Source organism: Dipteris shenzhenensis, chromosome 11 (assembly GCF_047967505.1).
Source record: "Dipteris shenzhenensis isolate YYH24624 ecotype China chromosome 11, Dip_SZ_1.0, whole genome shotgun sequence".
Lineage (NCBI taxonomy): Eukaryota > Viridiplantae > Streptophyta > Polypodiopsida > Gleicheniales > Dipteridaceae > Dipteris > Dipteris shenzhenensis.
In genome coordinates this window covers 1,996,981-2,069,069 of record NC_141606.1, presented here as the reverse complement: position 1 = coordinate 2,069,069, position 72,089 = coordinate 1,996,981, and the positions used below count along the sequence as shown (strand labels likewise).

The following is a 72,089-nucleotide window of genomic DNA, read 5'->3' as shown; positions in this document are numbered from 1 at the left end:
ACCAGGTTGGCCGCATCCTAGAATCGCATGCAATAAGCGATTGGATCATTTCCATCTATTGGCTTAGTAGCCTTTCATTTTGTGCTACCTAGTAGCCTTCAATTTTACAAAACTAAACCCCTAGCCTAGCTTGGGTGTTAGCTTTAGCAAAGGGGTCCGATCAGTGAAGGCCACCCTGGAGTTTCCCAAAATGAAGTTGTTTGCCTTCAACTTCTATAGCAAAGAACTCTCTTACTTTGCCATCATTTTAGCCCCTGACACCCTCCCCCCGCTTACTTTGATTTTCCATAAATATCAAAGCAAGCTTGAGCCGCATGAGAAGATTTATTTCTTGCAGCGAGAACTTAGAGACTTAAAGCTTGAATTGCTTCTTTCGGAAGCAAGTATTGGATATGAATGGCAAGAAGCAAGAGGCACTCAAAAAAATTTTATAGCAATGTAGCACCTACACCACAACTTGTTAATAAAGTATAGGAAATAGTTAGCATCCAACTCAAGTCTATGAAACAAGAACTCACAACCACTCTGAACTACAAGATTGATAAATGTATGATTACAAGAAGGAAAAAGAGCAAGAAACCAGGGCTACTAATGATAGGATTGCACTCATAAGAAGGCTACCAAATGGTTGGAGTGTGGGTGAGGCCAATACAAAAATAAAGCTTGACAATCTCAAGAAGGCAATCCCTAGATTAAGTGGGACTCAAAAGAAAATAGATTATGTCCTCCAAAAAGGGACACCAATAAGGGTAATCTTTCAGGACAAGCTAGCAAGGAACAAAGTTCTCAAACAAACCAACAAGTTGAGAGGTACCAAGACATGGTTTTTAGAGTAAACTAGTGATGGATGGTAAACAAGAAACGACCATGATGGTTGAGGAGGATCACTTCAAATATTAGGATTGGTCTTTCTAATTATGGGAGGGCAGTATTGATTATTGAGTTTTGAGCTCTTTCTGAGCAATCATTGATCGATGTATTCTTCATGGAAATTGATACGTGTGTGATCCTTGTGAGTATAGGCTTAGTTCTTTTTGCGAGCATGAAGTTTTCATTTGGTCTTCTGATCTCCCATTCCGGTTGTGGGAGAGTTTGTTACCCAGTCATCCTCATGGGTGATTAAGGTTAGAGAGGGGTCTTGATGCTACTATCTCATTGGTTGTGATGAAGTGCCTAGAAGTAGTGTGATTGGTCTATTCACATGAGCTATGCATGGAGGATTACATGGCTACTTTGCATGGCTTTGGCTAGTTAGTGGGATGTTATGGTGTAACGACCTTGCTCTTACTCTCTCTAGAAAGTGGTTTGAGGGTCGACTCTCACAAGCTCAAGGAGATGTTGTGTCTCTTGGATTTTATGTAGGGTCGAGGGGCTGGATAGTGTGTTGGAGGTCTTGGATCCTGTGGAGGTGCTGGTAACTATAACATTTTAGAGGTCGATTGAGTGTTGTTGTTACAAGTGAATCTTGTGCCTTTGTGGAAGAGACTTTGTGACTTATTTGAAGTATTGTAATGAGCAATAAGACTCATAGAGATAAGCTCTATGTCAGTGAATAGTTGAGTCATCTTTCAGTGGAAATTATTGATTCATTTGATAACTTTGTCTCTCTACAGTTTGGTTTGATAATAATTTGGTTTATATAGCTACATGCATCATTTGTATAAGGCAATAGCCTTCAAAAACAGTTCGTCCCACTCAAAGAGTGACGACAACCAAGAAGACGAAGAGCAATGTCCAAATATGAAGATGAAGCAGGCCAACTAGATTGTAATGGTGGTAACCAATAGGACCAAGAGCTCATTTGGACGGAAAAGAGAAATAGGTCACCTAGCCACCACAATGAACGATATCAGTAGTAGGCACCAACGTTAAGAGGGTTGAGTAGGGAGTGAGGAGGGGAGGGGATGGCATTGATCCTAAGCTCAACATTACCCCCACTCTAGGGTAATGGGAAAGATGATGGAAGTGGCACAAGAGGTGGGAGAGTAAGAAACCTATCCCCAACCTCGACAATATGACTAAAAGGCCAAGGCACGACATCCCAAGACATGTCAAATGGCAAAAAAGGGAACAATCCTAGGTCCACATGAATGAGATCAATCTCTCTTGCATCGTTGCAAAGGACCCACCAATACATTTCCCCCACTAAATCCTCATGGTAAAAATAAGATCTACCCAAATAGAGGCAAGTATGTCAACCAAAGTACTAACTAAACATGTGCACATCTTCAACACTAGATCCACCATAATATAATGTTGGATATCTCCCAAGCCTAACCAACTTGTGACAAAGGAAAGAAATCATGAACTTAATTAGGAATTTAAAAAAAATCTTGCAGATCCATGAATGCTAAGCTCTATAGGACCATGTCTCAAGTGACATTGCAGCATGGTCACTAGCATGAGACTCATATAGAGCAACGGCACTAGAACCTCTGCCCCATATAGCTACTCCCATATCATAATAAAAGACTTAGATGGGCATAAGAGAACAATCTAAAAACACCATTCCAAAACACCTTAGCAATGTGACAACTCCATAAGCAATGCTTGTTGCAAGATTCCTCTACAAGATAATATCTCTAATGCTTGTTACAGGATTCCTCTCTGCAAGATAATATCTCATACAAAGATAAGGTTTACCCATCTACTGTAACCCCATTAGCCCTCTGGAATGCCCCTATGAATGGAAAGTATGAAACTTTCTTAGCTCTACTGATCCCCAAAAAATGGGTCCAAAAGCTACTCTAATCCCTCATGATTGCCAGTGCTAAGCTACCATGAATATAGCTCTGTTGGATCTTTTATCCAGTCCTCATTGAATACTAAAAAAGACAAAAGGATCTAAAGTAGTGGGCAGTAGCCAAGACCACCCACCTAAATCCTAGTCCAACTCTGCTAAAGGTCTCCCTTGAAAAATCCAAAATTTTCCATCTAAGCTCCTCTCTAACAGTCGATCGAGAGGGATCCAGTGATGACCATTTCTTCCCCAAATAGCCAATAACTCTGATCCTCTACCAGTAAAGTCCATGTTGGTCAATTAGTTGCATATGCATAAGTTTGTGAGAGCTATCTACATAATAATATAAGAAAGATGCTGGTCCTACTCTCACACCTACACATATGACTATTGGGAAAATAAGCACAAAGCCCTACATTTAAATTACCATACCACTCTGGAGGAGCATGCCATAGAATGTCATTCCCCACATCCTTATAGGAGGTTGTGGAGAATGTTACTACTACCTTTTTTGCCACTGCATTAGGAGAATGGCACTAGTGCCATTCTACCCATTGTTTATGCCGACTGCAAGGGGATAATGTTAATAGTGCTATTCCATTGAAGTTCTTATGAGGTTGTAGAGCTTGGACTCTAGCAGTAGAAATCTATAAGAGAGGTCCATAAGTATGCATAATATTCTCCTCTGTGATATCACCCTGGGCATGCCATCTTGTCAGTCTGGATTAGAGCTCACTACCAAGAGTAACACCTTGCTACTGTACCAAGGTGTTTGGAAAAGAGCTTATCTCCTCTTTGGTGGAAGGAACTACATGCATGAGTCTCGAATGAAGCTAATTCCAAATATGAATGAGCCTTATCACTAATGGAGAAGTAGGCTATGTACAATGATTCGTCATGAAAATCCAGTTGAAAGTTCTTGACCATTGACTAGCTATCCTAGGAGTACATGAAATAATACCATCCAGATTCTCACTAGAAGCTTGATCAGGATCGCTATGCTTTGAAGCTCGATATTTAGGATCCACAAACCTCCTTGTGCTACAAGGTGGATGATAGTGTCCCAAGATACTCTATTTCTAGCATCCACTAGACCATTTCCCCCACTCCATAGGAAATTAATGAGCAATCTCCTCACCTTTCTGATACTAGCTGCATGAAAACACCAACAAGAAGCTACATACCACATGGTTGCCAATAATACCACATTGGGCACAACCAGTGAAAGCCTAACTTTACTCCAATAGACTAGCTTCCTATATATACTCTCTTACACAAGAGAAAATTGCTAAGCTATAGACACATCAATACCAACAATTGGAAAGCCCAAATACCTAGTGGAGGTGTGTTTAGGCACCCAAAGAAAGCCTTTGTCAACTCCCAGTACGGGAGTATCTTGCTCAGCACCAGTTTAAATACCTTTTGATTTGTTCCAATTGACAAGCCCTCTTGACACTAGCCAGAGCTTATCAGTGTGTGGATCTCCCTTGATTGTCAATGATGTGTCATATGTAAACTATATATCTAATGACTCGTTGTTCTTGCTTGATTGGGAGAGAAAGCCCCATAGTGCCCTAATGAATAGCTTACAAAAAGTAACCCATAGCCCTCAGCCACAAAAATAAAAAGATATGGTGCAAGAGGACAACCCTTACAAACTGATCTGGATAACTAAAACGTAGGTCCTTTTCCTCCACACAACATTATCCTACTGGCCGAGTGAGAATATAGGGAAGATACCCATTGAATCCATCTGTGACTAAATCCCAACCTCCTAATGGTACCCTCCAAGAAGCTCCAGTCAACTCTATCATAAGCCTTCTCAAAATCGATAAGTGAGACTATAATATCCTATTGACTGTCATGGCAGAGTGTAGCCTCCCAAAAAGTAAATACATTGTCCAAGATACTCCGATCCTGAACAAAGCCTATCTATGTAGCTTTGATGATATTAGGGCATGAGGGTCTAAGGTACAAATCCAAAGTCTTTGCTAAGATCTTATAGGCATTCCCAAGAAGAGTAAATGGGTCTCTGGTTATGAGAACTGTCTTGTTTCCCCTTTTGGGATGAGACAAATGAGACCAGTACACATTGGCTCACCCAAAGAGAATAGCTGAAGGGCCTCAGAGAAGGTGAATAAGAGATGATGTCCAATGATATCCCATAAAGTCCTAAAAAAGAGAAGAGACATGATGTCCAATGATATCCCATAAAGTCCTAAAAAAGAGAAGAGACAAACCATCCTCGTCTAGGCATCTATTCATGGGACGCTCACATAATGCATCAGTGATTTCCTAAAGTGTGAGTGGATAGTCAAGCATGTTGCACATCCTATCTAAGACCATCTATGGAACACGCCTCTAAACCTCCTCTCTCACTAGCAATCTCAATGGTAACTGATCTACATGAGACAATGAGGATCCAGCTTCAATATTCCCTCATCATCTACAAGTCTCCATAGGCTATTGAGGAATATCTCTGTCCAACTGCCGTAAAAAACCCTTAGGAGCATCTGTCACCCTTCTATACCCTATAATTCTACTTGGAATAATAATGGAACTGAGCTCTCCTACCCTAAAACTCCTCCAATCTCTCTTGTGATGCAACGAGCTGACCTCTTAGAATAAGAGAGTTCAAGAAGCTATGTACCAAGCCCTATAATCTAGCAACCTCATCCCTCTCTTATCTCTCTCTCTCTCTCTCTTTGTACCTAAGAGAGATTCAAATGAAAGAATGGATGCTGGATGAAGTTGAAGAGTTGTAACTATATGAACTTATTAAAAATTTTCATGCATAGAAGATAAGGCTATAGTCGAATAGCATAGAAGGGTTGATCTAGAGCATTGTCATAGGGAAAAAAAGTTTGACCACCAAAGTAGAGAAAATTGAGAAACAAATGTGCTTGAGGCCACAAATAGAGGTATGGAAGAACTTCAATACGCTTCTTCAAACTAAAGTTAAAACTTTAGAGGCAAGTTTGAGGTAGCATTTAGTATTAGATCCTACCAATGTGCATATAGTTTGCCAACTCTTAATAAAAGTCTACTATAAATATGGAGGATTTTTCATGATCCCTCCCACTAGAGTGATGGAAATATTCCAAAATGAAATTGATGCACAGTAAAAAAGATTAACTAGTTGGTAATATAGATGGATGGGGGCTTAGTTGTGTCACATTAGGCTTTTTAATAAATTGGGGACATTTCTCTGTGAGATTATGGGGTTGATGGCTAGATAAATCAATTTGTGTGGTATCTCTGTATGAATAAATCTCAATGTGGCATTTTCCTTATTGGGGATCTTTGGCTTTTTTTCCCTTTTCCATTTTTATATCTTTAAGTTAGAATTATTTATATCTTCTTTCAAGGATGCATTCAAAAATTCAACGTTGTACCCACTTTGACCCTATTCTCAAGCAAGAAACAAATTAAGAAAAATTGCAAAGCTGTACCCAGTTTGACCCTATTCTCAAGAAAGAAACCAAACATTTCTTTATTAAAGCTGCAAAATAGTTGTGCATAGCTTTGTAGTCAAGAACATAATAAAATTGACCAAGAAAGTCAACCTTAAGTGAAAAATATGTGAAGGGTTCTTGGAAAGGTGTCATAGAAGCATTAAAGGAGGAAATTTCATGGGTAGGCCAACACTCAAGTTTTCCTCTAATGAATAGGATTGAGATGGTTGAACGTTGAGAGAGAAAGTCCTTATCAAATGTCATTGTTGTATGCCAATTATCTCAAGCGACCTCTTTGTATTCAAATGAAAAGGTACATGGCAAATATTCAATTATGAATATATGCTTCTTTTCCTTTATGATCTTTTGCATACGTGCGAGATGCATATATAATGTCACATTGGATTCTAGTTGAGTGACAATGATGTAGGTTATTGATGGAGACCCTTCCTATTCCAACATCTATATGCAGTATCAAGCTTGTATATGTTGCATGTAAAAGTGTGCATGTGTAACAATGTGCTTAGGTGGCACATGTTGACAGGGCATGATGATGTGGTGGTTGATGTCACTGGTGAGGTGGTAGGTGATATGGCATATTGGTGTGGGAGAAACCTAATAATGTAGCAAGATGACATCGTTGTTTGCGATATGTTAGGCTGATTGATGATGTGCTAAGTTTGTGTAGTCTGTGGCACACTAATATAACACTATATTGTGTTTGTGTAGGTTGTGGTGGCATGCTAATGATGTGGCACTACCACATGTCATGATGATGTGATAGTCTGATTGGATTGTGCTACCACGTGACCTAAAACCCTAAAGCCTATTTTCTTTGTGGCACTAAACCATATGGCCTATGTGGCTTGTTGTGAAGGTGAGGCTTTGTGAAAATGAAAATGGAAGTTGAGACAATGGTTGCATCAGCAGCAAAAGATGAGGATGTGCATTGTGAAGAAGAAGATGAAATGCTACAAAGAACATGTGTAGCTTCGCTTGTTGTCATCTATGAGCCGTGGGACGTTTAAAGCTTTGTTGCTTGCCTTTGGTTGGTTGCTTGATGTAGTGTCTATGGTTTGTTGTAGAGCAAGTGGCATCATAGGTTGTTGTGGCTTGCGCTTGCGTCCAACATCATGTGTCAAGCCTGAGTCATAGATGGCTTGCATATTTCTTTTTTTTTTTTGGCTTATAGTTAGTTGAGTCACATATTGCATTGCTGTATTGTTCTAGCTATAGTTATAGTTAGCATAGTGCATCCAGTGTGCATTGCTGTATTGTTCTAGCTATAGTTATAGTTAGCATAGTGCATCCAGTGTGCATTGCTGCATTGTTCTAGCTATAGTTATAGTTAGCATAGTGCATTGTGTAGAAGCAATGTGACTCGAACAGTGCCAATGACATACAAGAAGTCGTTCTTGTACGTAGTTTGCATGGCTTGAGTCGCATTGGACATCTAGCATCTACCTTCATTGTTGTCAATTTGCTTCTTGGTCGTTGCCCCTAGGAGTCTTTGCTCGACTTCATTGCTTGGTTGTAGGCATTGCTACCGCTTGCACAAGAGTCATCTATGCTTTTTTATTCTTTTGTCCTTTGAGTCCTTGCCCATAGTCTTTTTGTTTGCATTGGCATTGGTACCTTTGTTGGTACTTGTTGTTTGTCAATCAAGTGTTTGCTTGTCTTTGCCTTTGCTATTTGCTTATTGCTTGCTCTAACATTAAGTGCTTGTGCTTGTTGGTTGAGTCTGTTGTCATCTCTAGAAGCTGTTCATTGTGTTGCTTGCTTTCTCATCTGAGCATTGTGGTTATTGAAGTTTTGTTGATAGCATCTTTGGTCTAGTCAAAAAATACAATGTGCCCAATATGTGGAACTCCACTTCTCCAAGAAGGTAAAGTTGTGAAGGCTAGGAAGAGGGAAGCTTGAAACTAGAACCCTCACTACCGCTTAACCTCTCTCACACAAAAACACACCAAAAAACCCCTCGAATCTCACAATGAATCACAAATACTCATGCTCTATGAGTCATAATGATATATCGCCGAACCAAATCAAAGAGGAGATGAATTTGTACAAGATGAGCTCTTCAAAGACAAAGATGCCTTAAGAAGGATTGTTTGTTGCCTTGATTGAAGCAAGGACTTGTGCCATGACAAAGCAAGGGCTTACACTAGGGATCAGAAGAGAGAAGTGCACAAGAGAACGATACACTATGTCATCTTTACCCCTTAGGGATAGGGTCAGTGATTGGCCCTATGCTCGTATAGTGCTACTCTATGGTGCAATCTACACCATCCTTAACAAGTACCCCCCAAACATACACATGCATGCATAAGCACCAACATACACTATGGATGCACATGCACATGCACATGCACATGCACACCCACACACACACACGAACACTTTTTTTGTGTGAAAAGAGCGCGCATGGCGCACACATAACACACGCACGCACGTATTCATAAGATTACCTTAGCTAGCACATAACCTTGGATATTTAAAACTTATACAGACACACACATCTTTTAGCAATAGGCTACTCCTTACAACACTCATGATGTAGACATGGCGCACTCCGCACACAACACATAACTCACACACAACCTACACTCTCACACTTATATATACTCACGTGGATACTCTTATAAAACTATAAACCATTGCCATGCATGGTATCACTCACAGCCTGAGAAAGATAATTAAGTAAACGTCCCTTTAATACATTTCTCAATAGATAGGTGGACAATTCTCCACCCCTTTTGACCACCTCACAAGACATAATTAACAGCATATGCCTTCATTCAAAGGATCCTTAAATCTATGGCCTATCCTTTTATAGTGGGTATGCTGCTGGTAGCAATTACTCGGCCCCTAGCAATTATGCACCGCTTCTTGGGCACACAGCTACCACACACTGTGATGAGCAATACCAAGGATAGAAACATGGGAAGCTTCAAATCCGCATTGGGTACAATTCAAGCCTCTACATTGTGGATGGTAAGCAAGTGCTCCTGCACTAGTAGTTTAAATCAATTACCGCTGCACTCAGGAATCATGGCTCCATTGATCAATCGTAACTCAGGTACGTCCCCGTACTTCCATGGTATAACCTGCTTCTATCTGTCACACTTGCTCAAAATTTGCTTTTGTACGCAGCCCCAAAATGATTTGAGTGGGCATTGCAAGTATGGATGCACTAGACCTTAATACGATATGTACAGGCTTGTTGAGCTCTTTCTACTTGATTCCTCAAACATGTGTCGCTTGCATTCTTACCAGTAATGCTTTTGGTTCTTCCCTTGATTGCATACTCTCGAAGTCCTATGAATGTTTGTCCACCAAAAAACGGTCCATCGAACCATAATACACGATGTACATACCTCACTACTGAAATCTCCATCAAAATTTCACATTACAATCTTGCTGCTTGTGTTAAGCATCCCAACTGGAACATAATACCAAGCTACATAATGTGGGATGAGTTTTTTTCCTGAGCATCCAAAACAACGATATTGGTTGTCTCTACTTGTTGTCTAAACCCCATAGTGCGTCTTGAACTAAGAAACTACCACCAAAGTTAGGAAACTACATGCTATCTCCACTTAGGCTTACTTCATTAATTATATTTTACACTTAAGCTATTAAGTTAGTATGTGACCACGATAACAAGTGGGAAGGCATGTTGACAACTGCCTTCCCAATACATTAACAAGTCATATACTAACTTTGTTTTCGTAAGATGGTGGCAGGCATCAATCCCTTCCCTTCACATTCGCTTTTATGGATTTGGTGTTCATTCCTTGTACAGAAGCATGTACTTCTTGTTGATTCATTATCAAGCATAGCTTGTGCTATGTTGATCAACTGAATCATTTCTATGATATTGTACTTCCAACCACTTGTCATCTTGAGATTGCTCACAATTGCTTGTATATAGACAACCTAGTATATGTTGCATTCATTGGTGTATCTAAAGCCACACGCCCAAGATTATGTCCAATCCCTGATAATTTTTGCCTTATTCAAGATTCATGATTTTAGTTTGCACAAGCAACACACTTGTGCTCCCTAATCACCAAGCCTTCTCTCTCTCTCTCTCTCTCTCTCTCTCTCTCTCTCTATCTCTCTCTCCCCCAATTCATAATTGGTCTTTTTATGCAGCTTGTTGACCTATGCTATTTGCATACCTTACAGGCTCACAGGTTTTGTTACTTTTTGGGTTTTGGGTTGTTTGGGTTATGTATGTTGTGTAACATAATTGTCAAGTTTCAAGATGCTTGTCTTGATTGTTGTCACTACTAAACTATAGTCAATACTCTGTGTGTGTGTATGTAAAATTTTGTGCGCGCTGAAATTGCTACTCTTTGTATATATGTGTGATGCTATGCTATTTGCTTTTGCTAATGTGTTTTTGTGTGTTACTATACTTACTACTCTATTTCTATAAGTATGTTGGCTTTGCTTGCCAGTACGTGTAGTTTTGGGCATGTGGTTAAGTCTTGACGGACACACAAAAGCACAGGTGAAAAGGTAACGTAACATAAATCCTCACAACCTGTACGCCCTAAGGCAACTTAAAGGACTTGCATGCGACTGCTAGACACACATGGGGGGAAAGGAAAACACGACATAGTTAATAAATTAAAACTGGTTTTAAAACATTCCTCAATCTAGTAATCTTTATAGAACTATGTATCTATAAAAGTATTGATGCTCCTCAAATGGTAAATATTTTTCTATCCGTGTGTATGTGAATAAATTTAGCTCTATGTGGCATAAGGGATAAAAAATTTATTAAGCACATTAGCTCATAGGTTTAGTAGTTAGCATATTAGCTTATCAACCCAGCATAATTTCGGAACCGTAGTGATAATTAGTTCAAACTCAAATGGGTGGTGTTAAGATACTAGTCCTTTTTTTTGGTAGTGATAATTAGTTCAAACTCAAATGCGTGGTGTTAAAATACTAGTCCATTCTTCAAAAAAAAAGAGGGAAAAGGGCAACTACCAAAACTCACACTGCATAGACCGTCAATCATGAAAACCCAAAAATAGAACCTTGAAGCTCCATATTTCACACATCTTGTTATTCTCAATTAGGTCATTCCATAACTCGGATTGCAATCGTCCAAATATGTATTTTTTGTTCTTCCTAGTTGACTACCCAATCAAAATAATGTAAAGGTTTAATCCAATTGCATGACTGTAGTGTATATACACGGAAAGTGGCACAAATACATCTCTCCTAAAATCACAAATGAATGACATCTTATACAACAAATCCATGAGATTTTGTCATTTTACTCAAAAGGACCCTTTAACTTTCCTCCATGTGATAGTATGTGTATGTGTGCATGCATGCTCTTTTTCTTTTCTTTTTTCTTTTTTTTTTTTGGGGGGGGGGCAGCACAATGCTTTCAACAGCACAAAATCTGCTATCTAGAGTTCCCAAGAAGACAAGACGTACACTTCTGACACAACAAAGACTTTAACAGACAGGATTACACGTTCATTTTTACAAGAATATTGTGTCCACTGTCATTATAGAATGCTTGAAGCCATTAAAATTTATTTACACTATGACAGACAAGCCAGAGGTTTACACATCAATTTGTAAAAGACAGTAATGTCCATTGTCATTATATATGACCGAATTCCATGATCATGAACGCAACAAATCCTAGAGCCGCAAAAAAAATTATCATGCCTCTTCATTGTACATCGAATCTATGGTACAGACATGTCAGGGGTTGGGAGCTTTCTTTACTAAAGGCATAACCCTCCTGATCCCTTAAGGATACGCATAACCTGCAGCTCTTGCAAATTGACAACCAATTGAGGCTAATGGAGGAGACTGGAAGGAAGCTTTACAAATCTTCACTCGGAACTATGTAGCCCAGATACAGCCTTTTCAGATCCAAGGGCATGAATCATTTGGTACGCAACTGCCCTAAGCAGACAATTGGCCACCATATATGAAACCATATGCTTCAAAGCTGCTGCAGTACAGCAGCCTAGACATGTAGGGGATACATTTCCTGTATGGCAACCATGATAAAGAAAAAAATTGATTCGTGTTTCAAACACTTAGAAAAACTGATAACCTTGAGTACCACCTCTTAGCTAGTCTTAATTACAATTTGAGGTCCAATACATGGTCTGGCGTCAATAGCCATCCTTTGAAGGATTGCACCTACCCATTCATCGCCTCATTGTGCCTGCTGTTAATCCCATGCGGTCGCAATAGAAGTGTCTTCCCCTTGCCAGTCCCGTCTCCTCTTCTTGCCCTCACCATATCTTGACCTCCGAGGAGCTTCATCTTCGCTTGAGCTATCATCATCATCCTTGGCAAACAAGTTATTGGGAAGTCCCCCATCTTGTCGCTGCTGCAGCTGCACAGAACTGTGAAGCTCCACTTCACTTGACCCCAAAATTTCCCCATTAGCAGAAAACCGTTTAAGGGGCTTTCCCATGTTCCTTGGCTCCCCACCACCATGAAATTTCAGAGTTCCTATAGTTCTTTCATTCCTCCGCCGCCTTTGCTGGTCACTTACACCACGTCTTCCTCGGCCACCATTCTGAGGTGGCCGAAAAGGCATTCCACCTGGCCTGCTGTGCCGGCCTGCACCTGGACCTCCCATGAAATGAGGCCTCGAAACTGCCATAATATTTGCTGGCCCAATTAAAGCAGTGCCAGGGGGGCCCATCATTCCTGGACCACTATGTGAAAAAATCCCATTAGGAGGTGGCCTTGCAGGAAAGACCATCCCTGATGCAGGTACAGGTCCATCCATATGCCCAAAACCCATTGCTGCACCAGCCCTCAGGCCAGAGAAGTCTGGGCCACCATATATTGGCATGTGGTGATACGGAGTAAAGCCTCGGCCTGCTGCATTACCAGGCACATTCAGACCATCTGCAGGATTTGGGGTGAATCTGTCATAACCTAATACAAAGGCATCACCTGCCATACTCCTTCCCCTACCTCTGTTTACCCTTCCAGGCAAGGCCCGGGATCCCCTGCCCATACTAGATCTTCCTCTACTCTGACTGGCTGTTTGGCTGGAATTGTCATCTTCATCACTCTCTTCTTCCTCTTGGTCCTCGTCAATGTCCTCAAAAGCAACAATATTGGTATCATCCAGATCCTGACCAGAACTTGTTCCTCGAGCCTTCTCTTCTTCCCTCTTTAATTCAGCCTCATTTGCAACTTTCTGCACACATTCAAGTTTTTTTTCACATCGACTTTAAAAAGATGACATATAATGGTCTGTCTCCTAATGTAATTGCACGATATAAAACACACCGGTATCAATGTCCTGAAAGAGGATTACAAAGGGGTACTTAAAATCGATTCCCCATACTCCACATTGCATAATGCACTATGAAGATGGCTACTTAAAATCGTTAGCTTCACGCTTTATCACATTATGGTCATCTTCTAACCAGGGAAAATAGTTCCATACGATCAACAGGGTAATGGATTTTGCATAATTCTCCTAGCCCCAATCATTAACAGTTGCAAATTGACTTCCATGGTCAGATCGATACTCAATCAAACTCTTTTTTCTCGGTAGGGATTGGCCAAAACTCCAGAATTTTCAATTAATCTTGCAAGCTATCTAAGCCCAATGCATATCCCAGGCTTGGTATGTAAATATATTGCTTGGAGGACCCCCTTTCAAGGAGCAAATGGATGAAGTTGACAACTGCAACAGCAACTGCGACTAGATGGGAGCTAACAAAAATACTCTGTGGATTCTACCAATGTTGAGCAGCCTTACACAATTGCTTACCATGAGATCACTGTCTGGTTCCATATAAAGAAGAGAAGCAAGCTGACCACCAACAGTTGGCTCCAATTCTTGGCAATCTCTACTGATCTGTAGTACCAAGCAAATAAGATTAACAGGTCCTTAAATCAAAGTCTTCCCTTACAAGCACAAAAAGAAGAAAATCTGGTGAAACAGATCATATCAGCCCAAAGCATGGAGACCTCAAAAGTATAATAGTGTGTGCATGTGCCCACATGTGCATATGCTTGTATTTAAAAACCAAAGGCACTTTAATTGATCATTGACTATATCACATTCAAGTATCAAATTTTGAAATACAACTGCCATGACCTCCACAAGAAACAACTATTGCTGTTCCAAACAAAGAGTTCTTGACGTATACCTTGACTGGAAGATTCTCATTATACGGATTTTGCAAGTGCCGAGTCTTGTTGAAAGAAAGTTCGCATAACTGCACAAATTGGAAGACCTTTTGTCAGCCCCTCCCCTCTCTCTCTCTCTCTCTCTCTCTGCACTAAGATCTGACATATGTAGGGAAACGCATTCAGAGGTAGACCAGTTGGATACATCCATATATATATATATATATGAACATGCCCAAAGTCATCCTCTAAAAGTACGACACATAGTGCTGTTTCAATCTCATGATAGTCACTCATAAGGTTGAAAAACCATAATTGTGCTTTGCCCTTTGTTGATTTTCCTTAGCAAATGGCAGAAGCATTTAGGATCTCTCTTCTTGCATTGTGTTATAGTTTGTGTCATAGAGCACTTTAGTCTTCCAAAGGCTTAATAAAACCTCTCTCTCTCTCTCTCTCTCTCTCTCTCTCTCTCTCTCTCTCATAAACTGATGTAATGAAGGTCACAACATGATAGTACTAGAATATAGGTATGATCTATAATTACTGTGAGAGTTTCCCTATACACTCTCTAGGAGATGCCATGAGCACTCCTTTTTCCTGATGTGTACCTTTGTCTCATAGCCCCGTGAGGGCTTTTGCAGACGTTAATAAATCTTCTCTCTCTCTCTCTCTCTCTCTCTCTCTCTCTCTATCTATCTTTATTTATTTATTTATTTATTTATTTATTTAGATATATATATAGATAGATAGAGGACGACCTTTAAAAAAATGCCCTTGTCACCAAGCTGTAAATACTCCAAATCAAAGTCCCAGTTGACCATTTATTTCATCATAATTATAGAGTTCTCCGTTTATTTAATTATGGTCGAAGAGTTATTTTCTATTGGTCAAAATATTGACTTCAGTCAAAGTTACTTAATCTCGGTTAAGTAAGCCTAACCCTGCCTAGGGAGATTTGGCTTATGCCAAGAGGGTTAACTGCATAGAGAACCACAAAGCTCACTAAGGTACGAGAGTATTGACTTCATATACAAGGCTTTGCTTCGGCCATGTGCCTCCTTGTAATCTGAATTTTTATACATTTTGTAACAGCAGCCTAAAGATCTATTGAAGATACCAGAAATTCCAGGAAAGAAACTGTGTCGGGAGAAGTTCTTGTCATAAGCAATCCTGTGTCCAATATCGTGTCTTGAGCATGAGTGACCTGAACTTTGCGTGGGCCGGACTAGGCTATAAGAGGTCTCTTTCCTTCATGTATTTGACTTTTCTTAAGATAATCAAACCCTTTATTCATAGTTGACAAGTGATATTCCAATCTGAGATCCATTCTCTGATTATTGAGCATGATTTCACATGTCTTCTTTAAAACTGTGAGCATTGAATGAAAACAATTCCTTATTAATTGCTATTGACATGTGTTGTTCTGATCTTGATTGATAGCCCCAGTATTACCCTCAGGCACTTGCCTTTGATTAGAACCTCTCCCCAACCTCCATAGTCTTCTCTTTTAAGTCACAATCAATTATAGGATCTGTTTCCTGTTTTTTGGACTAGTTTCTCGATTTCTTGTTATGCATTATATCTTATAAAACATATCTTTTTGAAAGAGAATCAAATCTCAATGTAATCACTCGAATAGCTCACCACTAAAGTCTGGAAGTGGATTCTAGGAAATTACCCTCAAAACCCTAATCTCAAAAATTCACAATTTTTTCTCCTTTTGCTTATTTTTGCTCCTAAATTCAAGCAATCCAAAAACTGAAAACATTAACATGATACAATAGAGCGTGCGAAGAGATCATGATACGTAATCCCCAAAATTCTAGAACAACAATATCATATGAGAGGCTGCACCTGGACAAGATAGAGAACTTCTTATTCAGCTTAGATTGAGAGCGCGCGTGCATTTTTTTTTGTGAAATCCATTTATCATTATATTACAAAGAGCATTCCCAAAGAAAGGAACAACTATCCACAAACATCAGAAGATGTCATTATATGATGAGAAGGCAGGTAAATCTAGATCTGGTGCATGTAGACTATCATAAAATAATTGTCGTAGAGATGAAATGAAAAACTGATATTTAACCAGAGAAGGATCACCAAAGTCCCGATGATTGAGGTCCTTCCATAGGGTCCAAAGTGCTAAAAAATATCATAGCCCTGCGTCACAGGATGAAAACCAAACAGCCAAAAGTTCTTGCCAAAGGAAGCACTAGGGAAACAATCCTGAAGTAGTCGTTGAACAAGAAGCAAGAAATCATGGGACTCCGGGCATGCCAAAACGAATGAGGCATATTGTCGAATAGACAGACATCGTTGACATGTGGTAGGAGCAATATGACGATGAGCTAAAACCTATTCAAAGGGAACTACCCCAAGCATAACCTGTCATAAGAATAATGCATGGCAAACGTGATCCTCCGATTGAAGAGCCCAGTCTTTCAGGCGGTAAAGAATCTCAAGACGAGCACCTGGCTGAAAATCATGGAGCATCTGTGATAATAAAACCATATAGGCCAATAATGATGTCCCAAGAAATATCGTCTAACAGCTGCAGAAAAAGAGAGAGCCATGCCAGCTGCATCAAGCACATCATTAACATGGCAGATACCTTTGGATGAAAGAAAATCAAAGCGAGAGGTTTCTATAAAGCCAGAGGAGGTGCGAATGCCTTTGACCGATGAAGACTCCCAGCAAGCAAAAAGTTACTGCTAAAGTGTCTCTGCCATTCCATTTAAGATGGGAGAGTGTGTGCTTCCAAAAGTCCCATTGAGTGGGCTACCAGTGACCAAAAGCAGGGGAAGACAGGTGCATAATCAAATGTTGAATCATGAAAATCCATGGCTGATCACCTTGCATGAATTGCAGCATCGTTTTTCCTTTGTGAGCAAGAAAATGCAAGTGAATATTAAGGATATTCAGTCCTCCATGCATTTTAGGCATACAAAGGTGATCCACCGAAAGCAGCCTAAGAGCTTTCTGACAAAAGCATGACCTCTCCAAAAGCTCCATGGTAGTAGACATAAAACAGAAATGTCTTGCTTAGCAAAGATCATCTAAGGCAAATAAAACTGGATATAGGCAACCAGAAATGATTGAACTATGCGGTAGCGGACATGCAAAGGCCATGTTGCCAGTCCCAATTTCTTCTTCAATATGTCAAGCAACCAGTCCATTTGTTGACGGTGAGTAACCGTCCACCCCAAAAGATAGCCAAGATGCCTTACTAGGTGGTTGGATAAAACAATGGCCCCCGACCATAATAAAAATGCCAAGCCTTCTCATAGAGACGTAAAAGTTTGAGTTTTCTGAAAATTGACATGCAGCCAACAACTAGACCACCTACGCAATCAGGGGTTTTCTTCCATGTATCTCTAGACCGTGTGAGGAGGCACCTACATCTGCCAAATGATCCATGTACTATAGCATGGGATGAGTTGCTATGGCATAGAACAACGCACTGAGAGGACATCCTTGTCGTACCAAACAAAAAAGAGTCCAGTGGTCTGTAATATCACCTGCCAGAAACCCAATAGCTTGATTGTCTTGATCTAACCAATAAATAAGATGATCAATTTTTTCCCCAAATCCTAAAACTTGCAGAGTTACATCTAAAGGATGTGATACTAAGTTAAAGTCTTCATTATGTAGACCAAATGATTGTTGCAGGTACAAATGTAAAAGGGCTCAATATCCAACACTCCACTCCACCAATCACATCGGGTACAACCTGAATTTTTGGCATCTCTTTTTCCTTCTCTTTTGGATGTCACTACTATGTCAATGAGAGAATGGCGTGATTATGACACAAGTGGTGCAAGATCTCATACCTATTTGGTTTATCATAGGTTCAGATATTTATACATACATGGAAGTTGTCATAACAAATGTGGGAGTACTTGTTGACCAGCCTAACACCTAATCCTCTTACCAAAGCCAATTATTTAATTCTCTGGTCGATCATGGTCAAGCCTCATTCACCATGGCCAATGTTCTTTGACTAGGGTCAATGCAAGGCTCTTGAGTGGAAGTTAAAATACATTTTTTAATTAATTGCTTAGGATATTACAATTTAGTGACATCCCCTCGGCTTCTACTCAATTGTCCCTAATTGAAAAGCCTCTTTATACACATTGAGGATTGATGGATAGTCAAAAAGAAAATCCTCATCCATCCACTTGGTATTTAGAGATGAGTAATTTTTAAACTTGACAAGATATCAATAAATAACCTTGCCCCTAGGTTCCCTTTTCAGGTGGAAGGATTTCCTCCAATTCATCCACCTCTGGGCTTCCAAGACAGTCTCTGTATTGTCATGACAAGAGAAATCACTAATCCGTGATTAGTAGACATTATATATTATACACCAATGGTGTAACATGTATACGTATTTATGATAGACACCGACCGATTTGTTATGGCGGTGGATCATCTCAGTAGATAGGACTAGTCAAGCTGGAGCCACTGCTTCAGACGGCATTAAATTTGGACATGTGATACTTATTCTATCAATAAAAATGTGCGCACACGTGTATAGGTCCTAGGGGCAATAGGAAGGAAAGGGTGCATTAAGGTGCATTGAATGGTAGATGCATGGGTCATAGGCTAAGGGTAGGTGTAAATGGGAAGATGGAACTTGAGTGATCTCAAGGGACATTAATGAAAGGGTATCACCCTTTCATTGTGAATCTCACGTAGCATTCTTCATTCACATTGCATTTATCCACCATTCACCCTTTCATTGTGAATCTCACGTAGCATTCTTCATTCACATTGCATTCATCCACCATCTCACACACACCTTGCATGTGGGTCGAAAATAGAAACAAGTACTCTCACAAGGGCGCTCTTCCCCATTGGAGGTGTTAGAATTTACCCAACGGAGGGTACACACAACGGAAGACTTATAGTAATGCCCAAGAGCTCACACAGTGTGCGTGTGGGGTGTGGAATCACAAACTTCTTTACTTAATGTGCGTCACATAGATTAGAGGTGTAGACTCATCAATAGACAATGAACCAACCAGATAGAGAAACCACCAAAATATATTTCCGTCCAAAACTATGGACACAATACAAAAGATATAGATCCAGAGTCCCACCAATGGTGTGGTCCTCTGATCTTACCACAAGGTCATTCATCCACCATCTCACACACACCTTGCATGTGGGTCGAAAATAGAAACAAGTACTCTCACAAGGGCGCTCTTTCCCATTAGAGGTGTTAGAATTTACCCAACAGAGGGTACACACAGCGGAAGACTTATAGTAATGCCCAAGAGCTCACACAGTGTGCGTGTGGGGTGTGGAATCACAAACTTCTTTACTTAATGTGCGTCACATAGATTAGATGTGTAGACTCATCAATAGACAATGAACCAGCCAGATAGAGAAACCACCAAAATATATTTCCGTCCAAAACTATGGACACAATACAAAAGATATAGATCCAAAGTCCTACCAATGGTGTGGTCCTCTGATCTTACCACAAGGTCCTTCTCCTATCAGCCAGTTATCTCTAGACTCGAGTCCGTGTGCTCCACCTCGAGCTTCTGTAGACTATCCGTCCAGATCCCTTCCACCTTGCTGTCTTTGCACCAGCCTAGGTGGGCAGCTCTCTCAGCTCTTACTCTGCAGCTCCTTGTGCTCCCTTCACCTCCTGAACATAGGCCCAAGGGAAGCTCCTTTGCTGCTCCTATCTGCTGGCTGTTTGCTGCTGCAAGTGATAATCTCAGCACCTTGCTGCCCTAGAAGACAGCCAAGGTCCAGCCCTTCCTGGCTAAGTCTGCATCCCTTGTTGCACTCTCTCACCTCCTATAGATAGGCCTAGAGAGTAGGCTTCCTGCTGCTCCTTTCTGCCCTGGAACTGCTGGCTGCTGGATGATGAAATGAAGCCAGTGCCTCTCCTTTTATAGGCCTCAAGGCCCTTTCAAATGGACCGACCAGCCAGCCCTAAATGGGCCGACTGGACAGACCTGGTTGGCTGGCCCAACCGACCTGGTTGGCTCAGCCCAACCAGCCCTATATAAGGGCCCTAGCCAGGCCCTTTTGGGCTGCTGCTAGGCTCCCCTTTGCTGCTGCTGGAGACCCTGCTGCAGGCTGTATACCTGCTCATAGACCCCCACTATGCTGCGCGATTTCTTGGCTCCCTGATCTGCCCACACGTGTGCGCCTCAGCTCCGTACTGTTCCGTACTGTTGCTGACATCATCCGTGAGCTCAAGGCCTCTTCTCTTGGGTCCCTACTGCTGTCCTCTGCTCCGCCTTATGCTCCTGCAGATCAGCCAGGTACCCTCCTCTCTTCTTTTGAGCATATCCTGCCCTAGGTCTCCCTCCCCCATGCTCTCCTCATATGGGGGCTTACAGATGGGGAGGTGACCATTCCAACAGGAGGGCCAATCAGCATTCAAATTCTGCATGCATTGCACACATTTGCATTCTCGAAAAGTCTGGTTCTTCACACGTATGCTCAGGTCCTTGATACTTTTTGCTCACATGAAATGCATTATAAATTTTCCAGTGCTCAAGCAATTCCAACCTATAGGCTATTTCTCTCGTAACACAGAAAGGACCATAATACCTAGTAGAAAGCTTGGGATAAACTTTTCTTTGCCCTTTAACTTTCTGAGCCTATCCTTCTCCAATTTTAGAAGCACCCAATCATCCTGTTGAAGGTTAAGTGCTCTCTATGTTTATCTGCAACCCTTTTGTGCTTCTCACGAGTTCTTTCAATTGTTGTTCGGACTTGGCCGAATGCTCTCTCGAGATCTGTGACATACTATTCAGCTGCAAATATTTCATCTTTAGTCCTCATGATGGGTGGTAAAATACTTTCCCATAAATTACGTCAAACAGGGCTTTTCAAGTGGAGTTGTAGACAGTGTTGTTATAAGTAAACCCTACCAATGAGAGGTACTATTCCCACTCTGATTTCTCGTCAGCCATATAACATCTTAGTAAATCAAGCACTGTGAAGTTGGCTATCTCACTTTGGTCATCCATCTAGGGATGACAAGAATCCCGGTGGAATGGACAGTTGAGTTGCCTATTACTTCCACCACTTGGATGGGAGCTTTTTCGAGGACAGCAGTTCCTCTACAGGTGATCGCTATTCGTCCCCATGATATCAAATACAACTCTCCAGATAAGTTGGTCATCTTGGGGTTGTGCTAAAAACACCTTGGTCCTATGGTCTTCCGTACAAGTATGAAATGTGCCTGCTTGCTATCACGGGGACGTAAAAAGTGATGTAAAGTATCTGTGTAACTCAAAACATGCTTAACCCAAGGTTAATCATGGTTAAGTGTAGTAATGGTTTGGCCGTGAGAGACTGGCTAGAGGAAGTGCACGCTTCCTAGAAGTTCCTAGGGGCAAAGTCTAGGTGCACCACTGGGTCCTAGGGGCAAGGCAAAGGCTTTAACAGAGGGGTCTAAAGGTTGGGCCCAAGGACAACCTGCGTTGTCCTTGGTATTTGGGTTAGGACTTTAATGAAGAGGCAAATGGCAAGAAGGACGTGCCATTTGACATGCATGTGTATGCATGCCCTTCCAGTTGGTACAACTGAATCAACAAGTATTTTGCTAATCCCCCCTCCTTCCATCTCTCTCCCCTCACTCTCCTAGAGGGGTTGGACGTCGAGCGAAAACCTCCTGTGTGTTTTTCGTTACACTTTTGCTGCTCCTGCTCTTGTGTGCTGCTGCTCTGGCTGCTTCCCCCTCCCCTTGGCACGTTTTTCAAGGCAGCTTGGCTGCAGACACGCATCTTGACAAGTTGTACAGCTTGCGGCACGAATTTCAAGACATTTTACCTTCTGCACGGATTGTTTGGTGTGGGATTCGAGGCTCTTTGCTGCTGTACAGCCTGTTGGGCACGCATTTCAAGGCTATTGTATGGGCTATGGGGCACGGAGATCGAAGCATCAAATCCTACGGTCAAGGCTTTGGGGTAGATCTGATTACTTGTTGACCTCTACAGCACTTTCTTGCTCACCCTCCACTCTCTACCTTCATTTTCTCTCTTATCCTGATTGCTGGAAGCCACCTGCACCCTGTGGGGAGCCTGGACAGAGGGTAGGTGCGAGGAAGGAGCTCGTCCCTCTACCACAGACAAGGGGAATTTATTTCAAGTTCTGTTTTTCTTTGTTCATTCTTGCTTTGTAGCTTTTTGCAGTGCATGCGTGTTGTTTGTAGTCCTTTCAAGACTCCTACAAGTTCTAGCAAGCACCCAGACTCAAGGGTGTTCATGTGGTAGACCCAAGGACAGTGTGGATGCATGTGATAGCCTTGAGGCTTCTTAAGCTCAGTTTGCCAGTGGTTTGGATGCCTGAATGCCTCTCAATTGGGTCAGAACAGAAGTGGATGCTTGAGTATGAGACAGGGAGTGGGACCCCTGCACCCAATGCTCCCCTTTCGACACGTGGCGCTTTCTACGGTTTCCTACATGGTATCAGAGCTTGCTCTCTAAATCGGACTGTGCACGTTTGTCCCATGCAGCTATTGCATGAACGACACGTGGCGGCGCTCGTCTTTGGCAAACTTTGACTGCTCTGAAGTGTCGTGATTCACAACACATGGCTTAAGTGCGACTTGTCGGCGACAACTGCTCCGCAATAGTTATTGGCCGTCTCGGTCAAAGTGGACTTTGAGTCATGACGGCTTTGGTTTGTCGTACCCATGCATTATGCATTTGTCTCGCATCACCTCTAGTTTGTGGGCTAGTCTTTGATTTGACTAAGCTCACATTTCAAGGTGCTTAGCCCACAGGGGGTGTTAGATATGGGCTAAGCCCCTTGGTATACCCCCTTGTGGTTTCTATGGTGTAATAGATAATGGAGCTTCTTGTGGCACTTGGACACGTGGATTATTGGCATCCCAATCCCATAAGCAATGTGGGAGATTTGGGTGCCTTGAATATATTGGTGGATGAACCCTCTCTCTCTCTCATCCCTCCTGGGACTTTTTGGGGAAGAGAGAGATAGAGAGAGAGAGTGGCTATGAGACAGGGAGTGGGACCCTCGCAATCGGCGCTCCCCTTTCGACATGTGGCAGTTTCTGCGGTTTCCTACAAAGGGTAAGCCTGGCAAAGGCAAGACCAAGAACAAATCTGACGATAGGGCCATTGACAAAGAGAGAGCTGAAATTCAAGAGCCCAAAAGGCTTCCTGTTGGCTCCTTGACACTCTAAAAGCCAGCAAACAAGATGCTCCTCTGCCAGCCCGTACTAGAGCAGCTGTCAAGAAAGAACATGCTAATTCAGTTGCTTCTGCATTGGTTGCTAAAGCATGCAATGAAGAGCCATTATGCCATAAGGATGCCTTTGAAAATGAATGTTGGTTGCAGTCCATACAAGCTGAATTGGATTCCATCCATCAAAATAACACTTGGGAGTTGTGTGACTTGCCTCTAAGCAAGAATGCCATTGGGACTAAGTGGATATACAAGATTAAACAGAAAGTTGATAGTTCAATGGACCGTTACAAAGCTCATCTTGTTGCTAAGGGCTATGCACAGCAACAAGGCATTGACTTTGAGGAGACTTTTTCCCCCACTTCCAGGATCACTACTATCAGGATTGTTATTGCCTTTGCTGCCCACTTTCACTGGGAGGTACATCAGCTTGATATTAAGACAGCTTTTCTTCACAGGCACTTGCAAGAGGAAGTCTATGTTACCCAACCTCCTGGCTTTGAGGTTGCAGGTTCTGGTATGCCGGTTAAAGAAAGCCCTCTATGGATTGAAACAGGCACCCTGGGCTTGGTATTCAAGAATACATGCTCATTTGCTAAGTCTTGGCTTTCAGAACAGCCCTACAAAGGCTACCCTTTACATCCGTAAGACTGGGACAGATTTGCTAATTTTAGTACTCTATGTGGATGACATGCTTGTGACTAGGACACATGCTGAGCAAATTGCAGCTTTTAAGCTTGACTTGCAGAGGAAATTTGCTATGTCTGATCTTGGTCTTTTGCATTGTTATCTGGGCATTCAATTTGCTAGTAGTGAGGGGGGTATTTTGATGTCACAATCCAAGTATATTGGACAGCTTTTGCAGCGTTTTCAGTTTGAGGATTGCAAGCCCATACCCACACCATTAGAGCCTTGTTTTCATTTCTCATCTGCGGATGGCAGTGGTGCATGTGATGTCACTCTCTATCAGCAAGCAGTTGGTTCAGGTTGTTTGATTTATTTATGCCATACCAGACCCGATCTTTAGTATGATATCTCACAGGTGAGCAGATATATGCACAGCCCCTCCACACACGATTGGCAGGCCGTGAAGCGTGTCTTCAAGTATACCTCAAAGGCACACAGCATTTGGGCCTTCTCTATGAGGCCAATTCTTCACTTGTCATGCATGGATTCACTGATAGTGATTGGGCTGACTGTTATGACCCCGTGTGTCACATAGTGGCAACTGTTTCATGCTTGATACTTCATGCATCTCTTAGTTCAGCAAGAAGCAAACCACAGTTGCTACTTCTAGTTGTGAGGCTGAGTATAAAGCAGCTTTTACAGCTACAGTGGTATGTGTCTGGCTCCGGAAGTTACTTACAAATCTTCATGTATGTTAAACTGCTCCTACAATCATCTTCACTGATAGTCAGAGTGCTTTGGCTGTTGCACGGAATCCACTTTTCCATGCTCACACAAAGCATAGGTTCACTATCACTATGTCAGAGAGAGATTATCAGCAGGTGATATTCAGTTGTCTTATGTTCCCACTAAAGACAACTTAACAGATCTTTTTATGAAGGCTCTTCCTTGACCTAAGTTTGAAGATTTCCAGCAAGCTTTGAACTTAGTACCTTTTGTGACTTCCTTTTGTGACTTGATTTGTTATGCTCTATACAATCATAGGTTGCTATATCACTACGAGATGAACATGTGCAACCATGACATTAGCTCTTCAAGTATTCTAAGACGTGTCCAGGATACTTCAGGCCATACCATGGAGGGGGGGTTTGTAGTCCATTCTATGGGCTATCCATAGGTGCCACTCATTACTTGGTATGTGCCTTGTATAGGAAGTTAGAACATTTGGTACCAAAAAGGTCATGTATCAGTTAGTACAATTTGTACCACTATGACACCTATCCTAGGGTTTCATCATATAGGATTAGTTGTACTAATTTCATCATGGCAGCAGTTCAGTACAGCAGCTCGTTTTTGTCTCCATTGCTTCATTTCTTGAACTTCCATTGCTTGCCCTAGCGTGCATCGCCACCCGTCTGTCGTAACCCTTACCCCCTTAGCCCTTAGCTCGTCGGCATAACCCTCAACTCCACCTATCGTAGCCTTATTCTCTGTCTAGCTGCCTAGTAGCACCCGCTACCACGAGGTCAGGTCAAGCAGCGTGTCGGCGCATCAAGGAGGTCACCACCCCTTTTCTCCACCAGTAGCTCCACAAAAAGGTCGGGGGGAGGCAGCTCTTCATCTAACCCCAAGCTAGGCTGAAACCCCTAGTCCAGTTTGGGGTTTAGCTTAGCTAGGGGGTAACAACAGACATGGCTTACAAGGAGTGGCCCAACCTCTCTTCGAAGTCTCCCTTCACCCAACAACTTCGGCTAGCAGGTTAACGATATGCCACAATTCCAGCTATAACACCTCTCCATATGCGCACACATACCTACGAGGAGGTCTGAACCAGCCCATCATTGGGCACCATGAACAGATTTATTATCTACAGCAACAAGTGAGAGATTTAAATATGCAATTAGCGGATACAGTGGTGGCCAGAATGCAAGTCCTTGAAGGACCTAGCAAGCAAGCAGTAATTGACGAGGTAGTTAAAGTCTTGCAAGGCTTCCCGTCCTATCCCTCAGTTAGTACAAACTGTTAAAAAGGAAGTAACTGTAGAGTTTGATGCAAAGGTAAATAAAGCAGACATCCACGAAGTGATCAATGAACATGCACCTAGACACGATAATGCTTTGAAGATCAGAATTGGGAGACTCCCTAAAGGATGGTACAAAGAGGATCTTTTAGTGATACTCTAGCACATGTCAAAGCGGCCATGCCTACTATTGATTGGACAGTGGACAAGGACAAGGATCTTGACGATGAAGATGAAACTAGAGCAACCTGTATCCTACACTCTAAAGGCCATGCTATTATTACGCATAACTCACGAGATCTACAGGCCAAGCTTCTCCGACAATCCTAAAAGTTAAAAGGGACCAAGATATGGATAGCTGAGGAACCTCAATTGAAGAATAAGGCAACGGAATAAGCCAAGGTCAAGGCTGCTAGGCAGGATGGAAAATGGGCAGATATCGTGAAGGTAGAGCAATCATTAAAGAGTTTAAGTCCGAACCGAAAGAACCTCAGTCTTAAATTGATGTATGGCCAATTATGTTTACAAACCCTCCCTAAGCAAATGTACAAGATGAGTTTTTGTTGTCCCATAGACCGATTGGTCTCCCATGGACGTTAATAGACTGACTGTGTGTGTGTGTGTGTGTGTGTGTGTGTGTGTGTGTAGACCACTGCCTACAGATTTCAGAGGAGGGCTTCATCGACCTACCAAAATACATGCGGAACCACCTCCCTTACTCTGTGTGTGTGTGTGTGCACGTGCACGTGGGCATGGGCGTGTGCGTGTGTGTGTAGACCACGGATTTCAAAGGAGGGCTTCATCGACCTACCAGGATACATGCGGAACCACCTCCCCCACTCCCACTCCATGAGGATTTCGATCGTTCCGGGTCTCATCACACCGTCTTCGTATAGAGAGTGGTCAAGTGGAGGGGATACCTAGAGAGGTTCGCCTTTGCACATTGTGCAATTCCCGAGATGATTGAGTCAGAGGAGCATTTCGCTTGGTGTACTATGAGATCAAGGGTCAATTTCACAGCCTTCTAAGAGATGGCTTCAGCTCCATACCCAGCATCTTGTCCTATCCAGACCAAAGATGCTTAGCAGCCTTCATCCATGAGGTCATACGACACACGGAGCCGTTGCTTAGGGCACGTAGGGGAGATCATCACACAGAGCCAGACTCGACCCAGAGTATGATCACCGAATTTTTCCAGCTAGGCCGTACTGAGCAACAAGACCCACGAAGGGGGCGAGGCACAGATCACACTAGGGGACCTTCCCTCCATGCGCACTAGACCAAATGCATGACCCACAGAATTGACAGTGGCACTTGTTCATCGCAGGGCTACGGCCAACAGAATACAAAGGGGTGTACATGTTGACAGCCGCCAAAGTCCTATCACAAGGTTTTTGCCACCACAGCTGCCTCACACATCGACGCCCCCTCCTAGGATTGACACTCTGGTTGGCTTCTTTTTTTTCTTTTTCTTTTTTTCAAAGAGAGGAACCTTCTATTAATGCTTGAAAAACTTCATATAAAACAGCAGCCTCGAAGGTGCTGAGTATGGAGAAAAACCAGGAAAAGGCTGAAAGAAAAACCAGTCGTTCCAGAGAAACCCAGCTCGCTGCCTAGGGAATCTCTGATACTGGGGCTAACAGCCAAGTGGGGGGACTATACAACCTCTCTCCTTTGGAGGACAGCGTTTGGGAGGTGGTAGCCAGCATCACTACGTGGAACATCTGGGTGGCTCGTTGCAGTCTTGTGATGGGTGAGCACCAAGTTCCACCCTCGGCTACCATGGTCGCCATTGGTAGGAATGCATCTGTACTCTACGCTCCACCTGGGAGCGTGGGACTCCAGGCTCTAGAGCGACTATTGAGCAGCGAGCTCGTTTCTGCAAGGCTTGGCCTGCAGTCTTCTACATCTTCACTCCGCGAGGGATTCACTGGGGAGCTAGGCTATCCGGAGGGACTGCCTCATGTCCAATAAGCCCGTGAGGCCTCCCGTAGCCTCTCTGCCTCTGCCCCCCCTCCCCTAGCCTCTCCGCCCCTCCCGTAGCCTCTCCGCCTCTCCCCCCCTCCCGTAGCCTCCCCCCCTCCTGTAGCCTCTCCGCCCCCCCTCCCATAGCCTCTCCGCCCCCCTCTCGTAGCCTCTCTGACCCCCCTCCCGTAGCCTCCCCGCCCCCCCTCCCGTAGTCTCTCCGGCCCCCCTCCCATAGCCTCTCCTAGCTGGGCTGAACCCCAGCCCAACTAGGGGGTTAGCTCAGCCAGGGGGTAACAGGAGATATGGCCAGCAACGCATGGCCCAGCCTACCTTCCTCCTCTTCAAAAACCCCTTCCACTCCAGCAGCCTCCAGTAACAAAGCCAGATACTCCACAGTGGCAGCCAGGACGCCTTCCCCGTATGCACATATATATGAACAAGGTGGTCTTTTTGACCGACAATTCTTGGATATCATGAACAAATTTACTTCCTACAAGATCAAGTGAGAGAGCTGAGGATGCAGCTAACAGATGCCATAGCTAGAATTCAAGTCTTGGAAGGACCTGGTAAGAAGGAAGTCATTGACGAGGTTATAAAGTCATGCAATGCTTCCCCCCCTACCCCCCAACTAGTCTCTGCAGTCAAGAATCTAGTTCATACTGAGATGCAGACAGCCAAGCAAGAAGTGACTGTGGAGTTTGATGCAAAGGTCAACACTGATATTCAAGAAGAGATTAAAGAACATGCAGCTAGAAAGGATAATGCTTTGAAAATCAGAATTGGGGGGCTTCCACATGGATGGTATAAAGAAGATGAATCTTTTAGTGCTACCTTAGCACATGTCCAAACAGCCATGCCTACTGTTGACTAGACAGCAGATGCCGATGACAATCCTGACAACCCAGATGATGACGGTGAAGCTCGAGTAGTTCATATCGGTCAACGTAATGGGCATGCTATCATTACGTTCAACTCACGAGACATACGTATAAAGGTTTTGCGACAATCTCACAAGCTGAAAGAGATGAAGATATGGATAGCCGAGGAACTCACCAAGGCTCAACTAAAGGATGGGAACCCTCCAGATCATGACCCGCATGGAGAGTCTCTAGAGGGACTACACCTGGGGGATAATGGCCTGGTTGACAGAGGGAGGACACGCGTTCCAGATTGATGAGGTCTCCCCAGCTTACCGAATACAAGGTCAGAAAGAAAGAAAGAAAGAAAGAAAGAAAGAAAGTCTATTAACGTCCACGGGAGATCGAGAGGTCTATGGGACAACATGAAAGCCATCTAGTACATCAGCTTAGGGAGGGCGCAGGGCAGCTCCCAAGGAGTGCAAAAGCAGCTCCATTTATTTAGAGAGTACCTATATTGTAGCCTAGATAAAACATACACACATATATATAGTTGGCCTTACATCAGTTTAAGACTAAGAGTCTTTTGGTTTTGATTTAAACTCTCTAATGAGTGCTATCCCGTCCCAGTAGACTGCCCATTTACCATCCTTCCTGGCAGCCCGAACCTTTGCTAATTCCTTTGCCTTACCAGATCCTCGATGCTCTGCGACAGCTCCACAGGCAATGCGGAATCGTCTCCAGGAAACCACCAGAGCAACAATGGCACTACCCCTCCACTTGCATCTCCTCCTAGCCCGTGTAGAAACCTATAGACTTTGTCCAATTGATCCGTGCACCCAAGGCCTCGCAGTAGAGAGCCAAGGCTCCCCTGACTCTCTCCAAGCTCGTTGTGGTGCCCTCAGCGTACAAGGCCGTGTCATCTGCAAACTCAGAGTCAAGCAGTTCCTCTTCCTGACGGATTGGGAGCCTCAACCCTGTGAGACCCGCCACTTGTGATCTCAAATAGTAGTCCAAGGCTTCTGCCACAAAAAGGAAGAGGAAAGAAGCAAGAGGGCAGCCCCGGCGGACCGGGCGCGAGAGAGGAAAGGCCTCGCCCGTATGTCCTCCGATAACCATCTGGCTAGAGCTCCCCGCATAGAGCGCTGAAACTCCTCTGGCCCATCTATCTGAGAAACCCAATCTCTACATACTGCCCTCCAAGAAGGACCACTCCACGCTGTCATAGGCCTTCTCAAGTCCAAGAGAAGAACAGCCAGCAGCTGTGACTCCTCCCTGGACCAATCCACTGCCTCCCAAAAAGCAAAGATGTTGTCCAAGATGCTGCGTTCCTGGACAAACCCCGTCTGTGTGTCGTGGATGATGTCCGTAAGATGGGGCCGTAACCGCAAGCTCAAGACCTTGGCGGGGAATTTGTAAGCGCTATTAAGCACAATGATCGGTCTCCACTGCCGGATGTCGGACCTATCTCCCCCTTTCGAGATCAAACAAATCCAACCCCTGCTCAAGGACTGCAGAAGAGCCCGTGTCAAAAATCTCCTGGCATGCTAGTCGGAAAGGTGTGGAAATGATCTCCGGAAGAAGGCCGGAGTCAAGCCATCTTCGCCAGGACACTTCTGGGTCTGGAGAGCCTTGAGGGCTTCCTAAAGCTCCTCAACCGTAAAGGCACCTCTAGCCTATTGCATAAATCCTGCGAGACCACTGCCGGAACGTGATCCCAAACTACCTCTCGGGCCACTAAACCAGCTGGAGTCATCCTCTCCGTCTGAAAAAGCTGGCTGTAGAAATCTGTGGTCAGGTCTAGTATCCCCTGCGGGTCAATGTACATGATGCCCTGCGGATCCCGAAGATGCTGTAGCTGTGTGCCGTGAAAGGCACCTCTAGCCTGCTGCATAAATCCTGCGAGACCACTGCCGGAACGTGAACCCAAACTACCTCTCAGGCCACTAAACCAGCTAGTCATCCTCACCGTCTCAAAAAGCTGGCTGTAGAAATCTGTGGTCAGGTCTAGTATCTCCTGCGGGTCAATGTACATGATGCCCTGTTGGGGTAAAGGCACATTGCGAACCCTTCATTAAAAGATAGGACACCTATGACTGTCTTAAGACAGTCATAGGGTAAACCTAATCCTAATAAAACACAACTGAGTTTGTGGTGTGGCTCATCACTTCACACCCGCACATCTTGGAGTTCTCTCTCTCTCACTCTCTCCCTCTTGCTCTCATTCCCCCTTGAGGGCCCTTCAACTAGTATCAGAGCCATTCCCCTCCACTCCCTAGCCTACCCACCCCCCTTCCGTACGGACGTACGTCGAGCGCCGTACGGCCGTACGTCATCCGTACAGTCGTACGGAACGCCAACATTGCAGGGCGGCGGCGCATTGGCGAAGGCGGGCTGTAGGGCGACAGCGCGGGCGCGGGCGCGGGCTGTGGCATGGGCACGGGAGCAGCTCGGGCGCGGGCACGGGCGACGACGCGGGTCGCGGGCTGTACAGCAGCTGCTGATAGCTGCAGAACGGAGCTGCATCAGGCAGCTGCACAGCAGCTGCATAGCTGCTAAGCCCTTCGGGCGTCGAGCAGTCTACTCCAAGGGCAACCGTACGGACTGCCGTACAGTCGTACGGACTGCCGTACAGCTGTACGGACGACACCGCCACACTTGCAGGGAGTTACATCAGAGCTGTTTTTTGTTTTTTGTGCAACCGGGAGGTACATTTTTCGCTTTTTTTTCGGGATCTGTGTCAGAAGAAATTTGTTCTCCTTGGATTTGGCTGCTGCACAAGTACAGCAAGTACGAAAGTACAAAAGTTACATTCTTGTTTGGGGAAGAAAGAGAGGTGAAACAGCATTCTGCTCTTCATTCCTCTTGCTTAAGGATCATTTTTTCAGTTCACAGAACTGTGTTATCTTGAAAAGTACAGCAAGTACTTTCATTCATCTTGTGCTTGAGGTGAAGAGAACCACAGTGTGGTTGATTGCACAGTTATTTTGTTCTGGGAAGGTAATGCCTTGATTTTGCAAGAGGACATATGCTTTTACTGGGTTTGAATCTCAGTTCACAGGTGAGCAGATCATAGGGCTTTTACCCGGAAGGTGATGCATTGTATGCCTTGAGGCAGTGTGGTGCCAGAGTGCACACATTTGTCTTGATTTCCGCAGTGTTGAGGTGACATTTTCTTGCAGGTCACATTTCTTGTGCAACACTCAGAGAACTTCAGTTGAGCCACGCTTGGCCAAGGCGCATCGAGTTTACTCGGTCCCTAACTGTCCATCGTTGACAGTGCTCAAAAGGTTCCTCATTGAGTGTTTGTACGTTGGGATCTGTGTATGTCATTTCTACACAGGGCAGTATATGCATTACACTGGTGGATGATTTTGTCAGAGAGATTTTCATATTGCATGCTACCTCAGTGTTGAGGTGTTCTCTACTTGATTCAGGTGTCAGATCAAGGGGCTTTTGCCCAGACTTTGTTTGATAGCACTTGGGTTACCGACAGAGATCTTCAGATGCATTTTCTCCTCTTGGTATAAGGGTGATTGCTTGGGATTTATCCCATTTTCTGTTGCAGGTTTTGTGACAGGCTGAAGTGTCATTTTTTTTTGGGTGTTTGCCAAGTGGTTTCTGCAATTTAACTCAGTGCAATACCTCATCTGAGGTGGGAGAAGTGATCAGTACAGTCAGTACAGCAGTGTTTACAGCAGTGTTTGTGCTTTGTCAGATGATTATGCACTGTTAAGCACTTGTTGAGCAGCTGCAGCAGTCTGAAATTACTGTTTTTTATGCCTCTTTGAGCACGGTACAGTGTGTCAGAAGGTACAGTATTTGCAGGGTCATTTACTGTTTTGCTGCAGATTTTCCTGACAGTAAAAACAGCAAAGTGATCAGTACAGTCAGTACAGCAGTGTTTACAGCAGTGTTTGTGCTTTGTCAGATGATTATGCACTGTTAAGCACTTGTTGAGCAGCTGCAGCAGTCTGAAATTACTGTTTTTTATGCCTCTTTGAGCACGGTATAGTGTGTCAGAAGGTACAGTATTTGCAGGGTCATTTACTGTTTTGCTGCAGATTTTCCTGACAGTAAAAACAGCACCATTGAGAGTGCTTCTGGCTCTTGAATAGAGCAGGTTTTTTCTGAGAAATCAGAATTTTTATTCAGCTTTTTTTTACTTCCAGGGAGTCAGGTACTTTCCTTATCTGATATGGCATCAGGGGGAAGTGATTCTTCGATTCTGAACATAAAGAAACTGGAAGGAGCACACAACTATGCATTATGGGCAGAACAGTGCTTGAATGTACTTCTGTTAAAGAAGATTGCTAAGCCCATAAGGGTGAAGGGTGTCAAGCCATCTGACATGGCAGCTGATGACTGGGAAGAGCTTGATTTGTCTGCGAGGGCAGCTATCATGCTCACTATTTCAGACACTCTTGTGTTCAATGTACAGGCTGAAAAGACCTCTTATGGTCTATGGCAAAGACTAGAAGAATTGTATGCCCAAAAGAGCTCAGCCAGTAAGGTTTATTGGCTGAAGAAGCTGGTCGATCTTCGCATGAAGGAAGGTACAGCTATGACCTCACACTTGAGTGAGTTCAATGCCATCTTTACACAGCTGATTGCACAGGGGTTGAACCTTGATGAGGAGTTCAAGGCTACTTTCTTGCTGTGTACCCTCCCCGAGAGTTGGGACACTTTCAAGACCACCCTGTCAAACTCGAATGTCACTCTTATTTATGCTGATGTAGAGAGCTCTCTCCTTATGGAGGAGATGAGCAGGAAGAATAATGCGGGCAGCAAGTCTTCAAATGCTTTGCAGGTACAGGATAGAGGCAGGACTCAGCAGAAGGGGAGATCTGCTAGTAAGTCCAAATCCCGCAGTCAGTCCCGTGGCAAAAAGGACATTGAATGCTTTTATTGTGGCAAGAAGGGACATGTGAAGTCTGAGTGCTTCAAGTTCATACGGGATCAAAAAGCCAAGAAGGCTGAATCAAAGGATGCAGGAAATGCAAGCAAAGGCAAAGGCAAGGCCAAGGCAGATGACTTGGATGCAGTGAATGTTGCAGCAGAGGATAGTGACAGTGACATACATGATGTTTTATGCTCTTCTGCTGTAATAGCACATGCTTTGGTTATTGATGGCCATGACATGCACACCTGGCTCTTGGATTCAGGTGCCTCTTTTCATGTTACTCCTCATAGGGAGTGGTTTACTTCCTACACAGGTACTCATGGAGTTGTTCATCTTGGAAACAACTATGCATGTCAGATTGCAGGGATTGGCAGTATACAGATAGTATTTCCTGATGGACGCATATTTATGCTTGATGGTGTCCGCCATGTGCCGCAAATCAAGAAAAATCTGATTAGCACTGGCTTATTGGATGACAGTGGTTACCACACCACATTTGGGGATTCCAAATGGGTGATCCAAATGGGTGATTACTGATGGCCAGGCTGTAGTGGCTGAGGGTTTTAAGAGTGATACCTTGTACCCTCTTTATGTTTCCAGTGTGGGTAATCATGTTGTTGCCATAACCGAGCTGCCAAAGGTTTCATTGTGGCATAGCCGGTTGGGACACATGTCTGTTAAAGGAATGCAAGAACTATCACGTTTGGGTTATCTGCCGCCTCTTTCTTTTTCAGATTTGCCTACTTGTGATCATTGTATATTTGGCAAGCATTCTGTGACTCCTCATAAGAGGAGAACTCCCCAGAATAGAGCACCACTTGATCTAGTGCACACTGATTTGTGTGAGATGCCACAGTTATCACTAGGGGGTGCAAAATATTTTATTACTTTCATTGATGATGCCACACGTAAGGTGTGGGTCTATTTCTTGAAGCATAAGGGAGATGCCTTAGATGCTTTCAAGAAGTTTGTTGCTCAGGTTGAGAATCGGACAGGACGCAGGCTGAAATGCCTCAGGTCCGATAATGGGGGTGAGTATTTGTCACATGCTTTTGTGCAGTTTTGCCAAGCTAAGGGCATCAAACAGGAACTCACAGCCCCTCATAATGCATCTCAAAATGGTGCAAGTGAGCGTATGAATCGAACTATTCAGGAGAAGGTTCGATGTATGTTGCCTTATGCTGCATTACCCCATGGCTTTTGGGCAGAAGCCGTGCAAACAGCAGTTCACATTATTAACAGGTCGCCAAACAAGGCTTTGGAGTTGAAAGTGCCAGAAGAGGTGTGGTCTGGCAAGCCACCTTCATATAAGCACTTACGTGTATTTGGCTGCGAGTGCTTTGCTCATGTACGCAAAGAACTACACACCAAACTGGATCCAAAGTCTATCAGATGCATCTTTATGGGTTATGGTGACGAAGGTGAAATGGGGTACAGGTTATGGGATCCCGTTAAACGGAAGATTATACGCAGCAATGATGTCATCTTTAAGGAGGATAGTGTACACAAGGAACCCGTGCAACCTGTGGAATACAGGAGGGTTATTTATGATGATGTTGGACAGCAAAGAATGCCCATTTATATGCAGCAGCAGGCTGCTGCAGATCACCCTGTTCAAGAGGGTATACAGGCTGAAAATCAGCCAGATAATTTTGCCAATGATGCACCACTGGATATGCCAGTAGATGGGGCTGTAGAACAGCCAGATATGGTGGTACAGCCACCTGTCATACATGAAGAACAGGCTGGACAGCAGCCTAATCCGGAACATTTTGTTAGGAGGAGCTCCCGTGTACAACGGCCTCCTGCCAGGTTTGTTCCAGGAGCCAATAATGTGGCTGATTTTATCATGCTGACAGATTGTGGTGAGCCTTCCAGCTTCAAGGAAGCTATGGGAAGAACGGAGAAAAAGAAGTGGGAGAAAGCCATGCAGTCAGAAATGGACTCCCTACTTCAGAATGATACATGGGACTTGGTGCAGTTACCTGCAGGCAGAAAAGTTTTGCCATGCAAGTGGGTTTACAAAGTCAAAGTGGATTCAAATGCTTTACCGAGGTATAAGGCCAGATTGGTTGCCAAGGGATTTAAGCAGGAGAAGGGCATTGACTTTGATGAGATCTTTTCCCCTGTAGTCAAGATGACTACTTTGAGAGCAGTGTTAGCTCTTGTTGCTCATGACGACATGGATTTATGTCAGATGGATGTGAAGACAGCCTTTCTTCACGGAGATCTCCATGATGAGATCTATATGAGTCAGCCAGAGGGATATGCTGTTAAAGGGAAAGAGCAGCTTGTGTGTAAGCTCAAGAGGAGCTTGTATGGACTCAAGCAGGCGCCAAGGGAATGGTACAAGAAGTTTGATGCCTTCATGCAGTCCCAAGGGTATCATAGGTGTGAGACCGATCATTGCTTGTACACCAAACGGGCAAAGGATGGCAGTCTGATGCTACTCATTCTATATGTGGATGACATGCTTATTGCCAGTAAATCTCAGCATGAGATTAGTGCTTTGAAGAAACAACTGCATAAGTCTTTTGACATGAAAGACTTGGGTGATGCAAATCATATTCTTGGCATGCGGATTACTCGTGACAGGTCCAAGGGACTTTTGTTTCTGTCACAGAAAGAGTACATTGACAAAGTACTGCAGAGGTTTAAAATGGAGGGGGGGAAGTCTATTAGTACCCCGTTGCCTCCACATTTAAAACTCAGCAGTAAGGACAGCCCCAAATCAGATTATGATAAGGCTGAAATGGCCAAGGTTCCGTATGCATCTGCAGTTGGTTCTTTGATGTATGCCATGGTTGCCACTCGTCCGGATATTGCTTTTGCGGTGGGAGTCATCAGCAGGTATATGGCAAATCCAGGCAAGCGGCACTGGGAAGCAGTGAAAGGTGTCTTGAGGTATCTCAAGGGTACCAAAGACTTGTGCATATGCTATGGTAGGCAAGATGCATTGGTGCATGGTTTTACAGATTCAGACTATGCAGGCAATGCAGATAACCGGAAGTCTACTACCGGTTATATTTTCACATTTGCAGGAGGTGCTATATCATGGGTGTCTCGGTTGCAGAAATGCGTTGCACTGTCAACCACAGAAGCTGAATATGTTGCAGCCACTGAGGCCTGCAAGGAAGCAATATGGCTTACTCGGCTGGTGGGAGATTTGGGCATTACAGGAGATATGCCAGTTTTGCATTGTGATAGTCAGAGTGCTATCATGTTGGCAAAGAATCCGGTCTTTCATCAAAAGACCAAGCACATAGAAGTGAAATATCATTTCATCAGGGAGGTACTGGAAGACAAGCGACTTGAGCTTGTGAAAGTGCATACTGATGATAATCCTGCAGATTTGCTCACTAAGAGCTTGCCTACAGAGCGGTTTGCACATTGCCGCCACATCATGGGATTAGGATGAGACCATTCTTATTTTATGGTCTTGTATACAGTAACTGTATATTGCTGTAATTTTTATTCTTTTCTCCCCTTTAGGCACATTGGCCTTTAGGTGGGAGGTTGTTGGGGTAAAGGCACATTGCCAACCCTTCATTAAAAGATAGGACACCTATGACTGTCTTAAGACAGTCATAGGGTAAACCTAATCCTAATAAAACACAACTGAGTTTGTGGTGTGGCTCATCACTTCACACCCGCACATCTTGGAGTTCTCTCTCTCTCACTCTCTCCCTCTTGCTCTCATTCCCCCTTGAGGGCTCTTCATGCCCTACGGATCCCGGAGACGCTATAGCTCTGTGCCTGCCGAGCGAGGCCCAGTGATCTGAAAGACCTTGTCCCCTGTTGTATCCACAAAGCCCGGCACAAGTGATAAGAGAACTCAGCCCGCCGGATCTCCGTATCCTGAAGCTCAAGGCGAGCGCTCTCGAGCCTGTCTCTAAGCCACTGGAAACCTGGGTCCTGCTCCCTGAGCGAGGTCCCTCCTCAAAGCCCACTCACGATCCTGAAGCATCTTCCTCCGCCTAAGGGCGTGAGCCTATAGCTCCTCACCATTCCTCTGAATCACATCAGCCACCCACGAAGCCCAGCCCTCGCTCGGTATCATCTCTGAGTGCTCACAAATCTCCGCCATGGCCTGCTGGATGTCCTCATCCTACAGGAGGTGTCACCACAATGTAAATATCCTAAGTCAAAGCATAGTTGACCATTTATTTGATCATAATTAAAGAGTTTTATATGTGTTAATTATGGTCAAAGAGTTATTTTAATGGTCAAAGGATTGACTACGGTCAAAGATACTTGACTCTAGTCAAGTAAACCTGACTTCGGTCAAGGAGACTTGGTTTATTACCAAGAGGGTTAATTGCAGTTAACCAGAGAACCACAGAGCTGACTACGGTCAGAGAGTGTTGACTTCGGTCAACAAGACTTGGCATGCGCCAAGAGGGTTAACCCTGATTAACCAAGATGTGCCAACTTCGGTTGGAGAGACTTGGCTATAATTAAGGCGCCTTGACCTTTGGTCAAAGCTCTTTAATTATAATCAAGAGTGTTGACTCCGGTCAACCAGAGAATATATATATTTATTTGTATATATATTTGTTTAGATGTGCACATGTGTTCAGTGGGGATGCCCACCGTGACTAGGATTAGTCCACAGTGTATTATTTGCATGCAAAGCGCTAACAATTAATGGGTACCATGGTGGTGCGCTTTAATTAATTGTTGCAGGTACTAGGAAGGATTATTTTTCCTAAGCGTAATGGGAGCCTGACAAGCATCTAGGAGGCAGTTCGTGTGACCGAGAGCTTTGAAGACTCCAGAATGGCCCTTAGTGGCATGTAATAGGATTTAGTCTAGATTTTAGACAAGTGGCATGTTGCCAATTTGAAGGGAGCTTGAAGCTCTTGTAAGAAAATGGATTATTCACGTTTTGTAATGAAGATTTACGAGATAGCTCTACGCTGAACTTCTGTAACAAATTTTCTTGAATGAATAAAGACCTTCGGGGGGGTCCAGCCCGACGATTTGTCCTGGGCCCTAGTGCATCTTCAGAGAGAGGGAGTGAGGGAGAGCTTTTGAGAGCATAAATCCTGTCGTTTAAGAGTGGTGATAGCTGTCTTTCACCATCAGTCTGGTTTTAGGAGGTCCTCTGGGATGCGGACCTCCTTCTAGGGGAGACCTCGGCGGGTCTACTCTAAGTGAAGTACTACGGGAGAGTGATCTGACATCGTGGTACTTTTCAAAATCCCGATAGAGCCGCCTTTGTGCAGTGCCCAATCCCAACGTAGAAACGGTCTAGTCTCTCAAGCAGTCCATCATGTCTCCTCTATCCAAAAGAGAATAGAAGGCTGGCAGGTATCTTGCTGAAATCTAGCTCTCGCCACGGGTCTCTGCCATTGATCATGAAAATAAACTGCTCCGATGAAAATAAACTACTCCCAGGTGCTACGCTTTCCTGCAGGCATCTCAACCAATGAGGCGCCGCCCTGCTTGTCTTTCCCAAACTCCAGGTTTTTGAAGTCTCCTCCAATAATCCAGGAGTCTATGTCCGAAAGACTCCTCCAAAAGGCCGGGCAGTGTTGTCTGCACGCTGGGGCGTACACGTTCAGGATCCCAATCTTGGACTCTCCCGACCTGACTCCCATCCAAACTGCCCGTCCAAGGATAAGCTCACCCTGGTCGTAGACCTCTGGAGCCAAAGTCTGTGAAACCGAGATGCAAACCCCTCCGCTCCGTCCTACTGAAGAGACCACTCCTTCGGACCTCTCCCTGGGAGAAGGTGGTGACGTCGTCTGATGTCTGCTGCTGAAAACATATGCTCCTAAATCAAAAGGATATCCACAAACTGTCCTACAACGGCCCTCTGCAACTCTTGCTGGAGTATCAGGTATTGCAGCTGACTACAAGCACGGTCGTGGAGCCCGTGCGCATTCCAACTCACTATGGTCCAGCTCATGGGGACGGGGGTGCATCAAACAAGGCTCTCATGTGCGTGGGTGCCTGTTCCAAAAAGACTACCTTAAGTGACTTTGCCGGGGATTTTGAGAACGAATAGTCCGTGTCTGTGCGACGACGTACTAGGGTGGATACCGGCTCAATGTCGATCTTGCGTACCCACTTCATCATGAAGGAGACTTCCACCCCGAACTGCTCTGCACACTTCTAGAGGGGCGGCAATCTCATAACTTCTGCCGCCAAACCACATAACAGCTCCTCTCATGAGAAGCTCAACTGGAAATTCACCTCCGTCCCATGGGCGTACCAAAGGTCCAGTCCCTGTGCTCCCATCCACTCATCCATCATGCGCTTTATCTGGTTTCCCATAATAGCATGAAACACCTCTAGGATCCACTTCTACAACCCTGTGGAGGCAAACTGAAAGCTCCAAATGGGGTGTGTCTGAGAGCCCACTGCACTGATCAAACCCCCCTGCCGTGGCCGCAGGATCATAAGCGTTACCTCCAACGGTAGAGGATAGGAATCCGGGATCTCCAGGTAGTTCTAGGGTCCCAACCTCCAGAAGTCCCACGATAATGGGCGCCCAGGGTGGGGGGCGGCTGACCTAGAGGACGAGCCCCGTCCCTCTGCCTCCCTCCTTGGATGGGCCTGATGCTACGGTGAGGAAGCACAAGGGGACGTCTTACCCTTGCCTGCTGGCAGGGTGTCGAAGCCTAGGAGGAGGGGGAAGCTGAGGAACCTACTCCGGAGGTGGAGAGGAGGACTGCGGAGGCAGGAGGAGGTGGGGGGACGGAGGGAAGGGGGCAGGTGGTGAGAGTGATCACATCGAGGGGGGAGGAGGGAGCCCACGGGGGGGGGGGGAGTGGAGAGGAAAGAGGGGAGGGGAAGGGGGCAATTCTAAGGCTTCCTCTGCTGCTCAAGCTCGTCGGGGCTCTAGATCCGCTTCCTCCTCAACCGCAGTCTGACTATTGTCCGCTAACGCCACATCAAGAACTCGATGATGGTGCGAGAATGGATGCAGACTCTAAACCTCTGCTATGTGAGGAACATCTAGATGGGCGGTGGCCCCTTCCGCTGAGGGGGGTCAATGCCCACTCAAGGGCTCCTGCTGCTACTGCTCCTCCTCAGGTGCCTTGTGGACCAACTTGTCTCTCTCTCTGCGTTTGGCCCTCTGCCTGCGGCGCTTGCGAGCTTGCTTGCTTGGTTTCTTTTTCTTTTTAACCTAGGGAGTATGAGACTCCTGTTGCTTCTGTCTGAGGGAACACGAGACTCTAGTCTGTTGGCTCTGCCTGCTCTGCGGGGAGGGGGAGGAGGCGCTCAAGGGTGACCCCGAGGACAATCTCTGGCGATGTGACCCATCTGTCTCCACCGAAGACACTGGCCTGGCAGCCCAAAAATCTCCACACGCTGGCGAAGTGTGTCCCCCTCGAGAGTCTCAAGGAGAATCAACTCTAGGAGGGACTCTGGGCTCTCAACCACCAGTCTGATTCTGGGGACTCTATCATCTGCTACAACTGAGGCGATCGACTCTGGTGAGGACTCGAGCACAATGCCGAATGCCCAACCAATGGAGGGGAGAATGGCTCTATACTCCTTGGGGAGCCCTGGGAAGCGGAGCATAACTGGAAAACGGGGAACATGGTGAGTCATGTCCATGTCCTCCACTGTAAACCCATGATACCAGGGAAAGAGGTAAACTAGGAGCGGGCCAAGGAGGATGGGGCTCTGCTCCACGCGTGTCAAGGTAGTGTCGAGGAAGCTCAGTTGGATGTGGAAAACGCCTCTTCCATTGATGGTGCCTCCTGGAATGTGGTCGCCCTCTAATGCCAAGCTCACCTGTATCCACTCTCGCACTTGTCTCCGTGTAGGCGTGAGGCCCACAATTCTACCCATGAGCGCCTTGTTCTGAAGGGACTAAACTGCCTGTTGTACCTATTGCTTGTCAGCTGGGGAAGAACATTAACGGCTGTGGGAGTCGAGGGTGCTGCCATAGAGCTCTGGCCAGACCAAGGGTCACCACCAAGATTTTCTTTCGCCTGAACAAGCACAAATGCTCCCACTACAGGGAGGAAGAGGAGAGAAAAGGAAAAGGAAAAGGAAAAAGAGCGTCCGAGAGGGGAGGCAGAGGCGAGGTGAAGAGGCGGAGGAGAGAGGTGGAGGAGGCGGGAGGGGAGGTAGAAGGGAGAAGGGGAAGGAGAGAGGAAGGAGAGGAGAAGAGGATGAAGTGGAGGAATGGAAGGGGGAGCGCCTGCCGAGGGAGGAGGCGGAAGAGGAAGGGGGGAAGCGGAGGAGAAGGATGGAGGGGGGAGGCGGAATGGCAGGGGGAGGCGCTCGGGCGGGAGAGGCAGGGAGCAGCGGGAGGTGCAAAGTGGGCAGGGTAGGAGGCGAGAGGGCGGGAGGGGAGGAGCGGGGGTGGAGGAGCAGCAAGGGGGCGGGAGAGCGAGAAGAAGGCGGAGGAGGCAGGGCAGAGCAGAGGCTGAGGGAAGGGTGAGGTGGAAGGGAGGCGAGAAGGAGCGGAGGGCAGCGAGCAGTGGGCAGCAGGCCGCCGCGGGCGGGGGGGCGAGCTCACCGAGCAGCTCCGAGCTCAGATCTCTGCCAAGGCATTTATGTTGATGCTAGTGCTAATAACATAAGCCTTGAATAAGTTCTGGCAGTACAAACTCAGCTCCGAGCTCAAATCTCTGCCAAGGCATTTATGTTGATGCTAGTGCTAATAACATAAGCCTTGAATAAGTTCTGGCAGTACAAACTCAGCTCCAAGGCCGCAAAAGCCAGTGCTGTTGCTCGTGACAAACCTAGGATCATGGATTGTCTCTGGTTGGCTTCCACTCAGAGAGTTCTCCGATGCCGTTTTGGGCAGGATTATGGTTTTCTTTTGTATTCATCTTGGGTGTTGATGCCTGTTTAGCGGCTGCAGCCATTGGCTCATTGTATCAGCTTTTTCTCGGTCTCATTGACCCTTTTTGGTCTTCTGAAGACTTTAATAGACTGGAAAATTCGAAATATATTGTTTGATGCATATGTAGTGCAGACAGTATTATATGGAGTGGAAGTATGGGGAGGCAGCATTTCAGCCTCTACATGGAATGATATTGAGAAAATGCAAAAAGCTTTCCTAAGGAGACACCTTGGTGTCAAACCCACTACTCCATACTCAATACTTCTGTTGGAAACGGGAAGGAGACCGATTGAATTTCATGCATTGATCAGAGTTATGCAATACCTAATAGAGGTGCAGCAAATGCAACCTGATAGGCTGCCTCATAAAGCATGGAATGCCAGCACAAAGCTTCAAAAGAACTACAAAAGTAAGGTCGTCTGCACAGGATGGGCAACCGGCATAAGAAAATGGTTCAGCAGATGGAAAGTGGAAGCATATTTGATCATGCCGCCTGAAAAGGTCAACATGCAAGAGTTTCAACTATCTTTACTGAGCACTTTGCGGAATCACTGGTTGACAAGTGAAAAGAGGGTAAAGCTGGAATATTACCAAGACAACATAAATCCCACATGTTGGTCTACATACATGTCCATAGAGACTCATGCTCAGTCTTATATTAGCACACCTATCCCCCTTCTATATCGCAGAAACATCGCTAGGTTCCGTACCAGAACTCATACATTTGCCATTGAGCAGGGAGCTTGGATACACCAGCCTAGACATGCTAGAGTCTGTACCCTTTGTGACATGCAGACAGTTGAGACAAAGGCACATGTAGCTCTACAGTGCCCCCGATATGCACATATCACGGAGGGCTACCAGCAGATACTGGGGGACTCCACTCAGTTGACATCAGTTCTCTCCACTGCCTCTCCGGCAGCATTGGGATCTTTTGTCACTCGTCTTTTTACCTGTCGTCAGGAACCCATAGACTCCTGACCCCTCTCCTTGAGGAGACTCTTTTTACATTGTATCGAGACGGGTCCCATGGGTCATTTTTGGCCCCCCGAGGACGCTAATAAATTCTACTTCTACTTCTCTCTCTCTGGAACATATAGTCAAAGTTCTTCCAAATCTCAATCAAGTTGGAAAGACTTTATAATGCTTGTCCAAAAGTAACTTCAAAAGTGTGGTTTCATTAAATATTGAATCATAAGAGCTTCAAATCTCATTATTTTCATTTACCTATACTCATTATAATCCAAGATGTGCACACATTTTTAGGTTCAACAAATAAATGCATACTTAGACCTTCAGTATGTTTGAGAACTTTGTCTTCATTAGTGTACTGTGCTCTTCTCCTTGAAACTTTCCTCAAACAAATTTACTACTACAAAATACTTTGAAATCTGTTTTGAATAGATCCACATAACAATAATAGAGAGTAAGGGAATATATGTTCAAAATTCATCCAAATCTCTATCCCCTCTCTATCAAAATGAAAAGAGATTATAATATTTGTACCAAATACACATCAAAAGTGAGGATTCTCTGCAAAGCTCCTTATTCTCACTATCCTTCAATAGCCCTAATTTTTATTTTTGTCTTTTTAACTAACCAAAAGACACCCTCTTGTTCACATAAACAAACACATTTCCAATGTCAAGCTTCAAAAGTCATATCTTTAAATCCCGTCTTGATAGAATACGACTACATATAAGTTCAATATTTGTATATTATCACATTAATAAAAGCTTGCAAATTTCACACTTTGGAAATACAAACTAAATGCCACACAAAGCCAAAATCCAATATTATACCTTCAGCCATTTAAGTCGAAAGTTCCGTCCATAGTGGGCTGTCCCATGAGCATACTTCCAACCTCCACCGCCAACAATGACTCCAATCTTTGACATCATCCTAGCGCATCCCTACCATCAATAACTCTAATTCTGAGAGGCAAAATCATAATCAAACCTCTCATACCATACAACAGACCTATCGATGATGAAGTTTTCCTCATACAAGTAATAACCTGAAAATGCCGTGTTTCATTGACTGAAAATATAAGGATGATATTGTCACATGAATCAAATGCGCCATTAAGCTTGGCTTCATTGTTGCGATGTGTCGCCCACATTCCTCGCATAACAGACAATTCCAGATTCTCACGATTGCTGCTCTTCACAATAAAGTATCTGCCAAACTCCAAATGTTAAAGGGCCCATTCAAACCATGATTCAATGCATCTACGGATAAAGTCCCACAATAAAGCATTATTAAAAAAACTATTACAAAAGAAATCTAAGTACACTTCAATATCATCAAAATCAAACATTTAACTCATTCTACAAGTTTGAATTCAAGCCTGCATATGGTCATACCCCCACCAATGACTCGATACATTCCACCTCAAGGACCACAGGAGAATATACCAAGGGGAACAAGAAACGGGGGTGACACAATGCATAATATGCATTTCTTAGATTGAGGTCAAAAAGATGAGAGTGGAGCTTGCACCAACACAAAAACTGGAGCATGGAGGTCAAACTAGAGCTCGTGTGCGTTAATGCAAAAGAATCATTGTTGCGTTACCACATTTGGGCATTCTAATTCCAAGGAATTCAATTCCTCTTTGGGGACTGCTTCTTGTAATATAAACATACATGGATCTCACTAAAAGAAAAGTGCAAGGCTTTATCATGATCATGATGACTGAAGTGCTTTGATAACATAAGTAATTGTCATTCTCAAACACAACTGTATAGTGAAGTGATTTAGCTTTGCATGATTTTATGATATCATCCACAAGGTGTAGATGTTGCGATGCAATTAGACTCCTGTCATGCCAACCATCACTTCAAGGGTATTCCATATTGACAGTCTCAACATACCCTTTATACAAATGTCATCATGTGGGTGTCTATTATAAGTCTCACCTTGCAACTACAATTTTACATTTCAAACAGAGTAACATACAAAAAGAGTGATGTAGATTTACACAAATGTCATGATGTGGGTGTTTGTTATAAGTCCCACCTTGCAACTACAATTTTACATTTAAGACACACAGTAACATACAAAAAGAGTGATGCCGATTCTCTTACCACATGTTGGAAAATGTAATGACCCTAAGGCCATAGCATCATCAATTAGAATGTGTAATGACCCTAAGGTTATAGCATCAGCAATTAGAATAATGGGGTTGGGTCCAAGTAATGGACCCTTTAAAAGGGGTCAATCTACACTTGATGACTATCCCCAACATATGGCTGCCTTTAAGTCAAGGACACCCCTAGGTGAGTCTATATATATAAGATCAGGCCTATGCCTTGTCTAGCCTAACACTTGGACTAGTAGACTCCCTTGGTATGGGACACAGGATTGTGGACATGGAGGCAGGCTAACCTCAATCTCAAAGAGTGATCCTTTATATTGGATCTACGGCTAGATGGTGAGCTCCCCAATATGGTCTTGCTAATCCATGATGGTTTGGCAAGTATTAGCTTCACAATAGAACTTGGACTACACCTAGGCTTGGACTTCGCTACCGTTCAATACCTATTTCCCTTGGGGTCATAGCATGATCCAGCAATTATGACTATCCCCAATGTACAAGTGCCCTTAAGTTAGGTAGATCACTAGGTGAGTCTATATATGAGAGCTAAGGGCTCATTTGTAGGGATTCCTTAGGACACCACGACCTAGAGCAAGTCTATTTCTTGTTTGGCCTAACACATGGATTGATGGACTCCCGTGGTATCGAGCACAGGGGCCATGGACACAACGCGGTGCAAAGGTCATCCTTTATTCTAGAACTAAAGCCGGGTGGAGAGCTCCCCAGCTCCCCCAATATCATCTTACTAATTCATAGTGTTTTTGCAGGTATTGGCTTTCAAGTAGAGCTAGAATTACACCCAAGCTTAGGCTTAGCTACCCCTTCCCTGGGGTGCCCATTTCAAAAGTCCGAAAGGTCACATGTACCCCTGCACTTGGGTGCAAAGTGACACACCGGCTACATCGACAAGTGCGTAATAGTTCCCTAATAGGAGTTTTGTCGTATGCTGTGACCCCTTTGTGAGCCCTTGTCCAGGGACAGTCAGGCACAAGCTACCTAAGTCAGTCTCTCAACCTTAGGTCAAGATAGAAGATCAGTCCTTGTTCACTAGTACCCACTGGGGAACCGTAGGGTAGTGTTTCCGTCTTAGGTTTACGGATAGGTTTAGGTCCAACCTAGGATAGGAGCCCTTCTGGGCCCCCTCAGGGCTGGAACAAGTGAAGAGAATGGCAAGGGAAGGGCTGCCTTTATAGGCTACCCTGTACCCCTCCCCAGGCTGCCTTTATGGGACCTAGGGCTGGCATTTATGGGGTTTAGGGCTGGCATTTATGGGGCCAGCCAACCAGCCCCAAAAGCCCTATAAATAGGGGGCCTCCAAGCCCTCTTTCCTCATTCAGTTCTCCCAGCACTTCAGCCTCCTACAGCTCCTCCTCAGCCCCCTTTGAACAGCCTGACACTCACCCCCAATGGCCCTCTGACCAGCCCCAGCCTTTGGCATCAGTTCAGCCCTCTGGGAAGGTGTTCACACAGCGCATCAGACGGGGAGTCAGGACAGCAAACGGAGTAAGGTTTGGGGTCTGTTTCAGCAGCTCTTTTCAGTTCTCTCTTACAGTTTTACACAGCTCATTCTCAGCTCTTTATTTCAGTCATCTCTCAGCTCTCATAGGATCTATCACTCCTAGCTTTCACTCTCACTCACGCAGTAACCCTGCATTCCGGTGGACAGCACAAGCCTCTCCCTTGCCTTGCAGAAGCGTCCTACATCGTCAGTGTGGACAACATCAAGGTCTCGGTATTGGTCGGCTTTGCCTCTCAGGTCTTTGGGTCTGCTATACGTGTGCACAGTGAACTCTTCATCAGCGCATTCCGTGCTCTCTCGAAGAGCGTTCTTTGCTTGTTTTGTGCTCTCGGTTGTCGACTCTACTCTCTCTCTACCCTCATCTCCTTTCTCTTTCTATGGTAAACAACGCTAATTCCTCGCTAAAGGTTTAAAGAAGGTCTTGCTGTGAATTACACGATCAGATTACCGTTGCATCTTCCAGGGAGTGACATAGGGCTGATTGGGAAGCCACCTAAGTAGCATTATGGCTGCCATGTAGGTGTAATGATAGCATGCCATGTAGGCAGTATGTCAGGCTGACCACAAGGGCAGCATGAAAGAGATCCTTCTTGGTTTAATTTGGACCCGTTAGTTAGGGCTTAACAGTCCTCCGTGGGCCCCAATATGGGGGTACAAGGACTGGCGCTCCAGCAATTGGCTGGGGAATGGGGGGTTATCCCCAACCAGGCCCTGGTTGGCTGGCTTGGCCAGCAAGCAGATGGGTCAGCCGATTTGGTTGGCCCCCAAAAGTCGGCCCAAAGGGAAAGGGGGGAGGGAGGGGGGGGCTTACTGCTCAGCTGTCCCTATAAAGGCCCCATTGGGGAATAGCAAGTGTACAATCCAATGGTCTCCCAGCAGGCACTGAGAGCCTTCCAAAGACCACAAAGCAAGGGAGTAGCCAGTGTATAAACAAGGTGGAACTGTACGACACGAGTACCGGTGCTGTACGTGAAAAAAATTTAGGTACGTCAGGTACACTGGCTTTGTAAATTATTTTTCCCCCTAGAAAAAGAGGGAGGAAAGGGGGAGAGAGGGAGGGGAGAGAAAGAGGAGGGAAAGCCTAGGCAGGATCTTAAGGTTCAAGGGAGGCTGGAGTTGAGGTAAAACACAGGCAGCAGCAACACACTTGCTGCAAGATGGGCACAAAAGAGGAAACTTCCGTACAGTGTAAGCTAAGCGTACCATATGGGACGGAACATACCATATTGTACAGTAAAGAAAATTTCATACAGTGCGCGTACCAGAACTACCATGTGTATAGGAAAGCAAGATCTGCCCCCTTTACGCATAGACCTGATCTTCCACGAGGCAATAATGTGAGGCACTTTGAGGGCCTCTGTTTGTACTGGATATCTGTGCATTTTCCAGCAGCTTAAATACATTCTCTTGGTTACCTACTCCATACCTGTGTGTGTTCTGACCAATACTTGTGTGCATTTGGAATAGGATCTGCAGTTGTGTCATGTAGAATAGGATTTGAACCTGTATAATCTCCCACTGAAGTTGGGGCTTGGCTAAGAAGCAAGTCCGTAACATTTATCTAACATGATATCAGAGGCCAAAGGATTGGCACAGCAGATCTTTGCATAAAGATGAAGACCCTTGCTTAAAAGCAAGGAGACATCAAATTGAGTCAGAGGATCTACATATCTACAACACCTAGTGTACGAAATCCTTTGACATCTAGCATTCCTAGCAATCAGGTCTACCATTCACTCTGTCAAGTCAGCCAGGGGTAATATAGTTTATCCAGCCTTATGTGCTCTCGGGCTGCCCATACAAGCTCACATTACAGTCTCTCTAGCCCGACCATTGCCTTGCTACCACCATGTCAAAGCTGCATGCAAGCGATGTGCTGCTGTAAAAGTAAGTTATGTGCCCTGCTCATGCATGTCGCATGCCCATATAGACACTCTTATAATGAGAGACGCTTGAATGAGTTGTAACAATCCCATCCAGAAAACAAGAGAGATGGATTTCTGATTGAGGCACTATTGCTCCTATCCAAAAAATAATGTACATGAGCAAACAATTTTTCAGCAAGATGTCCATCTCTCCTTGTGTTCATAGAAATAAATGGAACCCCTGACTCACCTTTCAAATTCTGTTTAGGAGACAATCTCACAATTCCAGTCAAAGCATCCCTAAGGAAAATATTTAACCAAATGATCAAGACAGGATTGAATCATGTATCACATGTTTGATTGATTGATTGATACAGAATTTACATGAGGTAAAGTATGCAGTTGCTTGTAGAAAAACCGATGGCCTTTTAAAGGCCAATCACCTTGACCTGGTAAATTATATGCTGAAGTAATAGAGGTTTCAATAACTCTGCGCCTATTCCTCACTCGTGAACACACAAGCTCTAGATAGAGCTGTCCACACTCTTCAGAAAAAAACCTGAGGATTTTGTAATGCGCTGAACCTCACTGAATAATATCGATAGTGTGACTTTCACATATTATGATATATAATTCGCGTCATCTCTCTACTGCTTGTTTTAAGAGTTAAGTCCAGAGTTCTCGTTATGTCGATATACAATGGTAAATCTGGAGAAAACTAGTATAATTTGCAGCAGTTTTCATCTTTATAACGTCATCCGTTCTCCATACAAAATTAGGTTCCCAGCATGACAACCTACCACTCTCACCAGAAGGAAAAATAACATCAACACCGTACAATGGGAACCAGGTGCTTCGGATGAAAAAGATCATCTGAGCACAGATACATATGTGAAATAAAGTTGCTTATCAATAGGACTGCACGTAGCTGCAAAGACCGTGCTTGTTTACATACAGTCTGAAAATAACATCATGTGCTCTTTACAAGTTAAAGTTGAAATCCCGTCTTTGTCTACTACACAAAAGCCTACTCTTCCTTGAGAACTTTCTCCAAGCTTCCTTAAGTCGAGCAGTTTGTTGCGCACAGAAAATCCATGTGTGCGGACACAACCAAGCTTCATACAAAATAACATTTTGCAAGACACCCACCTTGAATAGCCCTGCGGTAGCGGGGAGGAAGCGGAAACAAAGGGAGGGGGCTGGCTTGTAGGGCCATTTGCTACAATTTGGCGCACAGGAGACTGTGCTTGATTTTGCCCTCCTAATGTTTGCTGTTGGGTTCTCTGGGAACGCTGCTGAGGCGGTGGCAGTGGCGGTGGTGCTGGTGGTGCCGGCGGCTGCTGCTGTTGCTGTTCCTGCTGCTGCTGTGGAGGCAGCGCTGGCGGCGGCGTCTCTTGAGTTCGCACATGTATTTGCTGTGCAAACTGGGCGGCATCATCTCCCGGCACGACACTTCCCTCAGCCCGGGATGAGGGAGCTGATGGCCAGGGTTGAGCTTCATGGAAATGATTTGAGGCATGCCTATGTGCTGAATATCTGCCATTTTGACCACCGTTTGCACCTGCGCCTCGCTGTTGGATCTTCTGTAAGCTGTCCTCGAGAGATGGAAAAGGACCAGGCAACTTCAGATGTCGGTACCTGCAGTCCGGCCCGTTGGGACAAAATCCGAGCTTATACCTGCCAATAAAGCCAATGACGGATGTCATCAACCGGAGAAATGCATAGCAGAGCTGCAAATGAGACTATCTGAAGCGCCAGGTGGGATGTAGAAAAACCCTAAAGGTGTCGTACATGTTGCACTCTTTGAGATCCTCATTAGTATGCTTGTAGACGCAATCATGTTCACGGCACTCCCCATACTTAGCGTAGAACCGGCATATTGGCATACGACCTTTGTCTAATTGATGTAAAAAGCCACAAGCTTCTCCTTTCATACAAAGCCCTCTCAACCAATGCCGACAGACGGTTTGTCGGAAATTTCTTCTACCTCCCTGCCCGCTCCGCATGACAGCTGCTGCAGGACCAGCCCCATTGGAAGCCCCCACGGATGCTGCAGCTACTGTGGAAGTAACCTGGGCTCCTGTGGCGGGAGCATTCGTAACAACGGCAGCATCGAGACCTCCTTCAAAATCAAAGCTCAGAACCCCTTCTGCGTCCTCCATAAAAGTTACTCTGAGGCACCCCGAAGCTGTAGTAGTGTGCACCTCCGCGGACTCATCCCTAGGTACGAGTGCGGCGCCTACGAGTCCGACTTGCTAAACAGAAAACAATCAAAGGCTAGACGTGATTGACAAGGGCAATCATGTGTAGGAGAGCACAATTTAAGGAGAAAGCACACATGCACCGTGTAAACAGCTAGAGAGACGATTTACTTGGAAGTCTTGAGCCCAAATTCCCTTTAGGTTTGCTTAAGCCACGGTCCTACAAGAGCTCGGTGTCGATTGTGATTACTTGCCCACACATTACAGACCATCGATGAACATGTGATGCGCAAGATGACCTCCGCCCGGACTGCCCGCCATTCTTCCTACGAGCGGCCATTCGTCTTGCTCGCAATTTGGACGGTGTGGCTTTCGGGCGGTCTGAACACACGCTTGCATACATGGTGTACTTTTCCTCATGTAGGAGTTTGTGCTCTTCATTTTCTATTTTCACTCTTCCCTTTGAATTCTTGGCCTAGTCCATCTACCTTCTCCTACTTTCCAACCTTCAATCGTGGAACTACTTCTTATTTTGTAGATAATATGCCCTTTGAACACCCCTCTCCGTGCCATCCTATTTTTTCATTGCCTCTTGGCTTTGTGTGGGATCCATCTTCTCCACCTTGCGAAGGTATGTTATGTAAAGCTTCTCCTTCAAGAGATATCATTCCTACCTATGATGGGGTGGGAGTTTGCACGACCCTTAGCTCTTAGGAGAACCCTTTTGTGAATTCTTTCTATCCTTTTCCAATATTCTATGGAGCGTCTAAGTGCTCTGGCTAGGCATCCATAGAGGACCACCTAGCTCCATAAATGTGGTTTCTTGCAAGCTGTATAAGGCTTTTAAACCTCCCATAACTCTTCTTTCCCATGCATGCATGTTCTCAAACTGAAGCCCTATACATTTGTATGTTGTCCCCTTCGAACCTAAAGGGCATACTTTTTTCTTGTTACGATTACCATGACCGTTGTCTTTGCAATATCAACTTTCATCCTTGAGTATCCGTAAAATTTACCTAATGCATCAAGGTGTGTTTGCATGGCCACATCATTTGCATAGATGAGTAGCAATAAGGTATACTTGGCAATTTGTATTGCCTCTCTAGTGTGTGCCCTCATCCAAACTTCTATTTCATCTATGAATAGACAAAAAGAGTTAGAGAGTGGGGATAACCTTCTTGTTTGACCCTACGTCACTACTTATGATTATCTACTCCTTAGAGTTTGACCCATCTAAGTGTGGCTTTTGCAAGTTCTTGAGGTATTTGCAATTGTTTAATCATTTTTGGGGTACTTTAGTAAAGGTTTTCTTAAAGTCCACAAAGCAATAATAAATTGCTTTTCTCTTATTCTCGACTCCCTATAGCAGCTCGTATTGACGAAGTGGTCTATTCTTTGAATGCTTGGCTTCAAATCTACTTGAGATGGTGCTCTTTTTCCTTGCTCTTCTACCCATTTGTTGTTTTCTTGCTCAAGTATAGTACCATACAATTTTGCCATTTTATTGCTTACCATGACGATTCTATAATTGCTTGGGCCTCAAACCTACTTGAGATGGTGCTCTATTTCCTTGTTCTTCTACCCATTTGCTGACCTTTTGCTCAAACCTACTTGAGATGGTGCTCTTTTTCCTTGCTCTTCTACCTATTTGCTGATTTTTTGCTCAAGTACAGTACCATACAAAATTGCCATTTTATTGCTTACCATGATCATTCTAATAATTGCTCCCTTGTGGATCGCCACAATTATATTGAATTGCCTCTCCATGGGAAATCCTCTTCCAAAGCTTTATTTATCAACATGATTAGCATCTCTTTTGTTATGTCTCCTCCCCATGATAGCATCTCTTGGTATTAGGCTTTGTGTGTCCAGAGCGTTCCCATTTGTTGTTAATTTTTTTAGCTTCCTCTCCACATCTTTTTATATGATAATATGTATGTGGTCTTGATGGAGAAACCCTTCACAAGCTTCTTTCCCCACTTGTGATTTGTTTCCATGTAGCTATTGGAAACAATTTTTTGTAGCTCCTCAAAATGCTTAAACTCTTTGTCTTCTAAGAGTCTTATTAGCTTCTTGTATGCTCTTTCCCTTGTTCCTTTTCCTATTGTGCATAATGTTTTTGATGATTGGTTCGATTGTTTTGCATTTCTCATCATACAAGCTATTGCAAGGCATCCCTTTGCTTCTTCCTTCGCATTTGTGGATTGTTTTCTACATGATTTTTGCCATGCTTTTGTTCATCTCCTTACGTGTATGGGGCACCTTGCATAGCGATATTGGCTTTTCTATTTCCTACTAATATATGTAAGCCTTTTTATAGCCCATCCTTGACTGGAAGAATGTTGTGGATTTTTTTCTAAGTTCGTCATGTTCCTTCACTCCTAAAAGATAGGGTCTTGTTGTCAAACTCCAATGTCTCATCATCAGGTGTGAGGTACTTTGTGATATGCCTCGTGGGTAGAGTTATAATTGTGTAGTCAATCACACAAAGCCCTTTTGGTTTTCATATGTAGCCTCATGTGTCCTTGAAAAGGGAGAGGCATTGCATATTTAAAGTCTAAAGCATCCACATAGGACGAGCAATTGTTTCCAATGAAAGTGGCATCTCCTCCATCTTGTGACGTCCTCTTCCAACCCCTTCTTTCTTCACTATCCTCCTCCATTTCGTCCATCCATAGTGTGTCTTTCCTTTCTCCTACTATGATGGCCCCAAGATGGATGCAAGATTGAAGGATGACTACACACCTTTATTCATTTAGTTGTAGTCCATGTGACAATATTGTAAAAACTACAACAAAGGTCAGTTATTGTATCGCCTTATTCATGTATTTGTTGGACTTCAGCTTCCAAAACATGGACATCACAAAATCAATAATAAATCACCACCCTTGACATTTGCAAGGAGGATCGGGTCCTAACGGACCCTGTGTCGTGTCTCATGTCCACTATTTTACTCATTCTCTTTTTTCCTTAAACAATTGATAAAATAGTAGGATTCAGCTTAGTAGTTACTTGCTCCACGATGGAAAGACTGTCTACCGCAAATCTAGTTGTCAATCTAGCATGATATCCCCTGCTATGTACTTTGTGTTCCATATTGACTTTTTGAGAAACCTTACATTTTTGGGATCCCATTGCCCTCATGCTCCCATGTTTCCAATACTGTGAGCATATCAATCTCTAGTATATCCTCTTCCATTGCCAGGGCCTTGTTTAGCGACCATCCACCCACATTCCATACTTTGATCCTAAGGGTCTCAAGTCCCTATGCATTGTTACCCCATCCTTTGCGCTTTATTGTAATGCCTATCATTCTTTACATATGCATTTTGACTTCCTTTTGCATTTTTTATCTTCTCTATCTTAATGAGGTTTTGAGAGTGTTGGCTTCATGTGAGGTCTTCATGTATCTAGATAGAATGCCCTTAAGATGGTGCTCATAGTTAAGTAGGTGCATGGGTGCATCTGGGAATTTCACAATTAGATGCCTTCGTATGTTGCCTTTCCTTCCTATGCTGAAGGTAGCTTGCCATTGGATTGTATAAATGTGCATTGTTTTCTTGAGTATATTGTTGAGGATTTTGGCCATGTCTTTCTCATCACTCTTTTCCACTCCCACTATTATGAGATTTAGAGTGCGCTCTTGCTATTCTCTCATAGATGTGGTTATCTTGTCAATTTTATGGTTCATCACATTCTCTAGGGTGGCCATTATGTCCTAATAGTTAGTTATCTTGATATCTTCCATTTTCTTCATGTCTCCACATTCTAGCTCGTCGTCCATGCACTTTCTTTTCTATTTTGTTGAGCTTTGCATAGCATGCATCCAATCTCCTTTCGGTTGCAATTGGCTTCTAAGAAAGCTCCTTCATACTTTCTTGTAATTGCATGACTTCTCGGGTGAGCAATGCATTTCCTCATTATAACTTGTACATTACCTCATACATTTTGGATTTTTATTAATAAGGATAGGGGGACATGAAGTCCTTCACTCTCTGTGGGGTGGATCTCAATGAGGTAGACATTTGTTAATGCCTTGTAATTTGTTGTTTGGTGTGGTCAGCTACATGGTAGGACATGTTAATGTGGATTTGGGTTTGCTGGCATGGCTTTTGGTCAAGGTTTCCAACAAGAAAAGAAGATGACCGTGATTTTGGTGATGGTAACAGAAGGAAGGTTTGAAAGGATTGTAAGCAAGGTCATACACACTAATAGGATTAATGTGCCTTAAACCATTTTCTCATTCAACAATGAAAAATGTTCAACATCCATGTTGTTGCTCTTGCTAAGCCAAGAAATGATGTTTTTTGCATCTTCAATGTGAGTAACTAAATTTTCTTTGCCACTGCAAGGAGCGATGCATCGCCTACTCCCCCTCTCTACCTCTCTCTTTCCCTCGATGATGATGGATTCTTTGAATTCTTGGTCATCTTCTTCCCTTCGGTAGCAAGGAGGACAACTAATGCATTGCCCTCTCCTTGGCATGATTCGAACTACTCAAGCTATTGCTACTTCCATCAACCTGCAAGCAGTCTAGCATGCCATTGGTATTTGTTCAGACTAGCCAAAACCTTTGGACTTTGATGCCACAAACTATGGTGACATTCTACCACAAAGCATTGCCATATCAAAGAGCAATCCTTGTGGTTTCATGACATTGTATGGCTATCCTACATACTTGTAGAAAAGCATTCAATCTACAATCTCACCAAAACACGCAAAAGTAGCTCCTTGTCAATCCTCGACTCCTACCTCTAAGCTCTTACATATATATAACAATCTAGTGTTCAATTAGTCATCTCTGGTAACGAATGGTGCAATTCCACCATTGATGTAGGGTTCATGGCACAAACCCTAACCCTAACATGAAGGGGTTCATGTATATATTTCACTTTCTTTGGAATACAATCTAGTGTTCAATTAGACTAACCTTTTACGAACACCTTTTACGAATGGTGCAAATTCCACCATTGATGTAGGGTTCATGGCACAAACCCTAAATGAAGGGGTTCATTTATATATTTCACTTTCTTTGGAATACAATCTAGTATTCAATTAGTCTCTCTCTCTCTCTCTCTCTCTCTCAATCCTTCACACATGGTATCAGAGCCAATAGTGCTCTATCCTAAGTATACGTTGTTACTTTGCCGAGGCCCAAGCCCTTGCTCTGGTTAAGGTACAATCCCCTTGAGACTCTTGTTATGCTCATCTTGTAGATCTTCTTCTTGTCTTCATTTGAGTCAGAAAGCTCTCCACTTTGAGCTTACGCTACAACCTTTAAGTGTTCCCCTTGAGACAAGTTTTGAGAGGTTCATTGTGAAATAAATAGAGAGATTCTTTGGTGAAGAAGAAAGAAGAAGCTCCTTGCTCTACCATTGCGAATGTTCAAGTTATCAACAATACTAATTTGGAGAGTCCTAGGAGTTCATCATCAAGATTAGAATGCATATCTGAGTTGTTAGAGTTAGTCATCTCCTATATGTATAGTATTGAGTGAGGATTGTTATGTGCGTGTGCCTACCTAGAGAGAGGTGAAGGATATTCATCCTTTCTCAGTGTATATTCAATCCTCAGGAGGGACATGATCCAAGGCATGTGTGCTTGGGTTCCCCTAGTGGAGTTGGGCTTGTCAGGTCAAGTTTGGAGGCTAATTTAGAGGCTGGGAAGGGTGTGCATTTAGCCATGGTGACCCCACCCAATCAAGATTGGGGGCCACGTCAGCCCCCATAACTAGGTCAAGTAACCCCAACCAATCTAGTTGAGTAGAGTTAACCATACGTAACCCCTTGTGGGTTGGGTTAAACCAACCAACAAGCCAGTCAATTGTTCTACATAAGTAGGCCGACCAGCAAACCCCCCGTATAAGTTTTTTCATGACTCTTGTATATCCACGAGCTTTCTTGCTATTCCATTTTTGTTGTTCTACTCTCTGTTTTCTACTCGCATTTTGCTGCACTTTCACATGGTATAAGACCAACAAGTCGTCTAAAAGCTTGGACCTAGAGAGTGTTTGAGATATAACTCGGATGGAGTCTCTTGCAGGCATTTCGAGTTGAGGCATGGATAGCTCTAGAATATTATTGCTACCAATGATCCACATCCTTATTGCATGTGCACATGGATGAAACCATTGCCTGTTATCTTAACCATATGACGATTGTGCATGTAACATCAGAGCACTAAGCTTTTGGGGGTGATGGAGTTTGTGGAGTCATTCATCATAGGTTGCTGGAGCACTAGTCAATCCAAAAGGTAAAACAAGGATATCATAATGACCATATCTCATCCTAAAAGCTGTCCTCTCAACATGTTTCACAAAGATGCGTATCTGATGATAACGAGTACGCAAATCAATCTTAGAAAAATACTTCGCTCTTGCAAATATGTCTATCAAGTCATTAGATCTAGGCAGAGGGTGCTTATTTCTAATTGTTACATTATTCAAATGCTTATAGTTCACACACATTCGCCAAGTATTATCTTTCTTTTTGCGAAGCAAAACTGGTGCACCCCAAGGTGATTTACTGTGACAAATATATCCCAAGTTCAAATATTCTTGAAGCTGTTTTGCTAACTCATCCTCCTCAGGTGGGCTCATCCTGTAAGGTGGAATACTTAGAGGCTGAGCACCAGGGACCAAATCTATTCGATGATCTACTGACCTTTCAGGAGGTAATTCTCAAGGCAGTTGAGTGAGAAAAACATGGTGAAATTCAGCCAACGACTTATGTAATTCACCTTGTTCAAACACACTTAATTCATTTGTGTTTGCTACGAAAGCAACAAATGAAGACAATGGACCCAAGAAACAAGAATAAACATCAAAAGTAGTTGTATTAATCATATGGCGCAACTAAACCGCATTTACAAGAGGGGCCTCCGTTTGAGCTGGACATCGTGGGTTTTAAACCACTCAATGCCAATAACAAGTCTCTGTAATCTAAGTGCAAAATATAGCACTCCAAAATAGTCTCGTAGTCTTGAATACTAAGAGGAAGACTATCAATCTTTCGATCCCAAAATTGTTTTCCTGCTGGAAAACAGACCTCATAAGTGTGATCACTCGGTATCATGTCCAGCCCCAATTTCTGCACAAGTTTGTGATGAACAAAATTGTGAGAGCTCCCGGAATTGAAAAGAATGTGAACTCGTTGCTCCCTTACTTTGCTATAAGTGTGGAGCAGATTATTAGGACCAAATAGGGTATGACTAAAAGTACAATTGCAAAAAATAGGACAATTAAGAACGTTGACAGAAATACATGTAGCATTGGCAGCTTTAGACTTAGAAGCTTGTCCCTGCTTCGATTTTGAGACTGAGGATTGAACCGATCTCATCTGCTGCCTTTAGATGGATTAGATCGTTTCTTTGAGAGATGTCCTCGGGCTTTTCGTCATTGATGCCAGAAGACTGTTAAATAAACTTAAGTTTATTCTTCACATTGTTGTCCTGTGCAGTGGCACTCTTTGCAGGTATCATCGTATCATCATGAAGGTCAATTTCGAATTTGGGACATACCTGGAGGAAAACTCGTTCAGGCCTTCTCTCTACTATGATTCATACCTCAGGAGTTGGCTCTGATACCAACTGCTGACACGACCCCAAGCGCTCATGAGAATCCGGACCTGCAAACAAACACAGACAGCCACTGATTCGATGAGATCTAGCACGCTGCTTACCACCCAACCATGACATCTACAAGAATGGATCTCGGATCAAGAGATGTCCCCTCCGAGAAACAAGCTGAACTGCTGGCACATCCTCCATCTGGTCACAACCAACCTGGCGTCCCATGCCACCATGTGGCGCCCTCAGGGGCCTCAAACTCAGATGAACCTAGGGCGCACTCAATCCAAGATCAGACCCGCTAGAGAGAACTGGCTCGCTCCCACTGTTGTTCGGTTCGTCAGGGATGTCCCCTTAGTGCTTTATTGTATGCCATTGCTACCCACTAACGATACTGATAATTGAGGCCCTGAACTCCTTATATAGGCTCAGGCCCAAAAGCAATGCTAAAAATAGCAGCAAACCTAATCTGTCAGTGCCCTTGCAACTCAGCTCAAGAATCACCTGCATCTAGCCCTAAGCCTCTCCAGGCTTCCTAAGCTAGTCTCATGTTACTGACACACGTCATGCACGTGACACCCCTACACCAACATAGGCCCCGACGCTTCAAAGGTGAGAGGCTTTGATTTTCCAAAGACATGATATTGGTCACAAGGAATATCAAACTCCTCGACAACATATTTATTAATAGAAGCATTGGCACCGTACCAGTCCACCTTGTGATGAACTATCCTTGACCACCTTCACTTTCATGAGGTATGATGCACTGTATTTCCCTCCTCCATCCTCATGGTGGACAGCTGATTTTGGATGTTCACATTCCTCATACTCATACAGATCCTTCAAGATATCCCCTGCTTCCTTTGGAGTATACTCCAATTTGGGATGTATGGATCCTTCAAGATATCCCCTGCTTCCTTTGGAGTATACTCCAATTTGGGATGTATGCAGTTGTTCTTCCAATAATAATTGATATCTCTATCTAAAGAGCATCCCTAAGCTGTACTTCAAAACTTTTTATTTATTTCAATCTTTTTTACCTCTATCTAAAGAGCATCCCTAAGCTGTACTTCAAAACTTTTTATTTATTTCGATCTTTTTTACCACAAAAAAAAAAGAAAAAAGATAGCGTTTCAGCATCCTTGTCCTACTATTCTTCCACCTTGTATGGATCTGCAGGTACTACTACCTTATCTGCTGCATTCAATGTGGCTTTTGAGTTTTGATACCATTTAAAAGAATAGAGAGTAGCAGACTCCCGCAGCAGAATACCTGACCCAAGGTAGATCACTCCTACATACACAAGCACACAGCAAATCGAATAGCCAAAACAGACAATTAAAGATGCTGATACAATAGGGAACTCAGTGTACTGCCATCAAGCAGCAAAGCACTGCCTCCATGTGGCATGCTGGAACCTCCAATATGCTGCCTTCCATCTCCTCCTTGCACCTCCTGCAACCAGTCAGCCTGTGTTCTCTTCAAGAGCTTCAGTGGGTTGCAAGGACGTAGGCCTCCTTTATAGGGCAGGACCTAGTTTCCCCTACCCCCCCCTAGGGCCTAGTTTCCCCTACCCCCCCTAGGGCCAAGTTTCTACCCCCCCTAGGGCCCAGCAGAAGGCCTCTAAACAGGCGAAACCCTACTGCATGTACATCATGGCTGGCCAACTAATCTAGCCGACCAGCCCTTCATGTAAAGCAACTGGTTTCTTGGCCTAGATATGACCCATTGGCTGGACTGCTCAGCCCCAAACATCACTAGAGAGACAATGACACCTGTGGAGTGTGCAAAAAAATACTGGCTATCCCATTTCCTTTGTCCCCTAAGGTAATCATTGTTTCCTCCAATTCCTTGATCTGCTTCTTAATAGATTAATACCTCTTCTTGTCATAACATTAGTAGCTTCTCCTCTAAAGCCTGCTTCTTGGTGATTAACCTCTTTAACTCAAACAAGCTCTTTTGCTTGCTTTTCAGAAACATGTGTGTTGCTTTTCAAGGCTTCCCATTGAAACGTGTTTTATTTATCAGCGTTCTGTGTGTGTTTCGAATGCGGGATGCAAGCAAGGGTGAAGAGGGAGAGAAGACCAGCGTATATACAAAAATATCCATCTTCTTCTTCCTTTCTCAAAAAAGCTGTCTACAGAAGTCTTTTCTTCTCTCTCATCATACATAGAACCCCCCAGGCCTACAACACTTTAGACTCTTCCCCCATTTCCATTTACAACATGGAAACATGTGCCTACACAAACACAGTTAATTACATATCTCAGGCCCTGATGACCCGTTCGATGCGGGACAAGTCCCATCTGGAAGCCCTCGTAAAGCCCCACCTGGCACTGGATTCCAGTGCGGAGGAGGATTTACTAAAGTGCCACACACAACACCCGCATACATGTCACTAAAACTAGTAAAAACCCTCAGCTGCCAACAACTTGAAAAAACATATGACACCATCTTTCCATAGTCACTTGAAGATTGGTTGCTTTCCCCCTCTAAGATCCCCATTCGTACCGCGATAAGTGCAGCAGTCTTTGAAACAGACGCAGAAACAAAGCACTTGTGACTAGAGAGGCCACTGACATGACATACATATCAAAATGGAAAGAAGTTGCAAAATTCGAACATAGACACAGCGCTCTCTTGGACAACTGTACGAGGCAATGCCTTTCATCACAAACCAAACTACAAAAATCAGTAAATGAGAGGCACCTTTCCATAACAGAGAACCCAGTAAAACCCTCCTCTCACATCCAGACCTATAACGAACTTGGTCCTATTCACTGTGCACAGAAAATTCTTGCTACAGTAAAAGCCTCTCCTGTAAAGCCAGTGTCCACCATTTAAGGCCAATTATACATCAGCAAGACTGAATGCTAATTTGGAGCTCATCTGTCCAATCCTTCAAGGCTGCTTATACATAGATTGATCAAATTGCATCCATGTCCTCGTACACATCTTCCAACTGTGAGCCGGATGAGCTTTCTTCTTCCAAAGTTAGGTCGGCTAGCAATTCCTCTAATGGGACTGAAGGAGGCTCTTCTCCATCACTCATGGAATCTATCTCCGATTGCTCTCTGTAGGCAGCGTTCCTGTACAGAGCTACACTTGACCGTAGTTCTGGATCCTCCTCGAGCTCTTCTAAGAATCTTTCATAGTCACCAGCCCTTTTCTCATCGTTACCTCTACCTCTAGCAGTATCATCTACCTCCATTGGCAAACTCTTTAGCTTCCATGGCCTTTGCTTGCCTCGCTTCTTCTGCCGCTTCTGTTCATAGCTCTTCTTGACAAGTACCACATCTGGAAGGATGAGGCTCTTGTACTTATCCAGCTCAACATCATTGGTATTTGCACCATACAGGTCGTACCCAAGTGCATGATCTCCAGGATTCAACAAGTTGCCCAGGTGTGTTGTTGCCGTGAAGATCAGATCATTCTTCCCAAAGTCAGACACGCGAGCAACCTGAGCCCGAGCTAAAGAAAACTTCCCGCCTCCATGCGAACGTTCATTTTCAATGTCCAAAACAACATATTCTACAAGCTGCCGACTGCCTAACAGAGCCTTGTACGGCGATCTCCAATATTGCGTGGCGTCAACGAAGGACGACCTAAGAGTTTGTGGATCAAGAAGACACAAATTACTGGAAACCCGAGAGCATAGAACCAAAGGACCAATGTTTCCGAGACTTACAGCCACTTTCTGCGGGAGACAGATCAAATCATCTTTGCAGATAGGGCATATCTCTACGGAAAAAGTAAACTTGTAGTTATAATGATTGCTTTTAGCATCATGCGAAACAAGCTGCTTATCATGGCGGCTCCTCACCGGCACCACGTTGCCCAGAAACTCCACAAACTTGAGAGCGTGACTCCTGTTTGAGAAGAAAAAGTCCACTCCATCGTGAACCTGTTTAACGTTAATAGCTTGAGCTGAGGCATTGTGCTTCAAAATAAGCTGCTCAAGATAGAAGAAAGTCCGCTTGTGGTCTACTTTCTGTCTCACTTGCACTGAAGCGACCCACTGATCAGGATTTGCAGCAGACCTGGTACAGGCATCACACATATGGTCCTCCACCACGTACTCCACCAACAAACCCTGCTCCAATATGGCTCCGTGCATCACCTCTTTCTGTATCTTCAGCTTGACCTTCAACCTCTTGGAATGCGGCTCTGTCCAAACGAAACCCACATCCACAAGCCTGACCTTATTCAAGTTCTTCAACCTTTTGATGCAGAAAGTCAGCAATTCCTTGGAATCCAGCTGCGCCTTAATCCACGTCCGAGGAGGTTGGAGGTAGCTATTACACTCGGGACAGTGAAGGACAGTGACGTGTTTCTGGAGGCCTTCTGTGATATCCACTTGAGAGCAAAGGCAAGTGACACACATGTTGGCCGCGTTGGGCGGCATGGAGACGCCACACATGGGGCAGAGGACGCGGCCAAGGGTGTGAGGCACCACAAACATAGAGTTCTGAGCCATGGATGAAAGAGGAAGAACTGCAAAGTTCGAAAGAAAGCTGGAATTCAGCGACGGCGGATAAGAAAAGACGTCGAATGCCCAGGGGAGGGGAGGCCTTTATATTACCAGGAAGAGCAGAGGAGGAGGAGGAGGAGGAAGAGGCACGAAGCCTACACAGTTTCTAGGGTACCGCAGGTGAGAAGGAAGCTTCACGGGATTCTGCTAACTCTGGTTTAAGTACCCACTGCCCAGGTGTAATTAAGCGCCGTGCGCGGTAGCCAAGTAGGCCCCGAATAGTGCCCAGCAAAATGCACCAAAATGGGTAACACACATTGCAACCAACATGCCCAAGGACGCTTGGGTGGGGCCTCCACAGTGAGCAAGTCTGCCCACAGGGCAAGCACCCCTATCACTTAGCCTAATGTAACCTCTCACGGGGCGGGCACACCCACGAGCTAGGCCCTCTCTCTCTATAATGTGACATCAGGAGATTGACCTCCAACACCCCCTCTCAACTGTGCTAGATGGAACATGATCGCCAAGGAGCTTAGTGTGCCATTGGAACAACTGGAAGAATTTGTTGTGTGATGCTTCATTGTTGAAGACGGTGACCATAGGTATTGTCGAAGAAGCCCCCTCTCGACACAAACCGCACGATTACCAAAAACCTCGTACTATTGCTCCCATGCCACAAGTGCTAGATATACTCCTCCGATCTAGTATCGATACAATAATCCAACTGGTTCAACTAGTACAACAATCCAATTGATACTACTGGCGGTTGTGCAAGGTCTGCTTCCCTCCATGGGCACTTAAGTGTATCTCAGAGCTATACATCCCCCTTGGAAGCCCCCTCTCAGTTCCACATTGATACAGTGTCCCTGGATCAATGAACCTCAGTGCTCCAGTAACAACTCCAGTAACAACGGGCATCCAACAGCTCATAAGGATCAATCTACTATGTCTAGATACTAGATCTGGCAATCTTTTGACCCATCTGGATCTCCAGCAACTCATTAGATAGCTCCTGCAGTAGAACACTAGTAGGAAACCCCATCTAGATCTGCCACAAAATACATACTAGCAACATATTAGCAAGATGGGGACTAACACGAGGCAGCAAATAGGCCTAGAGGACTCCCAGGTCGGGCCTCCACAATAGGCAAGTCTGCCCTCAGTCATACCCTAATCTACGCTCATGGGGGGCGGGCACACCCACAACAAAGGCCCTCACTCAACCTACCCTAACCTCTCACAAGGCAGCCACACCCACAAGCAAGGCCCTCTCTTTCTCTCTCTACAATGTGACATCAAGAGATGTTGACCTCCAACATTTATGTCCTTACATATGTCAAATTGAAGTCGCATTGTTATAATCTAGAAAGAATGTTGCAATTATGGTTGTGCAAAATGCTACTGTGTGAATTCAAGTGTGAAGGGATGGAATGTTATATATACGGTATTGCTCAAAATAGTTACAAAGCAACTATGCTAGGATTCATGTTATGAAATATAAAGTATGTAGGTATATGGCATGAAATAAAAGAAAGGCAGAAGGAACAAATGTAACAGGTATTCGTGATAGGAACCAGTTTTGTATCATGGCCAAATATATAGTATTTTATTGAGTAAATGTCAAATGTTAGAGGTTTAAGGTGGCTATGATAAAATGGAGGCCAAAACCAAATGCAAAATGGAGGGATTGAGTGTTTAATTCTAGTGATGTGCTTGTTTGTGTGAATCAGTTACTATAACTTTAATTTACCTTTTCAGTTAGGGCAATGAGTGATGAATTCAACTAAGAAAATTAAAAGCAAAAATTACTTCTTCTACAACTATGAGTAGAACTCAAATCCACAATCGATTTGCCCACAACCAAAACCTTTGCCACTTGCCTAAATTATGAACCTTGTTAATTGATAAGGTTCACTTTCATTTATTTTAGGTTGACTAATGGAAGAACTTGATGATTTTGGCTGGTATACATGTCATTCCAAACTATTGACATGTTAGTTCTCATAAATGTAAGGGTTGGCCCATGTGGCATAAGCATATAGCTGATGTGGTAGTGGGCTCAATGATGTGACCATCGATTTGCTAATGTTATCTATGAATGTGCATGAATGTGTCATGAATTGAGGGCATGGTAGTATGTGAGTGATGACATGGCATGTTGGGTAGATGATGATGCTGATGTCTTAGTTGGTCCATGTGGCACTCTCAATTTTTAACACGAAAGTCTATGTTCACCACAAGACTAATGATGTGTTAATCTAGGTGGTTGGAAAATCCCATGTGATAGGGTTAGTTAGTTAGTTTATTAGGCTACGTTAGGTTACTCCAGTATCCATGTAGTATGATGATGATGTGGTAGTCTAAAGGTGTTAAAATGTTGGATCTAAGGATCAGTCTCAGAACGTTGATGTTTCAAAAGGATTGATGAGGTGTTAGTGCAATGATGACATAGTAGTTTGGATGACGTCATTTGATCTAGAAATCTCACTATTTTTTGGATTCCAATTATAGTAATTCTAGGCTTTTGAGGAGTATTTTCTACATTCTTAACAAGTATAATGGGATGCTAGATCCTTTAGACTATATTATGAAGTTAAATTGGAATTGTTATCCTCAAGTAGTATGAGATTTAGACCCAATTTGCTGATGTGTATTTTTGAATGCCACGTGGATTGCACTCCTAAAGATAGAGTAGGCTATAGGTATTTCAACTCAAGACTTGTCCATTACATGGTACCCACGTTGCCTCTATCATAATGCTTAGATTCAAATTATAAGAGGAATCTATTGCTTGTACATTTATCTTTTGAAATACTTGATTATTCATAGCTTTTGATGCATAACTCAACTTGTCATTGTGTTAAAAGAAAAAATGTTCCATTTAGCATCCTTTTCTATGTATGCATATAGTTTGATTACAAGATGGCCATGGGTAGCATTATGGTACATATTTCAATCAAAAAATATAATGGGGGTTTTGATGAAATGGACAATGAAGGGGGACAAGGGAAATGTTTCTTGGATTAGGAAATCAATTAAGAGGAGTTATGGGAATAGATTTTGCATGCAATTGGGGTTTTCATTTTTGCTTGGTTTGATACTTTTTTGAAACATATCATGTTCTTCATATTGTACCTCCTCCAACTGGTGTGGATAGAAACACCTCCTCCTTTGGCAATGAGGTATAATAACCGCCTCCATGAGCAATGAGGGCAATCCTATATGATGGAGCATGTATAAGAAAAAAAGGCTCTCACCACTTGCTTTATATGAAGTTTAAGAATAGTCCATTACAATGTAGAGAAATATATGCATGTCGTTTAGAAGATACCCATAAAAAAGAGCATACAAACTTAAATAGAGTCAATAAAATAAGTCATTGAGTAGAGACTTCTCGAATTGTTTCCATTTTTGTTTTGTTGTTGACAACTTGTCAAACTTATGGATGATTATTTATCTAAGTGAAGCAAAAGAATAGCGTGAGCACACTCATCTTCCTCTAATTCATTTGCACTCTTTGGATTGGATGACTTACCATTAACATATGGCTATAAACTCTTGATTATTAAGAGGTTTTTAATAAGTGTTTGATATGCTTGAAATTTTTTTCCAATAAACATCTCTTGGGTCATTTAAGACCAATGAATAATAGAAAACATACCCAATATACATCACAAAATATAGGTCCTTTTTGAGAGACCAAAAAGACCATAGGGACTGTAGTCAACGTAGTGTTTGACTAACATTGGAAACTTGGATTTAGGCCCTCATCCCCAATCTAGAACCAACATCCACTCACCCATTCTCTTTTCTTGCTTACATTTATGATGGATTTCCAATATCCCCTCTCAATGCCAATATGTTGCAAACAAGATTACATGGCATGTGGCAATAACATGTGCCAATGTTTCATACATTCTTCTCTTTCCATTTAGAGAAGTCCGTGCACATTCTCTTGTGTGAAGTGCTTTAAAATATAAATAAGATGCCAAAATGCATAAGGTATTTCAACATCCTCTCTTGCTACATGAATGTTCCTCTTCTAATTAGAGGGTCTTGGCTCTCTTCTTCTCTTCCACCATTCGAATAAAAAAATCCACTTTTTTTGCCATTTGTGAGAAAATTATTTGCTGAGAAACAAAGCTTGAGCCATGAAAGCCCAAGAGCAAAGAAAATAATATTAAAAAATGACACTAAACTAGCTCCCATTTATGGCCCCCCTTGGACTAAACAAGCTCCACCAATCCAACCAAAAAACAAGGTGAATGATAATAAATCACTTATAAGGCCTGCCCGAGATCCAAATAGCAAAAGAGGGTGGAGATTATAAATTGAAAGCGATGAGGGAGAGAGAGAGAGAGAGAGAGAGAGAGAGAGAGAGAGAGAGAGAGAGAGAGAGAGAGAGAGAGGGAGGGAGCGAGAGGGAGAGAGAGAGAGAGAGAGAGAGAGAGAGAGAGAGAGAGAGAGAGAGAGAGGAGAGGGAGAGGGAGAGGCAGAGGGACAAGGAGAGGGAGAGCGAGAGGGAGAGGGAGAGGGAGAGGGACAAGTAAAGAGAGGGAGAGGGGGAGAGAGTGAGAGAGAGAGAGAGAGACGCTAAAACTGTGGAGGATTTCTAGAGGAAAAATAGCAAGTGGATGAAGAAAAAATTGTTATTTTTTGAAAATAAATAATGTGACTGCATTCACTAGGCCTGCCCAAAGTAGAAAGAAGAGAAAAACAGGGAGGAAATGGTGGAGATCACATGGTCACAACCAATCACAAAAAAGCAATGAAATTCAGGGGAAAACGAATTTTCCCTTTCTCAAGTGAGGGCGCCTTTAGTAAGGCCTTCCCTGGAGGGCACACCAAAAATGGCTTCTTGTGAATCGCCTTTACTTAGACCTACTACCTATGGCATGCCTGAAAGTATGAAAATGCAGCCATCCAACGATATAGTTGAGAAGCACAACAAAGGATCAGACACGTATCTTGAAGAAATCTTCGTTGCCGTCAAATGAAGACTAAGCACTTCTAGCAGCTCTTCAACAGTATTGGAATGCTAGGCTACTGTAGAAAATCTTTTCGCAAGCAAACTGCTGGAAGAGACATCACTAGCACCTGCAAACCGAAAGCTACTGCTCTTCCAAGACAAACTTGCTGTGAAAAGACCACTTGTGGAGAACTTCTGAGAAAGTTTCCTCCTTAGAACGCTAATTCCAGAGTTTAACGCTCTGTGAAAACCTCCATGAACATTTTATTATCATCTATAAGCCTTTCAATAGAAACAAATCTCATAGAAATTTGGAAATTTGGAAAGAATTCTATAAAGTATAGCGTTGTAAGACAAAACATAGATAAACTGAGCCCACAGAAGAAGAAATGGCATGCTGCATCGCATGGAATCCTATATGAAGGAGAAACACTATAGTGCTTTAGCCAGTCTCATATGAGAGAATTGATGACAGTAGATAGGGTTAGACGCTTCTGAGAAACACCCATGAGAGCAAAGCTATTGTGATCATCATGAAAGATCTCTTTGTGCCTTATGTCGAAGAGAAAACATGTAGAACAATTTTTGTGTGGTAATGAAATGACCACAATGAGTTGGCTCTGCAAAAAAGGCTATTGCAAAACCAAGACAGCCAGCACTGAGCAGTTTTCAAATAAATGTAATTGGAAGGTCTATCAACAATTCCCACAGAGATTCGGGGCAGAACCAATTCCGGAGCAATGACAAACTGAGTGTAAGTGTTCCCCTAGCAGCCTTCAAGATGGGAACAAATGATTGAGTAATAAATCCAAAGAAAAACGGATTGTAGACTACAATGCAAACAAGGTGAAGTATCTTCAATGGGCCTACCTTGCTTTGTTATATTTGGGCATGTATGTCATTGAGCCATGGATGGTAGCGAACTGTACCTGGGGGTGCAACATAGTATAATTTGAAGGGGCCCACCATTCATGGTTGGTTAGATTTGGTATCCACGTTTGTAATAACCACCTATTTATGTGGGGCAAATATCAACCTTATTCAAAGGAAACTCTAATGGCTACGAATTTTGATGCTAAAAAAATTATAAAAGGGAGTGTACAAAGAAGAAGAACCAAAGAGATACACCTCACAAAAATTATTGGGTGTTACATTATTGTAAAATCTTCTTTGTTTCTAATTTGGACTAGTTCTTGTGAATATAAATTTATAATCTTACGGCAAGTGAAAACTACATGGGGACAATCCTTTTAGTGTCCTCACATGTAACTTAGTTCTTAAAGGTTCTTTTCTTGATGTGCTCTTTTCCATTGTCAAGTTAAATCAAAGAATTCTTAAAATGGAAGATAACAATTTCATCCCAAATGAAAGGGAGGTGGGGACTATTCTTTCAATATCATTTCATGTTAAATGTACTAACTTATGTTCTCCATAGGTAAATTTTCATTCAATGGTAAGGTATTTTGGGCACTATCCAAGAGAATATGGAGTGGCACATCTGAAAATATGTGTGGAACCCCTATAATGGTGTGTGTGCATGGTGTTCACAATTTTGCAAGCTTACATTTTGAATGTTCCAATCTGAACATTATATAGGCTAAATATATCATGGTGATTTTTATTCAATTTCATGATATATTTAATCTTCTCAAATTCAAATTTTTAGTAGGAAAGGATTTTTGGGCCGTGTTTAAAGAAGAACAAAAACGTTCAAAATTAATTTAATCTATGTTGTTAGTTATCTATATATATCCCTTGTAATTAAGTATAAGATTCTTCACTTGGTGGTATCTTCTAACATCAAGAGGTGGTAAGGTCCTCAATGCAAAGGCCACATTGAGTTCCAAACCAAATCTCTCTACCTAGAAAAGCCAAATACATGCAAAAACATGAATTTTGACTCTTTTTCCCACTTACATGGATGAGTATATTTTGATGAAAGATATTTTCTCAACTCTCTTGTATGAAATCAAAACTATCTAGTAATACCATAAATTGCACTAGTTATGTCAAGAGCTGAACCTTTTTGCATGAAATGGTTTTTCTCTACACCAAAAGTCCATCCAGTGAGTACCCATGTTTGATTTGAGTTGACCTTCGTTTCTTCAAGAAAATCATCTCTACAATATTTCTATTGCTACTCAACATTAGTTTCTATATTTGACATGTCTTTCTTTGCAAGGGTTTTGAGTACCCATTTAGCGGGGGTTATTAGTGTAGTTAAATAACACAATAATGCAATGCAAAAAACAAGTGGCTTCTTTTAACATCAAAGCCATGTGTAATGAGGGTGTAATAAGGGCACTTTAAGAAGCAAGCCAAAGAAAGGGGCTACACTTAACAATACATTTAGATGTTAAGCTTTGCTCAAGGATAGAAAAATCATTACTCTATGCACCATTAAAACCAAGTGTTATAGTACATGAGCCAAGTCCTCATTGACTAAAACTATAATAAACTACATGAGACACAATGACAAGCATGAGAATGCCCATTGTCTAAGGCTTTGAAATATTATACCATGATAAACAAGAGGAAAAGAAAATAACTTTTCACTACTCAAAACCAATCCCAAACGTTCCTTGCAAGCCAATGAGAAGGCCATCGAAGGATAGGTCCTTGTAATTTTATCTCGGAATGGTGCATTCTTATACAAAGTTCGAAACGCTACAATTTCTTGGCTTCATGGAACTTAGGGTTCTAGATATTTCAAAGATATGAAGTGGGACATATCCGTTTCAAATGTTTCAAAGATTTGAAAACCCATAATCGTTATGCACGCTTGCAAATTTCGTATTGCTCAATGAAAACCCTCTTCTTCACTTCCACTTTTGGGCCATCCCCATCAAGCATTCTTCATTCTAATCCTTGGATGATTTGTTAATGAGCGACTTGTGAATGTGAGGTATGACACCACCACCTGCAATTGTCCCTTTGATCAAGGTATCGAGTTCCTCATCGCCCCTTATTGCAAGTTGAAGGTGCCGTGGCGTAATCCGTTTCACTTTGAGATCTTTGCTTGCATTTCCAGCCAATTCCAACACCTCTGCCGTCAGATACTCCAGAATAGCAGCTGTGTAGACGGCAGCTGTTGCTCCTACCCTTCCGTTTGCTTGGACCCGTGATTTGAGGAGACGGTGAAGGCGTCCAACTGGAAACTGCGCAACAATTTGCCCTGCTGTCACTACTGTTTGCAAAGAAACGATGATATAACTTCAAGCCAGAGAACGTAAGAGATGCTTAGATATCTTAGATGGGTATGACATGATTTCAAAAGTAGTGCCTCAGTTTTTGTTCCAGCCCGAAATGTGCCATCAGAGGGACAAGGGGGAGTAATAAAGTTATACCATTGCAGACAACATTAAGACCTGTTCCTTGTGGGGATATCAACGACTACAGGCTCTCCTGAGATTTGGAGGTTGACTGAATAATCAATCGAATCAGAAAGGAAACGAATTGGCACTCTTGATGTTTGGAGCGAATTAATGCCGCAAAGAGGATTGAAGTCAATCAGGTAGGACCGTTTAAACCCTGAAAAACTCAAGAGACATTGCGAACGAGTTTATACAAGCACCACAGCCGTAAAGTGACCACTTTGGACCATACGATGCATTCAAGTGAACAAATTTCACGAGAAAATGAAAACAAGAGGAACGGCTAAAGAGCAGCAGCT

The 72,089-nt window shown here is 43.7% G+C and overlaps 3 protein-coding genes across 3 annotated transcripts in view; all 3 read right to left on the bottom strand.

Annotated features, from left to right (window-relative positions):
- Positions 1–11,853: 11,853 nt before the first annotated feature.
- On the bottom strand, positions 11,854–51,598 carry LOC147896475 (30-kDa cleavage and polyadenylation specificity factor 30-like). The gene is made up of 7 exons (XM_087381290.1): positions 51,001–51,598; positions 50,359–50,886; positions 44,743–44,905; positions 44,528–44,638; positions 14,370–14,438; positions 13,988–14,074; positions 11,854–13,405 (listed from the first exon to the last, which is right to left on the bottom strand). The coding sequence occupies exons 1-7, from the start codon at positions 51,369–51,371 to the stop codon at positions 12,416–12,418; spliced, it is 2,319 nt and encodes a 772-aa protein (XP_087237416.1). The 5' UTR covers positions 51,372–51,598; the 3' UTR covers positions 11,854–12,415.
- A 10,061-nt stretch (positions 51,599–61,659) lies between these two features.
- LOC147896474 (uncharacterized) lies at positions 61,660–63,637 on the bottom strand. The gene has a single exon (XM_087381691.1). It carries the CDS (start codon positions 63,451–63,453, stop codon positions 61,903–61,905), a length of 1,551 nt encoding a protein of 516 aa, XP_087237817.1. The 5' UTR covers positions 63,454–63,637; the 3' UTR covers positions 61,660–61,902.
- A 7,286-nt stretch (positions 63,638–70,923) lies between these two features.
- Positions 70,924–72,089, bottom strand: part of LOC147896473 (putative histone H2A variant 3) — a 1,511-nt gene continuing 345 nt past the window's right edge. The window contains exon 2 of the mRNA XM_087382080.1: positions 70,924–71,574. Coding sequence (XP_087238206.1) covers positions 71,278–71,574 — 297 coding nt within the window. The 3' untranslated portion in view covers positions 70,924–71,277. The remainder of the gene's footprint in view (positions 71,575–72,089) is intronic.

What these genes read in the sequence shown, in the direction of transcription:
- LOC147896474 (XM_087381691.1), bottom strand. Translation starts at nt 63,453, where the DNA reads ATGGCTCAGAACTCTATGTTTGTGGTGCCTCACACCCTTGGCCGCGTC.
- LOC147896475 (XM_087381290.1), bottom strand. Translation starts at nt 51,371, where the DNA reads ATGGAGGACGCAGAAGGGGTTCTGAGCTTTGATTTTGAAGGAGGTCTC. An exon ending in CTACCGCAGGGCTATTCAAG is followed by an intron (nt 44,906 to 50,358) that starts GTGGGTGTCTTG and finishes GGAGTTTGGCAG; the next exon opens with ATACTTTATTGTGAAGAGCA. An exon ending in ATGAGAATCTTCCAGTCAAG is followed by an intron (nt 14,075 to 14,369) that starts GTATACGTCAAG and finishes TTGGTACTACAG; the next exon opens with ATCAGTAGAGATTGCCAAGA.